Source organism: Hibiscus syriacus, unplaced genomic scaffold (genome assembly GCF_006381635.1).
Source record: "Hibiscus syriacus cultivar Baekdansim isolate YM2019G1 unplaced genomic scaffold, ASM638163v2 tig00005406_pilon, whole genome shotgun sequence".
NCBI lineage: Eukaryota > Viridiplantae > Streptophyta > Magnoliopsida > Malvales > Malvaceae > Hibiscus > Hibiscus syriacus.
The window spans coordinates 1,429,665-1,501,753 of NW_024062056.1; the positions used below are offsets into that span (position 1 = coordinate 1,429,665).

General features: G+C 34.3%; 1 protein-coding gene, 1 non-coding gene and 2 pseudogenes across 2 annotated transcripts; 2 read left to right on the forward strand and 2 right to left on the reverse strand.

The window, feature by feature from the left end:
* The first annotated feature begins 13,823 nt into the window (after window positions 1-13,823).
* Window positions 13,824-16,183, forward strand: LOC120199213 (annotated as a pseudogene).
* A 19,111-nt stretch (window positions 16,184-35,294) lies between these two features.
* LOC120199301 lies at window positions 35,295-40,144 on the forward strand (annotated as a pseudogene).
* Window positions 36,037-36,115, reverse strand: LOC120199338. The gene has a single exon (XR_005523453.1). It is a non-coding gene; the product is annotated as a small nucleolar RNA snoR35 (small nucleolar RNA).
* LOC120199302 lies at window positions 39,743-40,426 on the reverse strand. The gene is made up of 2 exons (XM_039200427.1): window positions 40,360-40,426; window positions 39,743-40,252 (listed from the first exon to the last, which is right to left on the reverse strand). The coding sequence occupies exons 1-2, from the start codon at window positions 40,393-40,395 to the stop codon at window positions 39,812-39,814; spliced, it is 477 nt and encodes a 158-aa protein (XP_039056358.1). The 5' UTR covers window positions 40,396-40,426; the 3' UTR covers window positions 39,743-39,811.
* Window positions 40,427-72,089: the final 31,663 nt, after the last annotated feature.

The following is a 72,089-nucleotide window of genomic DNA, read 5'->3' on the forward strand; positions in this document are numbered from 1 at the left end:
AAAGATTTTTTCGTAAAATTAAGCGTCTAACGTTTATATTTTGAACTGTCTACCGTTGAAAGAACTGTTAAGTAACATGTCACTACTATATTTTTTAAATTATAAAAAATAAAAATATCATTTTAAAAATAAAATTAAAGAAATCATGTCCTTCACCCTACTCCCAGCACCTCCCTCGTTCCCATTCCTGTCCCTCTGCTTTGTCCTTTCGTCCCTACCTCTCAGCAAAGACAAAGAGAGATAAAAAAATGATTAAATAGAAACATATTATGATTAGTTTCAAACTATTTTTTCATTAATAATTAATAATTTGAAGTATTATATTATAAAATGAAAATGATTGCTGATGGGCTTAATTCAGGAAGGAATCATGCTCAATCTTTGAATAGATGTAATCAAATCAAGTTATAATTAAGTTAAATTTAAATAAACAATTCAATATAACGCTTACTTGTATTAGTATTGGACAAATAGTTTATTCATTAAATTGAGAAGACGGTCACATGTTTGTTGTTATTTTATGTTCACAAAAACAATCGAATATCTCTACTTTAATTGCTAATATCTTACTTCTAAACCCTTCATTCTCCTGTCCATTCATCAACTTTTAGGTTGAATAAAATTATTGAATGTAAAATTAACTAAGGGTAAATTATAAATTTGGTAATTTAACTTTATTCTCTCTTATATTTTACTCACTATACTTTAAATCTTTCTAATTTTTTTGTCAAACTTAATACATTGGATTTTTTTAGTCATTCGGTTGTTAAATGGGTAATGACGTTGGAATAGGCTGTTATATAGGTGCAAAACGACATCGTTTTGGTGAAAATTTTATTTTTTTTAAAATGGTGATATTTTTTATATAGTTATCTATTTAACTGCAGAGTGACAAAAATAGGAGAGAGAACAAAATTCGATTAACAAAAAAACGAATGAAATAAATTCAATGAAAAAATTAAAAACTTTTAAAGTTCGGATGAAACTTATAATTTACCCATTAATTAAATATATGGTAGTTGTACGAGGAAGTGTAATCCCCACTTAAATGGTGTCAGTTTATTCGGAGAAGCTTGGTAGAAAGACTGGATTTAAATGAGAAATTAAATTTTAAAAATTGTGAGTAAAAGGAAAGTTCGTGGAGGCTTGGAGGTTTAACCAAACTCCAATGCGTGGTAATCAGCTGCATTTTATCCTACTTAAAACTGAAAAATTGGCCTCGATCTAATCAAGACGGTTGATTCCTTGAAATTTGTGACCCTTTTTTATTTTATTTTATTTTTGAAACGCGTGGATCACCGTTCAGTTGTAATTTAAAAACGTTTCCATTAAAATTTAGAGCGTTTATAAACGGACGATTTTACCAAAAAAAAAACTGACAATAAATAATTACATGTCAGGCGCCACATAATGACATATACGGACATCCATGCTTTTGTAGTATTTTACCCAAGTTCATACAATGTAAGAGAAGACACATATCATCATTCGTATTTTAATATTTTAAAAAAAATTTAAAAAATTATAAGAATTAATATTATAATTTAATACATATTAGTTCTATGAGTTGAAGAGTTAAATAATGTTAGTTTATATAAGCATATTAGAGTTTTTATATTATGTTTTTGACAATGTGGGATATTATGTTAGCTTAATGGCCCTGTTAGAGATCTTGTGATAACTCCAAATTTACTCTTATTGTTTCGAAATTAAATGAACCGCATAAAGTAATTTTGCTATAATTTTTCACTATTTTTTTTTTTTTTTGTGATTTGCTTGTAGCTAATTTTTTTATGGAAATAGAAGCGATTTGTTTTTTTGCTACCAGTTTCACCTTTCCTAAAAATAATATCTTCATTTTTCAGGAATGTGCTGGATCTCATTCTAACCATTCTTTCCTTTAATGTAACATCTGTAATCGTTGTTCACAATAGCCAATTGAGGGTAATTACTGAACTTAGGCATGGGGATATTTTCCACTCTGCCAACATTGTCTCAAGGTGAGTCAAAAGTTTATCATTCTATGTATATCTTCATAGTCATTAGTTGGGTCACCAATCAGTCGAAGTAGCATGAATACCTTTGTTATGTTTTCTGCCACCTCTTGGACCAATCTTGAATTGATTTGTTCAATAATTATGCTTAGACTTATTTGAAATTTAATGTCTTGTAACAAAGTAATGTTTATCTTGAACTTACATTCATAAAATATCCTCTCATGTGTGCTCCTATGGGGCATTTGGATGGGGGAATGGAATCTCACATTCTTCTGTTTGGTTAGTTCGGGAATCTCATTTCCGATAATGTAATATTATTAATAGTGGATTTTTTGGGGTATATTACCGGGAATGTCATTACCTCACTTTCCTTAGGTATTGTTGGATTACCGGCATTTTGGACTAAAATTCCTTTAATTTTTTTTTCTTTCAAAAATATCATTCTTCTGTCATTGAATAATAAAAATTCTACGAAGGTTAAATTACAAATTTATCCTTAAATTATTTTAGATTTACAAAAAAAAATCTATAATTAAAATTTTATATGAAATTCAGGGGTTAAAATAAAATTTTACCCTTTCATTAAACCTTTTTATATTTTCAATTTTATAAAAAAAATTATATAAAATTTATGAATTTAATTTTTTAAAGAAAATATATAAATATTTTTCAACTTGTTAAAAAATAAATATATAATAAGGACAATTTAGTCAAATATACATTCCAATAATCTTTTATTCCTTTAACCAAACACGGTAATGTTACATTCCTGCTAAGTCAACCAAACACAAAATACAACATTCTCAGTAATCATATTCTCTGGTAATCTTATATTTCTACTGGTAATCTTACATTCCATGAACCAAACGCATCCTTAGAGTTTCTAAACTAGAATGAATCTGCAATATAGAATTTGACCGTGATAATGAAATGTTTGCTGTTGCTGGAGTGTCGAGCCGCATCAAAGTTTGAGTTATCTTCGGTAAGCATTAGATGAATTATTTTAGGTTTGTTTAATGGAGTTCATGGTTTCTGACGTTTTTATAATTGTGGAAATATTTTTATAAAGGTGATTTGTAGCCATCTATCTTCGATTAAAGTGATCACTTTATAAAGGTATTGTATGATTTAAGTGACTATGTCAAAGATTATAAGAATGTGTCATAATTATATGTCTAGTTTATGTTTATAATAGTAAATTTTTATTATAATTTTGAATTTTTTTAAAATAAAACTAATCGTTTTTATTTGCATAAAAATAATTAGTTACAACGATAAGCAAATGATAAAAAAATAGTGAAAATTATGGTAAAATTGTTTTATGTGATTCATTTAATTTCGAACCAACAAGAGTAAATTTAGAGTTATCACAAGATCTCTAATAGGATCATTAATCTAACCCAATATCCCATAATATCAAAAAACAGAACTTAAACAATCCAATATTCTTATATAAACTAACCTCCATTAAACTCTTCAATTTATTGAATTAATATGTATTAAATTACAATGTTAGTTTATATAGTTTTACTTTTTTAATATTTTAAAACATATTTCTTTAAAATGTTAAGGTGTAAATGACGATTTGTACATTCTTTTACGTGGTGCTAACTCGGACAAAGCTTCGCAAAAGTATGGATGACCATTCGTGCCTCTCCTGACGTGACGTCAGGTCGGATAAAACTCCGTAAAAATACAGATGGCGATCCGTGTCTCTCCTGACATGACGTCAACTTGAATAAGACGTAGATGATCCGTACCTTTCATGACGTAGAGCCAACTTAAATGAAACCCTACAAAAACAAAAACGTGAATGACCATCCGCACCTTATAAAAAAGAGAAAATCGCCTCAGTGACCAAAAAAAAGTTATAATATACGATTTTAACCAACTTTTTTTGGATTTGCCAAAATGACCAACAAAATCGCAACGCGAAATAAAAATCGCAACGCGATCCCCAGAATCGCAAATCAGTTTCCAAAATCGCAACGCGAATATGAAAATCGCAACGCGAACACATAAATCGCAACGTGTATCCGTATATCGCAACGCGTATCCGTAAATCGCAATGCGTATCCGTATATCGCAACGCGTATCCGTAAATCGCAACGATAATCCGTAAATCGCAACGAGAATCTGTAAATCGCAACGATAATCCGTAAATCGCAACGAGAATCTGTAAATCGCAACGATAATCCGTAAATCGCAACGAGAATCTGTAAATCACAACACTGAAATTTTGGGTATATAACACTGAAATCATAAACTAAATCCCTAAATCGCAACTCATTCCATCTCCATCTATCACTCTCTCCGGCGACATCCGTTCCTATATCCAACGACATCCTTCCCAATCCGGCAACAGGTTTTAGTTTCGCAGCTCGTCTGTTTAGTAAATTAATTTACAACCATGAAATCATCTAATGTTGATCAAGTTTGGATAGATTTGTGTTTTGGAGGGTCATGGGATAATGTTCATGGTGTTTTACAATATATGCCTTTACCCATGAATCTTCAACTAAAATTGTCTTTACAAAAGTTAACTTATGAAACTCTAATGCTACGTGTTTCAAATAAATTGAATTTAGAGCCACTAAGTGGATTTAGGCTATCTTATCAGAGAAATGGTAAAGTTTATTTGTTAACCGACAATGAAGATGTTGAACGATTCATTGCTTACATTAGTGTTTCACAAGATGATGTTACATTGTATGTTGTTGAACCTAGAAGTAGTATTGTTGGGTCAGTAGCGGGTAGTAATCAACTAAGTTTTTCTCAAAACCCACAACCTTTCTCTAATCCAAATCCCAATCAACTTTCAGCACCAAATTCCGGTTTTCGTATTGACCAGTTAGACGATGATGAGCCAACAGAAAAAATTGTGAGTACTAGTCAGTATTCGAAATTTGGTCTTGGTCAATATCCGGACTTTGATATTGGTCAATACACGGATTTTGATGATGTTTCAGAAGAAGAAACAGACCATGTGTGTAATGATTTTAATATTGGTCAATACCCGAATTTTGATGATGAAACACCCGTTGCCGAGGAAGATGTTGTTGATGATAATGAGGAGGAAGTTACGACTGTGAATGAACATGTTGAACATCCATTCTGTAATTCATATAATCCTGAAGAAGAAAAAGAAGAAGAAAAAGTCCCCGAAGAAAGAAAATGCCACGGGAGTATAACTGGAATATGCCAGAATTACTTCAGTTACCGGAAGAAGAGTTGGCAAAGAAAGCAGTTGATTGTTACACAAAAGTTATTCGTGTCAAGAAAGATGATTGTTTTGATACAAAGGAAGACTTGAAGATAGCTTTGTATACGAAATGTGTGGAAGATGGCTATCAACTAAAAGTTAACAAATCAAGCAAAGATCGTTTCGAAACAAGGTGTATGATTGACAAAAACTGTACGTGGCGTATGATTGCAAAGAGAATAAAAGATTGCAAAATGTTTCAAGTTAGGACTTTTATTGATAAACATACATGTTCAAGAACCCAAGTGTTTCCTCACCATAGACAGGCAAACAAAAAGGTGTTGGGTGGTTTTCTGGCTGAGTTAATGTTTTTGAATGGCAGGGTATATCGGGGACATGAAATTATGACTGACATGAATGCTCGGTTCAAGATTAGTATATCATATTCTCAAGCTTGGAGAGCCAAATGTTATGCCTTGGAATTGTTGAGGGGGTCGCCAGAAGCATCGTTTGCCCAACTGCCGGCTTATTGTCACAATTTAAAGCTGAAAAATCCTGGGTCGGTAACTCATATCAAAACAGATAGAGATGGACGCTTTGAGTTGCTGTTTATCGCCATTGGTGCTACGGTTAGTAAATCAATATAATTTTGTTGACTCATTTTGTTAGTTACATGCATTTCACATTTAAATGATTATATTTCTTGTGTATATTATTTTGTAGATTCGTTCGTTTATTACTTGCATGCGCCCAGTTATTATAGTTGACGGAGCACATTTGAAAGGTCGATACCTTGGAGTAAACTTATTAGCAGTAGCCATGGATGCTAACAATGGGATATTGCCAATAGCTTACGGGGTTGGCAAATCTGAAACCTCTGATTCATGGACATGGTTTATGGGGCATCTTAGGGATTGCATAGGTCCTATTAGCAATCTGACAATCATATCCGATAGGGCAAACTCAATTGACAACGCTGTTAGAAGGTGTTTCCCAGATGCTTTTCATGGACTTTGTGGTGTTCATTTGTATAGAAATCTAAAATCAAGGTCTGCTGGTATAAAAAAGCACAAATGGACATACTAGAAGGCTGTAAAAGCTTATCGGGAAGTGGATTTCAATAAGCATATAAATTGTTTAAGACGTGTTTTGCCTCAGTGTGCTCAAACACTAGAAGATGTCGGGTTTGAAAGATGGTCAAGAGTACATCAACTTGGAGCAAGATATGGTTTCATGACGTCTAATAGTGCAGAATCAATCAACGCTCTAAGTCGTCATTCCCGGAAATTACCCATTACTATGTTAATGGAGTTTTTTCGAGCCTCTATTCAACAGTGGTACTACAAGAAAAGAAACCATGCATGTATTATTTCTTTGAATTCGTAACTTATCATATTTATATATTTACTAAGTATTGTTTATTTAAATTTACAGGAACATTGGAACATCGTGTTACACCATGGACTGAAAAAAAGATAACGAAACGTGTTGTGAAGTCAACGTCATGGAGAGTTGAACCATGTTCAAACACTTTGTTTCAAGTACTGGATAATAACTTAAATGGGCTAGTCGATCTAAATGCAAAGACGTGTAGTTGTATGAAATGGCAAACATCTGGTTATCCGTGTGGCCATGTTATAAAAGTTGCTCTTCATTTAAACCAAGATGATTCAAGCGCATACGCTATGGATTGCTACACTACAGAAGTTTATCGACAGACTTATGCCGAGATTGTCTACCCTATTCCACATCCTTCTGAGTGGGACATACCAGATGACTTACAAACAGTTTTGCCACCAGCCATGGACAGAAGGCTACCTGGCCGACCAAAAAGTCACGATCGTATACCGTCTAAGGGTGAAGAGAAGAAGAGATCGACATGTAGTCGGTGCAAGGAAAGTGGTCATACAAGGTTGACATGTGGATCACCAGTGCCATCAAAATCATCTTTTCCTCTACCAAAATATGGATCCTCATCAAAATCCAAAGCTCATATGGTGTCAAGCAAAAGGCAACCATCTTCAAAATCCCAATCACAATTGGCTTCACCTTTTGGGACTGTTAACTTAGGTGATTTTTAAATGCAAACGTTGTATTATGTGGATTTTATGTGTGAACTTTTAACATTTTCAGTTGAATTAATGACTCAGGCCAACCATTTTGACTTAACCAACTCTTGTTATTCAGTTGTTATCACTATTAGGCATGCATTTGACTATCGCAACACGGAAATTACAATCGCAACGAGAGAATCGCAATGCGAAATGAAAATCGCATTGCGATTCTCTCGTTGCGATTTTCATTTCCGCATTGCGATTTTTATTTCGCATTGCGATTCTCTCGTTGCGATTTTCATTTCGCATTGCGATTTTCATTTCGCATTGCGATAGTCAATTTTGCCTTCAACATAATGCAGATTGAAATCAACAAAATCAACCATTACATTTCAATCAATTAAACAAGAACAAATAAGAATTATATTCGCATCAATTACACAAATCAACTTTTACAAATCATCTTTTACAAATCAATTAAACAATCAAAAAATAAGCAATAATTCTTATTTCCGATCATCTACTATTGAATCAACTTTTACAAATCAATTAAACAATCAAAAAACAATCAATTAAACTATTGAATCAACTTTTGCAGCCATACATCATTTTCACGCAGTTCACTTCTGAGATTAACCTGCAGAAACCAAACATTTGCTCAAACAACACTTTCTACACATCTAAAACCTACAAACAGCAAATTATTGAATTCTAGGTACTTAACCAAACATTTTCAAACCAAAAGTATATAAACTTACCAATTGTTTATGGACATTTTTATAACGCGGATGCAGGTAGGCAGCGTCTCGTATATATCGATTTAGCCATATAATGCCGAAACCACAAGCCTACTGCAGCTCTATCTCTATCGGTGGGAGGTAGATACTTGATGCTTCCCGTCGTCAAACGCTCCAACGCCAAGCATACGAGAGGACCACAATCTCCTCTGGCTCCGCTCGTTTGTTGTGGCGCGGTCTCGTCTCTAATAACTGTAATATTGAGCTTCTTTGGCTTCTTGTTTCCAGAACGAGTCCAATAATTGATCGCATCCAAGAATTTAGCCAAATGAGAGCTCCATCCCTTAATAACATCTCTTAAATCAGCCAATGATATGTAATTTATCATGCTGTCATACACTATTGTCTTAAGGGATGGGAGCTGAAGCTCGACGAGAATCCAATGTTTACGTTCCAAAACAGGGATAAACACCTGCAATCATAAGTAATAATTCATTCATTTGCGCACTTATTTCATAAAACCTTTAAACTCAATCTAAAATAAATACTAACCTTATCGACCTCCCACCATGCAGGATAAAGTTTAGCTTGTCCATTGCCCAAATCAAATGATTCATTTCGTGCATTCTTCAAGTGAACGGCGTGAAAAGACGTCGGCATAATTGTATATCGTATATTTTTATTTTTCTTAAGTTTTCTTATTATTAGAAGACGTGTCACCCACGCATCGATATGCTGTTTTACAAAAAAAGACATATATTAGTGACTTACATAAATTTAAAAAAAAATTAATCAAATTGAAATATAAGAAAAATATAAGACTTACCCCCCCATCGAAATAGCCATTGTCTTCGACCCCTAATAATACGCCCCACCAAGACCGATCAAGCAACAAATAGATATCATCGGTGAGCTTGCATATGTCAGTGAAACACCCCTGGCTCCGCTCATGTAGATAAAAATCAACAGCGGTCTTAGCCCAAAGGGTGTTATCCAGAATTGTGTCCGGTAGTTGTTCCCTCTCCTCTTCAGATACCGGTATGGTACTGGCCGGTAACTCATACAAGAGCCAACTTGAATCCATCATGTCCGGCACGTCAGAGGGTTTCTCAAGAAGCCTACATATGACGCCATGTGAATCGGGCTCTTGAATGGTGGGAGGGACCTCTTCAATGATGACAGTGGCCTCTTGAACGGTGGGAGGGGACTCTCGAGGAATGATAGGGGGGGCCTCTTCAACGATAGGAGTGGACTCTTGAGGGATGACAGGCGAGTCAGGCTTCTTCTTGCGGTGTCTTCGCACTATTGGGGTGTACGGAGACTTAATAGCACGTGCACGCTGTCTGATGCGTGAACTCCATCGTGCAAGCATAACCCGACGTAAAGCATCCACTCTATCGGGCCGCTAAATAATTAAATACAAAAATCAGTAAATAAACAGACATGATATTTAAACAGTGAAAACAAAGACAAATATGTTTCAAACTTGCATTGTATTCACCCAAGTCATTATTCTATCATAGTTCACAAAATGCATCAGATAACAAAGAAAAATATGTTTCAAACTAATACCCTGAAGTTAGTATTTGTCTTTGTTTTGTCTTTTGGTTGAAAGTAAATTTATCCATTCAAGTTTCAATTTGCAGAAGAAGAAATAGTTTACTTTCGCAACACGAAACTTAAAATCGCAACGCGAAACCAAAATCGCAACGCGAAATGAAAATCGCAACGACAGAATCGCAATGCGAAATGAAAATCGCAACGAAAGAATCGCAACGCGAAATGAAAATCGCAATGCGATTTTGGTTTCGCGTTGCGATCTTGTCGTTGCGATTTTGGTTTCGCGTTGCGATTATGTCGTTGCGATTTTCATTTCGCGTTGCGATTTTGGTTTCGCGTTGCGATTTTAAGTTTCGTGTTGCGAAAGTAAACTATTTCTTCTTCTGCAAATTGAAACTTGAATGGATAAATTTACTTTCAACCAAAAGACAAAACAAAGACAAATACTATTTCACAGTGTTAAAGAATACACAGTTTAGCAGAATTGGCAGCAACCGAACAAATTTACTTTCAACCAAAAGACAAAACAAAGACAAATACTATTTCACAGTGTTATAGAATACACAGTTTAGCAGAATTGGCAGCAACCGAACAAATTTACTTTCAACCAAAAGACAAACAAAGACAAATACTATTTCAGTGTTAAAGAATACACAGTTTAGCAGAATTGGCAGCAACCGAACAAATTTACTTTCAACCAAAAGACAAAACAAAGACAAATACTATTTCACAGTGTTAAAGAATACACAGTTTAGCAGAATTGGCAGCAACCGAATAAATTTACTAAGCAATCTAAGTGAAATGGCTAATCTAAGTGAAATTACGAGTAAATTTATCATTAAGTTAAATATGGAAAATCTTAAACTTACCTCGTTGCGTAGAGTATGAACCTCATTCTGCAACGATACTATCATCTCACGTAGAGCGGCAACCTCACCACGTAAAGTTGACACCTCCACACGCCATGCACCATCGTTATCGCGTAGAGTACCGATCTCCTCACGCAAGGCATTGACCTCATCACGTAACTCCCTTGACTCATCCCGTTGAGGTGGAGGTGGAGAACGGGGAGATAGGAGTCGTGGCATCTTTGCCGGTCGCCTATCATGAGGTGATGGTGGAGAAGAGGCTCGATGATGTGACGGGATAGGTGATGGCTCTCGTTCTAGAGGTGTATAGTCGGGTCGATCGGGTGATGGCTCTAGGTGAGGTGATGGCTCTCGAATTGGAGGAAGTGGATGCTGCTCATCATCCGTGCCATCAAAAAATTCTGACTAGCTTGCCACCAATCAGTGGCAAGCTCTTCCTCCGTGGGTGTCAGTCTTTGTAATGGAATGTTAGCCTCCTAAAATATAAAAACTCAAACAAAGTTAAACGTCTACTATTAATAACTTGTTTATATATATGAAAGTATTTATGTTAACTTACATTATTTATTGTGGCATATGGTATTAAGTCTTCCCAATCCAACAGAGTTTTCCTCTTCCAGGAAATAGCCCTGGGAATATCATTTGACGTTTTTATTGCATATGTACGCATGCTGGGGAAAGCCTCGAATATCCAAATCTACAAACAATATAATAACAAAATTAGTAATTGTTAAATAATTAATTATAATTTTAGAAACATTATATAGAAATTCTTACCTTAAAGGCCCAAACAAAGCCTGACAAAGTGTATTTGGACCCATCGCCCCGCAAACTTTTGCGGTCATCAAAGGCAGACGACAACTTAGTCCAGGTAGCTTTCCATATATACGAACCCCACGGAAACAGATTCCATGCATTCAGGTCCTCTACCAATATTATTAGCTCCCGATGAATAGGTTGTCTGGCCTCTCTGCCTAAAAAGTCGGCATACACAAGTAGTAGAAGGCATACTCGGACAACATCGACGTCATCCATCCGAGTGAAACCAGCTTTCTTATTAAACAATTTCTTCAGGTCGTCGACATGTAGGTTCGGCTTCTCCATTGACTCATCCGGAAAAACCCGGGATAACCATGATGGGCGGGCGATATGACGAGTGTACCGGCCTACATCATCGTGTCCGAATCGTAGACCAGTGATTAAGCAGAACTCCTTCCGCCCAAAACAAGTATACGCTGGTGGAAAATGAAACCATATCTCTTCCTCACCACGTTGTATACTGTCGGGTAGATTTGATGTCATGGTCTGAAGCCACAAATGGGTCAAATTAGCATCTCCACCCGGATGCTGTACTCTCAGCCATGGCCCGAAGCAGGTTTCCTCAAACAATTGTCTTTGAGCAGGTGAAAGCTTCTTTGCAATTGTAGTGGCCAGGCTGACTTTATTTCTCAAGGTCAATTGAGCCGAAAAAAATTTCTACAAAAACAATAAACATACCAAGTTAGATATACCAAAACTACACTGTGAAGATATACCAAAAACAATAAACATAAAAAGTAGTAGTTTATTCTTGAAACTAAAATTTGCAACACTGTTTTGTCTTTTGGTTGAAATGAAAATCGCAACGAGAGAATCGCAACGCGAGATGACAATCGCAACGAGAGAATCGCAACGCGAAATGAAAATCGCAACGAGAGAATCGCAACGCGAAATGAAAATCGCAATGCGATTTTGGTTTCGCGTTGCGATTCTCTCGTTGCGATTTTCATTTCGCGTTGCGATTCTCTCGTTGCGCTTTTCATTTCTCTCGTTGCGACAGTCATTCTCTCGTTGCGATTTTCATTTATCTCGTTGCGACTCTTCTGCAAATTGAAACTTGAATGGATTGCATTACTTCAACCAAAAGACAGAACAAAGACAAAGACAAATACTAACTTGAAAATCGGAACGAGAGAATAGCAACGCAAAATGAAAATCGCAACGACAGAATCGTAACGCGAAATGAAATCTAAGTGAAATGGTTAATCTATTATTGAAATGACCAGTAAACTTATCATCAGTTTCAATATGAAAAACCTACAATAATGCAAACATTTCAAAATAAAAATAATTAAAAAAACTAACCCTCGGAGGTTGATTTTCCATTTCTGAATATTGTGAGGGATTTCTAACCGTGAATGGTTGTGAGGGATTTCGCCGGAGATGGGGACGGAAATCTTCGGAGATGGGGACGGATTTCTTCGCCGTAGAGAGTGAGAGATGGAGATGGGACTGAGTTGTGATTTTAGGTTTTAGGTTATGAGTTGCGATTACGGGATTTTGTCTTAATATTCTTTTTGTAATTTGAAAATAAAATACGCGTAGCGATTATAATGGCGCTTTAAATATCGCGTTGCGATTTACGGATACGCGTTGCGATTTTATGTATTATCGTTGCGATTTACGGATACGCGTTGCGATATACGGATACGCATTGCGATTTACCCATACGCGTTGCGATTTACGGATACACGTTGCGATTTACGGATACGCGTTGCGATTTATGTGTTCGCGTTGCGATTTTCATATTCGCGTTGCGATTTTGGAAAATCGCAATGCGATTTTCATATTCGCGTTGCGATTTTGGAAAATCGCAATGCGAATTTGTACTATCGCATTGCGATTTTCAAGAATCGCGTTGCGATTTTGGAAACTGATTTGCGATTCTGGGGATCGCGTTGTGATTTTTATTTCGCGTTGCGATTTTGTTGGTCATTTTGACAAATCCAAAAAAAATTGGTTAAAATCGTATATTATAACTTTTTTTTGGTCACTGAGGCGATTTTCTCTATAAAAAAAAATGTCTAGCAAATAAAACTGGTTAAAAAAAAGATGTCAAACAGATATAATTTGACGAAATAATGTCTGACAAAGTAATTTAGATTTTTTTTTTAAATTCGCCTTATAAACTAGTGTGTCAGTCGGTCCCACAATCCATGTGGCTCCACTGAAATGTTTGACCTGGACGTTGATTAAAAGGCTGTCTGTGATTAATACGTCACCCACTAATAAGAAAATAAAATAAAAGAAGCCGGAAGAACAAATACCATATAAAAGGACAAAAATGTGTTGCGATCTCCGGCCCTCTCTCGGATCACCGTAAGGCAATCAAACTGCGCCACGTTAGCAAATCTGCTAGAGTTTTAAAAAAGGAAACCGACAAAAACTAGTGCACGGTTCCTTGCGCGGGATTTTACCAAAAACACCCTATTATTCGTGACGTGGCGCACTATTCTGAGTTTTAGCAGTAACGAGTTTTCCTGCGTCGCTTTTCTCCTGAATACTACCTAATATTTATTAAGTCTATAAAACATTGATAATTTTATAAACACAGACAATTTCTTTTATATTTTCAATTTCTCTGCTCTGCTTGTCCTTAATTTTCTTAGGGTTGGAAAAATTCTCTGTACAGCTGAGAAAGTGAAGAAAAAGGGAAAGATTATCAGGAATTATTTTTTAAATTTAATTATTATGGGTTTTTCTTGTTGGCCTGGGAGCTCAAGCAAAAGATCAGAGGAGCCGACAAACAAGAACATCAGCAAGAAGAACAAAAAGAATGATATCAGTAGCAGCAAAAGTTAACCCCATGCTCAAACACAAGCCAGTTCGGGTATTGAAATTTTTTGTCAAATTCTATGATTTTCTTTCTTGCTTGAGTCCAAAAGAATTGAATTGTGTTTGATCATGGTTGATTCTATGTGAAATTTTATTTTCCGTTGCTTAGTTCTTGTGGATAAAAGGGTTTTAGAATAAAAACGGATTCCTTCTGTTGATTACTTTGGGATTTTAGTTTTGATCATTGCAAAATGGGTTTCAAGTACTTTGTCATCCATTTGATATGTTGATATTGGAGTAAATGCTTTAAAGAAATCGAATACAGTATATACTCAAACATGAAATGTATGTGTAATGATGATAGTTTTAATTTTGTTCCAGTGAGAGATCCATTCTATAATTCCAAAATCCGTACAGGGTGTTTCCATTTGTCCTTGTTTGCTCTGTTTTTTGCTTTTCAAAATGATGATTGTGGTGGCCAATCTTTATCTCTCTTCAGGTTTTCATTTTCATGGGACCTTATCTTATTTCTATTTTATTTGTTTGTGTGTTATTTTTGGTCCCTTTGTTAAAAGATGAGTCGAAAGTCGGTGCATACAAGTCTGTAAGAAAGGAAGAGGTAGCTAAGGATGACCAGTTATCCCTAGATGTAAAGAAACTTAATTTCGATGATGAGATTTCCAAGAGTGCTAAAGCTAGTAAACGGGAACAGACATTTACATTCGATGAACTCACAGCTGCAACATGCAACTTCCAGTCGGATTGTTTCTTGGGTTCAGGAGGATTTGGAAAAGTTTACAAGGGGTTCTTGGAGAAAACCAACAGAGTTAGTAAAGTTTTATATCATTTTTTTGTACATGTTGCTAAAAGATTACTGATATCGTCTTGTCCAAACTTTGTTAATTGTCTGCCATTTCGCATTATGTTCTTTGATGAACTTGGTGGTAACTTTCCTGGTTTTTCCATGTAGGCTGTTGCTATCAAACAACTAGATCGTAATGGTCTTCAGGGCATAAAGGAATTTGTTGTTGAAGTATCGATATTAAGCATGATGGAGCACCCGAATCTTGTTAAACTGATAGGATTTTGTACATAGGGTGATCAAAGACTACTGGTTTACGAGTACATGCCATTAGGGTCATTGGAAAATCATTTATATGGTAAGAAAACCTTCCTCCTGTTTACCTGCTGATTTTTGTTACTCTTCTGTCTTTGATTTATGATTTATCTTCCAATTATGGTACAGACCTTCCACCCAACCAAAAACCGCTTGATTGGAACACTAGGATGAAAATAGCAGCTGGTGCAGCAAAGGGCTTAGAGTATTTGCATGTAAAATTGGATCCGCCTATCATATACCGGGACCTTAAATGCTCTAATATTTTGCTTGGTGAGGGATATCATCCGAAGCTATCCGATTTTGGTTTGGCCAAAGTTGGTCCCAGTGGCGATAAGACTCATGTTTCTACTAGGGTTATGGGCACATGTGGCTATTGTGCACCGGATTATGCCATGACCAGGCAGCTGACATTTCAATCGGATATTTACAGCTTCGGGGTTTCCTTCTTGGAACTAATTACCGGCAGGAAAGCAATTGACAATACAAGAGAACGCGGTGAACAAAATCTCGTTGCTTGGGTAAGATAAAGCTTATTCCACATTACTTGAAGGTGTCTGCTATCATATCAAGATTGTTGATTTAATATGTATCTGCGATGAATGTGGTTTCATTTGGTTATCTTCATCTAATGCGTCTTTGTAGCTGATATTGCTATGTTATAGTTAAGGAACTGGTTTTAAAAGAAAAGTGGCAATTACGGAAGTGTTCGCTTCTATCAGTTTTACAATATCTGTTTATTTGCTTGCTTGCAGGCGCGTCCCATGTTCCGAGACAGAGAACTTTTCACGAATGGTTGACCCTCTACTGCAAGGTCAATATCCTGTCCGAGGTCTCTACCAAGCGCTTGCCATTGCTGCAATGTGTGTTCAGGGGCAACCTAATAAGCGACTTGCTGTATCCGATGTGGTTATGGCTCTAAGTTACCTTGCCTCCCAAAAATATGATTCGAGCAATCATGTCCAGAGGTCCTGAAAGAGCAGCAAGTCATCGGCAATGAATATGGATGATGATGAAAAAACAGTTTCAGAACAGGAACTTGATAGATGCTAAGCTTGGAGGACAAAAAACGCAAAAATTAGAAAATAAAGGTTACTGCGATGTATATGGTGCCTAGCTACCGATTTTTGGATCGAAGAAGATAACTGACATACTTACAACCCGTAAAATTATCACACAAAAGAGATATTTCCCCCCCCTCCTTTTTTTTTAATACCTCAAATATCGGATCAGTGATTATATTAAAAGGATTTAAAATTTTGGAGGATTAAACTGAATAAATGATAAATTATAAGAAATGGTTTAGAAATTGTGGTTAAGACTAATTAGTAAGAATGGAAGAAATGAAGAATAGAAGGATAATTTAGTCTTTTAGAATTAATGAATTTAATATTCTTTTAAAAGTTGGATATTTAATAAGTTGGTAAAGAGAAATGGGGAAAAGATGGCAAAGTTATCTTCTTCTCTATCGTACTCTCTCCATAGCCAAAGGTAAGATACTCTCTCCATAGCCAAAGGTAAGATACTCTCTCCATAGCCAAATGTAAGATCTCATTTAGTTAGTTTTCTTTTAATTTTTTGTTTGGTCTTGAAATCTTAAGTGATATGGAAGTTTAAGGAAAGGTTAAAGATGACTAAAACTAAGAAATGGATGTCTTATTTGAGATTGAAGAAAATAGATTTTTGAGTGATATGTTGAAATATGAGTTTTTATTGATGTTTACAAGTATATTTGACTTGTCAAATAAATAAATAAGAGATTAGAAGCATTGGATGTGATTAAAAACGTGTATGAAAATGTAGTATGATTCTTGGTTTGGTATGTTCTTTGGAGAATTTAGATGTTATAAGAAGATAAATGAAGAAAAGTTAGTAGGGATAAGTAAAGAAGAGTTTAATAATTTTGTTGGAGGTAAAAGTAAGGAAAGTTACGAAATTTAAGTAAAAATTGAGCTGAAAATGGAAAATTTAGGTAAGAGTATCGGTACTAGAAGAATAGTATTGATAATATAGGTTTAAATTTGAAGAAATAGATGAACATTATCGATATTGATGCAATTAATATCAATACTGCTGTGGGTATTAATACTAAGACAAAGGTATCGATACCATGAATTCCAGAATGCATAAATGGTATCGTTACTGAAAGGGAGTATCGTACCATAGTATAAAAGTATCGATATCATAGTAGGGATACTGTTATTATTGAGTATGGAAAACTTAAGATATAATGAATTTTGATAGAAATTGAAAATCATAGTAATTGTGTACTATTAAAGTATAAATGTTAAAGAGTATACTGACATTGGTATGATATATGTACTTAATGGATGCTTGTGTAGATCATAACCAAGCTCATGAGTCAAGCAAAAAAGGGCAAGGATTAAATTGTTGAGTAGTCGGACATCATTACAGCATACTAGTGAGGCATATCAGGTGAGTGCATTTATTATACTTATATAAAAGGAGGAAGACTCGCGATGAGCCAACCTCGAATGTTTTGTTAAATGTATGTTTTACAACATTTTGGTATATTTTCATAACGTATATAGAAATGATATTATGAATAAGTTTTAGAGTATGGACTGCTCTAAAATGAATTAATGAAAGTTAAATGCATAACAGTGTATTTCAGCATAAAAGGTGCCACTAATGAAAGTTAAATGCATAACGGTGCATTTCGGCATAAAAGGTGTCACTAATGAAAGTTAAATGCATAACGGTGCATTTCGACATAAAAGGTGTCGCTAATGAAAGTTAAATGCATAACGGAGCATTTTCGGCATAAAAAGGTGTCCCTAATGAAAGTTAAATGCATAACGGTGCATTTTGGCACAAAAGGTGCCACTAACGAAAGTTAAATGCATAACGATGCATTTCGGCATAAAAGGTGGCACTAATGAAAGTTAAATGCATAACGGTGCATTTCAACATAAAAGGTGGCACTAATGAAAGTTAAATGCATAACAATGCATTTTCGGCATAAAAGGTGCCACTCATGGTATTTATAAAAGATGAATGACTATTTCGGCACTTCGATGTAATACATGTACATTATTTTCTTATTTGACATATATATTGGGCAAAATAAAGGGTAATTGGGAAAATATACAGAAAGATAGGTATGTTGGGCATACTAAAAATAGTTTCTATGACTATATGAAAGAAATTTGATTTAACTGATCCTTATGAAGTATATGATTTAGTTTGTAATTAAATAGCCATGATATACTTATGTATAAATTGCAGTTTCTTTACAATATTATGCCTCACTAAGTAAATACTTAACGTGTGTTAATTTCACACGTAGGCAAAAGTAAAGACTAACGGAGTAAGGAGTGCAACAGAGATCATCAATCCAATGTTGACTCATCAGTAACTGTAGGACATTTATGTCTCTTTTGATAACTAGATGGCATGTATATGAATTTAAGAGAAATGCTCTATAATGTATTTAAGTTATAACTTTGTAATAAGTTACCACAAATGTTTTATCTTATATTAAAATGTTTTGTTTTTATTTTCGAAACAAAATTTTATGAGTTTACAAATAATAAAATGTTTCTAAAAGTCATGTGACTCTTGTGACTTGTGTACGGAAACATATACGGGAAATGAGTGTTACATTTATTGCTATCAGAGCTATATGTTTAGCCGATTCTCGGTCGAAACCAAGTTTATTTGAATTTAGAAAAAAAAATTACATGCTATTAAGATTGTCAAAGTTACTGATATGGTGTCATTAGAGTGTGATTGATGACACTACTTACTATCTTTAGTGTTATTATTATGTATGTCCTAGAAGATATCGGGATCTTCAAACTTGCTAAGAGCGGCCGAACGAGAAAATAGAGAAGGACTGGGTAGCGAAAGCTATGAGGAGAATAGTGAGCATCCGATATTCATCCCTTAGTGGAAGTGGGAACGAGTTACAATGAATTTTGTTTCGGTGCTACCTTTTTCACCAGGTAAAAAGGACTAGATATGGGTAATTGTGGACAGATTGACAAAGACAACCCACTTTATTCCAGTTCAAGTAGATTACTCGATGGATAAATATGTGGAATTGTATATAAAGAAGATAGTTCGGCTGCATGGAGTGCCTATATCGATAGTGTCTAATCGAGACCCAAGTAGGGGTGTTCATTCGGTTAAAACCGAACCGAACCGAATTAACCATAACCGAATTAACCGAACTTTTTTTTTCTTTAACCGTTAACCAAACCGAACTTTTTTCGAAAATATTAACCGAACCGAATAAATTTCGGTTAATTTTTGAATTAACCGATTTTTTTTAATTTTTTAATTTATATAAAAATTAAATGTTTTTTAATTCAAAAAAAGTTTTTTAATTCAAAAAAAGTTTATAATTAATTTAAATAATATATAATTATAAAATAAAAATTTTAGATAAATTTTTTAATTAATTAATATTAATTTAGGTTTAAAAGTTATTGGATCTTAAATTATTAATTGGGTTTAAATGGTTTGGACTTAGCCCATATGTTATATATAATATATTTAAATATTTTTGAATTAAAAAAATAGTTTACAATTAATTTAAATAACATATAATTATAAAATAAAAATTTATATAATTTTTTTAATTAATTAATATTGATTTAGGTTTAAAAGTTATTAGATCTTAAATTATTAATTGGGTTTTAAATGGTTTGGGCTGAGCCCATATGTTATATATAATATATTTAATATTTAAAGTTTAATTTCGGTTAATTCGGTTAATTAACCGAATTCGAACCAAATTAACCGTTAACCGAATTCTAAAAATTTTCTTAACCGTTAACCAACCGAACTAATTCGGTAACCGAATCGAATTAACCGAACTAATTTGGTTAATTCGGTTCGGTCGGTTAACCTAATTAGGTCGGTTATTTGAACACCCCTAGACCCAAGGTTTACTTCAAGATTTTGGAAGTCCTTGCATGAGGCATTGGGTACTCGATTGAATTTCAACACAACTTTTCATCCTCAAATAGATGAGCAGTCAGAACAAACTATTCAAATATTATAGGATATGCTAAGGGCATGTATGATCGAGTTTAAAGGATCATGGGAAAGATATTTGCCTTTAGCAGAATTTTCTTATAATAACAGTTACCAATAGAGTATTAAGATGGCCCCGTATGAAGCTTTGTATGGGAGGAAGTGTCGAACACCATTAAATTGGTTTGAACTAAATGATCGAGACCTAGTAGGCCTAGATTTAATGATAGAAATAGAAGAGAAAGTGAAAATTATCAAGGATAATCTAAAGATAGCCTCTGATCGACAAAAGTCTTATGCTGATTTGAAAAGAAATTGAATTTCAAGTAGGAGACAAAGTATTTCTGAAAGTGTTGCCTTGGAAGAAAGTATTAGGGTTTGGGCGCAAAGGAAAGTTAAGTCCGAGATTCATTGGACCTTATGAGATTTTGAAAATGGTCGAACCAGTAGTTTATCAATTAGCTTTGCCTTCTGATATGGACAAGATTCACAATGTTTTTCACGTGTCAATGCTCAGAAGGTACCGATCATACCTATTTGTTGAGTTAATCGATCGACGAAATAGCCAAGAGGGGGTGAATTGACAATAAAAATTTCGGTGGAAGCTTTGACAGAAAATTGAAAATATTTGCACAGTGATTTAAAGTGTTTCGACTTTCTCAACCAAAGTCTACGTCCACTACCTTAGCTATCCACACTAAGGATTTTCCACAAATTCACTAATTTGTCTTTCTTTTGACGACAAAGAGTAACCTTACAAATCCCTCAAGAATTATACCCCAAATTCTTGAGAACACTCTCTCCCAAAGAGAAAATTACAAATTCGCAAACTTTACAGGAAAACCTCACACGGTAGATTGTTTGCACAATTCTAAAACAAGAAAAGAACACTCAAATATGAATACAATTGAGCACAAAGCGTGTTCTTGAAAGCAAAATGAATATTGAATGAAAATAGGCTTGAATTGCACAAACTTGATGTTTGATGCTTTCTCTCTTGATTCTTTCTCAATTATTGTTGATCAATGGCTTCAGAACTTGTTTAAATACACCTTGGATCAATTCTGAACGTTGGGGGATCATTGGTGAAGTCAATAGAGCCGTTGTTGTATGTTTTCCATTTAAAAAATTTGTTGGAAGTGTAGGGGTATCGGTACATCTTCAAAGGGTATCGATACATCTTCAAAGGGTATCAGTACACCCATTGTAAAATTCAAATATTTCGACCGTTATTTGACCAAGTGTATCAGTACCTCCCAGGGGTATCGGTACACTAATTGCATTCGATGTTTCTCGAAGCCAATTATGACATAAGAGGTATCAGTACATTCAGTTATGTGTCGGTACCTTTATTATATTCAAAATTCAGGGGTATCAGTACATCTGAAGAGTGTATCGGTACACCCCTACTTAAAATTCATTTTTGGCTCGATTAATGTTCGAAATACTTTGTAAAAATTGTTTCAAAAATATTTTAAGATTGAAACACAATTTTATACTTAAGTAAGGAGTAAAATTGACATTTAAAAACTTGGAGTAATATTTTTGATATTCGATTATTTTAATCGAATATTATTTTTGAAATCGAATATAAAATCTTAAAATTCATTTACATTTTATTTTTTATATCGAAACATCAAAATATTTTCAACAATCTACCCCTTTTTGATATAACAAAACATTTTAGTAATTTTAATATTTTCTTTTTGAAAATCATTTTTGAAATCAATTTTGAAAAATTACTCCTCCCCTTACTTTATTCTCCCCCTTTTTGTTAAATAAAAAAGACTATAAAACGTTTAAAACAAGGTTTTAAAGAAAAATAGCCAATTGATTTAAATTGAAATAGATTTAGTTGCTAAAATCACAATCAAGAGAATTTGTTAGCCATTATTCCATAAACAATATTCATAAACAATGTGTAATGGTAATTGGTCATATGATAGCTAATATGTAAATGATGCAAAAACTATTGAAAATTCAATTTAAGTTCAAATAACTAATATTCATTCATAATCAACCAAAAATCAATCCAAACAACAAACAAACAAATCCAAACACATCCAAGTTTAAATATTCAAACATCCATCCAAATCATTCAAAATGTTTTAACAATATTTTTAAGTTCAAATTCAACCTATGAAAACAAGCAAGAAAAGTTTAATATCCATCGGTGGGTCGGAAGGAGGAAAATGTGCTCGTAGAGCAACCATATCGAGTGTAAGTGCATTGAGTCTGTCGTCCATAGCAATGAGTTGATGATTCATTTCTTCATTGTTAGCTCGCATCTCCCGTTGATTCTCCAATTATTGAGCCCCCATAGCGGTTAAATGGGATTCTATGGATGCAAACCTCATGTCAAATATCTCCATGAACGATCGAAAATTTGGAGGCATATGACTCGTTTGCCAGATTGGCTCATCGTCAGCTAGGTTAACAGGATCATTGACATCCCGAAGAAGATCTTCAAGCTCTGGATCATCAGCAGCCGGTGCCGGTGCAGCTCGTGAAGAACTAGCACCGGTGTTTTCTGGGTTGATCGAACCCATTGATCTTTATCCCCAGACCATCCCGATTTTCACAAAGTTTTGAGATTTATTTGGCTTTTAAGAGGGATGGCTACATCAAGCTGAACCTTAAGCTTGGCTTTGATAAACATATTACTAAGAAGTCAACCGTAAACTAAGGTTTCTACGTGTTTAGACGGGACGTTGTTTACAGTTTCAACTAGTTCAACAAAAATAATCTGTGGCAGGTTTATTTTCTTATTATTTTGGATACAATGTATCCACTAAAGGTTAAGTGCTCTAAGAGTTGAGTATCTACCTCCGGATGGTCTAAACCACCAAGAGATGATTAAATGAAGAAAATGTTCATGATGATCTAAGAACGTACTCGCACTAGCCTTGGCTCTATAAGGAGTAGCCACAATTTCTCCCTCGTTATCTAAGCCCTCATTATCTAAACCAAAGGTGTTGACAATTGAGTTAGAGTCAATATGAATGTATTGGGCTAAGAGATAAGACCGAATACTAACAATGGCAGTTTGAGACTCGTTTTGGACACAACCCACATTGGAATAGAAAATATGGACGAGTTAGTGATAAACGACAAGTTTAAGTTGAAAACGTTTATCAAGTTTCCAAGATTGGAGGGTAGGAAGATATCTAAATTTCATATCAATCATATCTTGAATAGAAGGGATACGTTCTTCCCCGATGTTATAAGACTCGAAGAGATTTACAAATCTAGTGTAGAGATTTTCTCGGCGACCATGTTCGTTAAAACACAAGTTTCTAATTGTCATATTGGGTTCATTTGGATTTGGATTTTGTGGAGGAATAGGAAGTGGGGTTGGAGGTCGGTTTGAACGACTAGACGATGACCTAGGGCTTTTATATATGATTTTACTAAATCAGAATAAGGATACCTACAATTTAAAAACACATGTATGCAATAATAAATCCCAAAACTCAATATGAGTCATCATTATTCAAGGTTCTCTAATTAATATCCTAATGGGAAAATTTTGAAAACAATGTTTGAAAAATCATAATTTGTATAGTTTTCATGAAAACAACATAATTAAATAAAAACAACCATTTAAAAAGAAAACACATTTTTTTATTTAGAAAATTAATTTTTTTGAGAAATCTTGTGTTTTTGATGAAATTAGTTGTAGATTCTTGTTTAAAATCATAATATAAGCAATGCCCGATCACTATTTCGAACTAGAACTAACTAAAACTAGTTCTATGTTCAAAAATCAATAAAATAGTGGTTTTAGAAAAATTACCTTGAAATTTCGGATTTGAGTGAAATGTGATGTTGTTTGCACAAATTTTATGATGCTACTAGGATTAGGAGTTGAAAACTAGTTGAATTCTGACTTGTATTGAAGGTTTTGAGCAAAATGGAGAGTAAGGGTTGAGAGAATAAGCAACCAGAGATGAGTGTTGTGTTTTGGGGGGTTTTGACAAAATGAAAGTTTAGGGATTTAAAGCCTAAACCCGACAGGGGGTATTGATACACGTTCAAGGAATGTATCGGTACACATTCAAGGTGTATCGATACATAGTAGGGGTATAGATACATGGGTATCGATACATTATGCACAAAAATGTAAAAATCTATTTTTAAACATTGAGAATGCTAAATCAATCAGCTCTAGTGGTATTGCCAACTCATATTTCAAAAATTAATTATGTTCAATCAATAAAATCTATCCTTAAGATTTTATTTGAACATATTAATAATTTTCACTAAATATCATAAACTCCCCCTAACTATTAGCATAGAATACATTCAAAAATGTTATTTTTATAAGCATTTTTCATTTGCTAATTAAAAGTGCTAAAATTATTTTAAACACTACGTCAAGGTAGGTTGGTTAAACCTAATCCTCTCCTAAGTGTCCAAAATCTTTCTTTATCTAAAGGTTTTGTAAAAATATCCGCTAATTGATGCAAAGTATCAACAAATTCTAGAACTATATCTCCTTTTGTGACATGATCTCTAATGAAATGATGTCTAATTTCAATGTGCTTAGTTATAGAGTGTTGGATGGGATTTTTAGTGAGACAAATAGAACTAGTATTGTCACACTTGATAGGAATGGTACCAACTTCAATTCCATAGTCTAAAAGTTGTTTCATCCATAAAACTTGTGCGCAACAACTACCCGCTGAAATGTATTCCGCTTTAGTGGTAGATAATGCAACACTATTTTGTTTATTTTAAAACTAAGAAATCAACATATTTCCTAGGAACTGACAAGTACCATAGGTGTTTTTCCTATCTATTTTGCATCCTCCATAATCCGCATCAAAGAAGGCATGCAAGCTAAAGCTAGAGTCTTTAGGATACCAAAGTCCTAAACTATGAGTGTCCTTAAGGTATCTAAAGATTCTCTTAATGGCTTGTAGATGAGATTCCTTAGGGCATGATTGAAATCTAGCACATAAGCAAACACTAAACATAATATTAGGTCTACTTGGGTTAGATAAAGCAAAGAGCCAATCATAGACCGATAAAGTTTAACATCTACACATTGACCTCTTTCATCTTTGTCAAGCTTTGTAGATGAGCTCATTGGAGTGACTTGGGGTTTGACATTTTCCAATCCAAAATTCTTGAGTATATCCTTGACATACTTTGCTTGATTGATGAAGATTCCATATTTTCTTTGCTTGATTTGAAGCCCCAACAAAAATAAAAGCTCCCGCATCATGCTCATCTCGAATTCACCTTACATTAGCTTAGAAAATTCTTGGCAAAGAGCATCATTAGTAGAACCAAATATTATATCATCAACATAAATTTGAACTACTAATAAATCTTTACCTTTTCTCTTTAAAAACAATGTAGTGTCAACCTTCCATTTTGAAAAACCTTTTTCAATTAAAAAGTTTGACAATCTTTCATACCAAGCTCTAGGAGCTTATTTTAAACCATATAAAGCTTTTGTCAACTTAAAAACATGATTTGGAAATTTTGAATCTTCAAAACTAAGAGGTTGTTCCACATACACTTCTTCTTTTATAAAACCATTTAAAATGCACTTTTAACATCCATTTGATTCATTTTAAATTCATTGAAACATGCAAATGCTAATATAATTCTAATAGCTTCCATCCTAGCTATAGGAGCATATGTTTCATCATAGTCTATTCCCTCTTCTTGAGTATAGCCTTAAGCAACAAGTCTAGCCTTGTTCCTCACTATATTACCACTTTCATCAAGCTTATTCCTAAATACCAATTTAGTACCTACAGTAGATTTATCACTAGACCTTTCAACTAATGTCCATACTTTACTTCTCTCGAATTGATTTAACTCTTCTTGCATAGCCATAATCTAATTTCATCATTTAATGCTTCTTGGATATTCTTAGGCTCTATGCATGAGATAAATGCAACATACTTACATACGTTCCTAAGAGAAGATCAAGTAGTTACCCCTTTGGATGGATCACCTAAAATATCACCATCCTTGACATAGTTGTATTATCTTGGGTAAGTAACTTCCCTTTCTTCAATGGCCAGATTCTTGAAAGCATCTTGAGTTTCCTCATTTTTCAATTGTTCCTTTGATGATGGTTCACCGATGTCATGTCCAACGTCATGCGCTTTTACAATACCTACATCATCATCAACAAAAGAATCCTTCCTCGGAAGGGGATTATCATCAAAAATAACATGGATAGATTCTTTTACCACTAAAGTTCTTTTATTAAATACCCGATAAGCTTTAGAATTTAAGGAATAACCAAGAAAAATTCCTTAATCACTTTTAGCATCGAATTTGCCAAGGTTATCTTTACCGTTGTTTAAAACAAAACATTTACATCCAAATGGATGAAAATAGCTAATGTTAGGCTTTTTATTTTTGAAAAGTTCATATAGAGTTTTCTTCAAAATAGGCCTAATCATTACTCGATTTATAATATAACAAGCGGTATTTGTGGCTTCCGCCCAAAAATATTTTGGTAAATTATTTTCACAAAGCATGGTTTTAGCCATTTCTTCTAATTTTTTCCTCTCAACAACTGCATTTTGTTGAGGGGTTATGGGTGCTGAAAAATTATGGTTAATCCCATTTGAATTACAAAAATCAGTAAATCTAAGATTTTCAAATTCAGTGTCGTGATCACTCCTAACACTAGAAATGGAGTAACAATTTTCGTTTTGGATTACTTTTGAAAAAGTGATAAAATGTTTTAATGCTTCACTTTGGTACTTAAGAATAGAACCCAAGTATATCTAGAATAGTCATCTACCAAGACAAATGCATATTGTTTTCCACCCAAGCTAATAGTCCTATTTAGCCCAAAAAGATCTATATGGAATAATTATAATACTCTACTAGTTGATACATCTTTAATGGATTTAAAGGAAGCTCTCTTATGTTTTCCTTTAGCACAAGCATCACAAATTTTATCTTTATCAAATTTTAGTTTTGGCAATCCTCTTACTAAATTTTCTTGAATTAGTCTTGGTAAAACACTCATGCTTGTATATCCTAGTCTCCTATGCCATAACCAACTATCATGTTCATCCTTAGCACTAGGCACAAATTAGTCATATTAATAGAATCTAAATGCACCATATAGATATTTCCTATTCTATGACCAATAAACATAATCTGATTAGATGCAATATCAATAACTTTACAATCATTTGTTTCAAACAAGACATTGTATCCTTTATTGCATAATTGACTAATACTCAATAGATTATGCTTTAACCCATTCACATATAATACTTTTTCTATTTGTATGGAAGAGGTATTACCTATAGTACCTATACCTTCAATATAACCTTTTGAGTTGTCACCAAAGGTTACCACTCCTCCATTTTTGTCGTTAAGCTCTATAAACCGGCTTTTGTCTCCGGTCATGTGTCTTAAGAATCAACTATCAAGGAACCATGAGTTTGAACTTGTACTCCGTTCCTTGTAGCAATGCTCATTTTCCTACAAACATAGATTAATTTCTAATTTTTGGTACCCAAATTCTTTTGGGGTCCATATTCATTAGTTCTTAAAAGTCTTGTTCCTTTAAGTATCCATTTGTTTAAGATATCCTTATCTTTAGTAGTATTGAGTCCTTTAGGAACCCATATACTCCTAACGATTTTAACGTTTGAGGTTCTTTGGGAACCTTTATGATTGTAAAATTTAAAATTCTTTCTAATATAGTTGGATTTCAAATTTTCTCCTTTTTCAAAATGTTTTGGTCCAACTCTATTGAAAGAAGCTTTAAGATCATCAATTTTCTTTTGATGATCATCATGGACTCTTGAAAGTAAATAATGCAAATCAGAATTTTTCTTTTCAAAATCTTCAATTTTGATTTGCAGTTCTTTACTTTTACTTTCAAGATCATTTTTGGTTTTGGATATGAGATCTTTTTTGATTTTCAGTTTTGAAATATATTTCTTGTATTTTGAAAACAATTTCTCATAATCCATAGCCAACCCATTGTATTCCTCTAATAACTTATCAAAAGAATAATCTTCTAAATCAAATGAGTTAGAAGTTACATGAGAATCGTCCCCGGTGGCCATCAAGCACAAGTTGATGACTTCTTGTTCCTCTTCATTGGATGATTCGTCATCACTCCAAGTAGCCATGTGTGCATTTTGTTTCTTCTTCGAAAGACCCTTCTTCTTCTTCAAATTTGTACAATCATATTTCATATGCCCAGGCTTTTTGCACTCATAGCAAATAATTGGGTCATTCTCCTTTGGTTCATTTTTGAAGCCTTCATTCCGTTTGAATTTTCTTCCTCTATTTGGCTTCATTAATTTTCTGAACCGTTTGTCAAACAATTATATTTCTTCATCATTGTCATCATCATTATAATCACTCTCATCTTTTGTGGATTTGAGAGAAACACCGACATTCTTCTTTTTCCCTGTCTCCTTATTTGTCTTGTTCTTCTTCTCGAGGTCTACCTCATCTTGAATCATCATTTCATGCTTGAGGAGAGAACCAATGAGTTCATCGAGAGTTAAAGACTTTAGGTCTTTAGCTTTGATAATCATCATCTTCTTTGATTGTCAAGCTTTTGGAAGAGAATAAATTATCTTCCTCACAATCTTCTCGTTTGGAATGATTTCTCCATATGCTTTGAGATCATTGACAATCACGAAAAATCTATCTGTTATAGCTTTGATATCTTCTCCTGGATTCATCCTGAAATTTTCATAGCTTTGATATCTGGTCCAAGTGCACAGAAAATAATATTGATAGCCTTTGAGTTGAGCTGGAACATTCTCGTCTCTTCTTCACTCCACATATTTAGATCTATGGATAGTTTAGAGTATCCGTTCATCACGATTTTCCATGCTCACATGTCACTAGTTTGAATGAAGAATCTCATCCTATTCTTCCAATAAGCATAGTTAGCTCCATTGAAGAAAGTAGGCTTGTTGACGGGTTGAGAATTAAGAATGATGTTGAAGTTTGATGTAGATGCCATTAATGACTTGAATATCGATCTAACTCTTCCTGAATCTACTCAAGAGGTAGTAAAACCTTCAAATGAGTGTAGCTCTGATAGTAATTATTGAGTTAATCGATCGACGAAATAGCCAAGAGGGGGTGAATTGGCAATAAAAATTTCAGTGGAAGCTTTGATAGAAAATTAAAAATATTTGTACAGCGATTTAGAGTGGTTCGACTTTCTAAACCAAAGTCTAAGTCCACTACCTTAGCTATCCACACTAAGGATTTTCCACAAATTAACTAATTTCTCTTTCTTTTGAGGACAAAGAGTAACCTTACAAATCTCTCAAGAATTATACCCCAAATTCTTGAGAACACTCTCCCAAAGAGAAAATTACAAATTCGCAAACTTTATAGAAAAACCTCACAAGGTAGATTGTTTGCACAATTTTAGAACAAGAAAAGAACACTCAAATATTGAGCACAAAGTGTGTTCTTGAAAGCAAAATGAATATTGAATGAAAATAGGCTTGAATTGCACAAACTTGATGTTTGATGCTTTCTCTCTTGATTCTTTCTCAATTATTGTTGATTAATGGCTTCGGAACTTGTTTAAATACACCTTGGATCAATTCTAAACGTTGGCGATCATTGTTGAAGTCAGTAGAGCAGTTGTTGTATGTTTTCCATTTAAAATATTTGTTGGGAGCGTAGGGGTATTGGTAAATCTTCAAAGGGTATCGGTACACCCAGTGTAAAATTCAAATATTTCGACCTTTATTTGACCAAGTGTATCGGTACCTCATAGGGGTATCAGTACACTAATTGGATTCGATGTTTCTCGGAGCCAATTATGATATAAAGGGTATCAGTACCCTTATTACATTCAAAATTCAGGGGTATCAGTATATCCGAAGAGTGTATCGGTACACTCCCTACTTAAAATTCATTTTTGACTCGATTAAGGTTCGAAATACTTTGTAAAAATTGTTTCAAAAATATTTTAAGATTGAAACACAATTTTATACCTAAGTAAAGAGTAAAATTGACATTTAAAAACTTGGAGTAATATTTTTGTTATTCGATTATTTAATCGAATATTATTTTGAAATCGAATATAAAATCTTAAAATTCATTTACACTTTATTTGTTATATAGAAACATCAAAATATTTTTAACACTATTCCATATTATCACACCAGAGGAAATAGAGATCCAACCAGATTTGACTTACGAGGAAGAATCAGTGCGGATCTTGGCTAGAGAAAACAAGGAATTGCGTAACAAGAAGATCGCTTTAGTTAAAGTGCTTTGGAAAAACCACAAAATAGAAAAGGCTACTTGAGAAAGAGAGGAGGACATGAGGAAGCAGTTTCCACACCTCTTCGTATCAGGTACTTCTTTAAATTCGAGGAAGAATTTTCTTAAGCGGGATAATTGTAATACCCCAAATATCGGGCCAGTGACTATATTGAAATGATTTAAAAATTTGGAGGATTAATTGAATAAATGATAAATTATAAAAAATGATTTAGAAATTGTGATTAAGACTAATTAGTAAGAATGAAAGAATGAAAGGAAAATTTAGTCTTTTAGAATGAATGAATTTAATATTCTTTTAAAAGGGGATATTTAATAAGTTGGTAAGGAGAAATGGGGAAAAGCTGGCAAAGTTCTCTTCTTCTCCTTCTTCTTCCCCGTGACCATGCTTTCCCCATAGCCAAAGGTAAGTCCTCATCTAACTAGTTTTCCTTTAGTTTTTGGTTTGGTCTTGAAACCTTAAGTGATGTGGAAGCTTAAGGAAGGGTTAAAGAGGATTAAAACTAAGAAATTGATGACTTATTTTAGATTGAAGAAAATGGGTTTTTGATTGATTTGTTAAAATATGAGTTTTTATTAACGTTTACAAGTATACTTGACTAGTCAAATAAATAAATAAGAGATTAGAAGCATTGGATGTGATTAAAAATGTGTACGAAAAGGTAATATGATTCTTGGTTTGGGATGTTCTTTGGAGAATTTAGATGTTATAAGAAGCTAAATGAAGGAAAGTTAGTATGAATAAGTAAAGAAGAGTTTAATAGTATTGTTGGAGGTAAAAGTAAGGGAATTTGACGAAATTTGGGTAAAAATTGAGTTGAAAAATGGAAAATCTAGGTAAGGGTATCGATACTTGAAGAACAATACCAATACTATAGGTTTAAATTTGAAGAAATATGATGAACAATATCGATACTGTTGTAATTAGTATCGATACTGTTGTGGGTATCGATACTAAGAGAAAGGTATCGATACCATGGATTCCAGAATGCAGAAATGGTATCGATACTAAAAGGGAGTATCGATACCACATTATAGAAGTATTGATACCATAGTAGGGGTACCGATACTATTAAGTCTGGAAAACTTAAGATAGAATGAATTTTGATAGAAATTGAAAATCATAGTACTTTTGAGTATTATTAAAGTATAAATGTTAGAGAGTATACTAACATTGGTATGATATGTGTACTTAATGGATGCTTGTGTAGATCATAACCAAGCTCATGAGTCAAGTAAGAAAAAGGGCAATGATAAAGTTGTCGAGTAGTCGGACATCATTATAGCATACTAGCGAGGCATATCAAGTGAGTGCATTTATTATACTTGTATAAAAGAAGGAAGACTCGCGATGAGTCAACCACAAATATTTTGTTAAATGTATGTTTTACAACATTTTAGTATATTTTCATAACGTGTATAGAAATGATATTATGAATAAGTTTTAAAGCATGAACTGCTCTAAAATGAACTAATGAAAGTTAAATGCATAACGGTGCATTTTGACATAAAAGGTGCCAATAATAAAAGTTAAATGCATAACGGTGTATTTCGGCATAAAATGTGTCACTAATAAAAGTTAAATGCATAACGATGTATTTCGGCATAAAATATGTCACTAATGAAAGTTAAATACATAACGGAGCATTTCAGCATAAAAGGTGCTACTAATGAAAGTTATATGCATAACCGTGTATTTCAACATAAAAGGTGTCACTAATGAATGTTAAATGCATAACGGTGCATTTTAGCATAAAATGTGTCACTAACGAAAGTTAAATGCATAACAGTGCATTTTCGGCATAAAATGTGCCACTCATGGTAATTATAAAAGATGAATGACTATTTCAGCACTTCGGTGCAATACATGTACATTACTTTCTCATTTGACATATATATTGGACAAAATAAAGAATAATTGGGAAAAATATACAGAAAGATAAATATGTTGGGCATACTAAGAATAGTTTTTGACTGTATGAAAGAAATTTGGTTTAACTGAGACGGATTTAATTGATCCTTTTGAAGTATATGATTTAGTTCATAATTAAATAGCCATGATATACTTATTTATAAATTGCAGTTTCTTTACAATATTATGCCTCACAAAGTAAATACTTAGCGTGTGTTAATTTCACGCGTATGTAAAAGCAAAGACTAACGGAGTAAGGAGTGCAATAGAGATCATCAATCCAAGGTTGACTCATGAGTAATTGTAGGACATTTATGTCTATTTTGATAACTAGATGACATGTATATGAATTTAAGAAAAATATTCTGTAATGTATTTAAATTATAACTTTATAATATGTTACAACGAATGTTTTATCTTATATTAAAATGTTTTGTTTTTACTTTCGAAACAAAATTTTATGGGTTTACAAATAAGATAATGTTTTTAAAAGTCATGTGACATTTGTGACTTGTGTACGGAAACATATACGAAAAATGAGTGTTACAATATGCCCCTTTGCTGCTGGTGTACATGTGAGTTGGGGGTTATAGTATGTAAGATGGTTCGTTGTAGCCACCATTTTCACATGATAATAGATTTAGCCATCCTAATATCCTATACCATTAAGCAAAAATGTGATCATTGGCTAGCCGAAACCATCCAGGAATCGACAATTGCCAAAAGTATGGCGTGCTTGTTTCCGCACCAAAACCCACAAAAAGAAACAGAATATAAATACACGTCACCGATCCGTGTCTATACTTCCCACAACCCTCCATTATAACTTATTGACGGGGGAAATTTGTACTTACAAGATTTCACACGGATTACTGTCCCAACTCAAACCTCCTCACTTCCCTATAAATAATTCGCATAATTTAGTTCCCCATTCTAATTTTCTAAATCACCACATTCTCATATTTGTGATTGTATTTTGGAGGACATCAGGTATCGGAAAGGGAGGTCAAGGGCAGGGCAAAGAGCCACCATAAGGTGCTCCGAGATACATCCAGGAAATCACAAAGCCTGCGATTCGGCGTCTAGCTCGTCGTGGAGGAGTCAAGCGCATCAGCGGCCTAATCTATGAGGAAATTCGTGGAGTCTTGAAGATTTTCTTGGAGAACGTGATTTGCGATGCTGTGACATACACCGAGCACGCCAGGAGAAAGACCGTGTCCGCCATGGATGTTGTTTATGCTCTGAAGAGGCAGGGCAGGACTTTGTACGGATTATGTGGTTAGCTGATTTCAGGGTTTAGGTTTTTAGTTGACGGTGGGGGGTTTGAAGTCTTGCGGTCAAACTCAAGAATGGTTGAGCTTATTTTTAGTGTAGTTCTTGTAAGTAGTGTTATTCATGGAATTATCAGGAATTAATATTGAATCTTGATGTTTTCATTTATGATATGCTATCTGTGTCAACGTTTGCAGATTTTAACGAATCTTAAGTTAAATTTATTTGAGTTCAATCTGTCTCTCCCAAAGACTTTGTCATTCTTCTTTTGATAAGATTCAGGTCTAGTATAATTTGGGGAAGAAGACGGCAGCAAATTGGGCGACACTGGCGGTTTGGACCATTTGTCCCGGTTCTTTTAAGAGTTCAAATCTCATGTAGTTGAAGAGCAAAATTTGAATCTCATCAAAGCACAATAGTTTGACTTTCCACAGGCTTTTCAGTATTTTACCATCTCTAACTGAATAGACTCGTATTTACTAGACCTCAGAAAAGGAACTTCAAATGGCCTTATTCGACCTTCACCCATGGAGTGCCTCTCCTCCCAAATGCAGAATGAGGAGCATCATATGTTGGCCATACTGAATCGCCTTAACCTGTCATATTTCGTAGGCTCATAAAGATGTTAAGTTTATATATATCCTCCAACGTTGTTGGCTCTCAAACATCCAATTTTTTTTTTTAAATAATCGCTTCTTCTTTTTATTTATAAATTATTGAATAGAAGATGAACAATTAATCATTATACCACTATAGAATATTATTGTAACATTAAATGTTCATACTTTTAACATTTTGGATATGAGATGATTATTCTTTTATATCGACATCGTCCGGTTCGTGGAATCAATTAAGTTTAAGAAAAAGAAAGAAAGGCTCATTTCTCATTCCCCTCCCTCTTTTCTGTACTTACATTTTATTCGATTTAGGGCAAGACCCAAACAAAAAGACAATATCTCGCTGTTTGACTCAGCTCACGGAATTTCTTTTTGTAAAAGGAAAATTTTATGATCTCTCACGCTTGTTGATCTCCTTGCTGGTAATTCTCTCACTCCTTGTGAATCGATCTTGACTCGTCTGAGGTTCGATATCAAAGCGCACTGAGTTCATTTTTTAATAAATTTCATTTGGTTCGTTTTCTTAGGAAAGGTCTAGATTAGTTTTTGTGAATTTCAATTTTTATGTTTGTTTTTTCCGAATAGTTTTTGTAAGGATTTAATCGGGGAATGGATACTGCTTGTAAGCTTCACGTTGACTACGGAAAAGTAACCGTAAAAAATGTGGAAACCGCCCTTTCGATTAACTCCACTGAACTGACATGTATGGTAGTTTTCGTTCTTTGGAATGTGGATATTGATGTTATTTGGACGTGATGAATTCTAGCTCGAGAAATAAGTTTTCTAAGTTACTTGTTTTTCTAGTGTCTTTAAATCCAAAGAATAAACTATCTTGATTTCAACTTCCAGTACAGAGAACTATAGAGGAAGTTTTGATGGCCATCAGAGTTTCAAATATATGCCATAGGGCCTTTGTTTTCCTTTTTTACACTTTGGTATCACTTCATTTGGGGAAAGAATGGTGAAAGTCCTTTTGCAGTGTTGCAAATGTTATCTGGACATCCTTTCTCTGTGTAATAACATTTCCTACTTAGCAGGAAATAAATTAGGTTATGTTTCTACTAGCGTCAACTATTTTGAGTGGATTTTGCTGATAACATTAGGTTTGTTTCACTCATTTCCACCTTTTGATCACTTTGGGCTTAATTTCCTACGATTTTGTTGCTCTTTTCAGGCTATAATCACTCTAGGAGCTTCTCAAATCAGGATTGTGCCTACTTATACTCAAGACATTGAAGGCTGCCTCCCAACAAGGAATGATTTTTTGCATGACCTATTGACACTTGTGCAATGTCGGGGTTACTTAATGTATTGTTAATTCAACTGAATAATTATTTGGAGTTCTCTTTTTTAACATCATTCTAGATTTTGGATTTATTTTTGTCTAAATGAAAGTATGTGGCTTCTGTAGGTGAAGTAGTGAACTTAGTTCTTTGTGTAGAGGAGACCTAATATCGGTTATTTTCATTTGTAGATTTTGCATATTGGATCTGTTGCTTTTATATGTTTGTAATTTTTTGTATGTGTTTTGTTTTCAACATGTTCTGCCATGCTGATATATATATGTGTGTGTGTGTGTGTGTTTAACTTGTTGATTTCTGATCATTGCTGCACCATTAAAATTCAATTGATTGAAATGCTAGTTTTTCTTTATAGATCATTAGTGGTGAAATGTTTAGAAATCTTCTTCCATTTATCGTCTATCTCTGATTCTCTGTAGCCTTTTCTTGGTTGATTGTTCATCATATTTTGTAATCACATAACTATCTATTACCTGGAAATTATAACTTGCATCTAATTGCAGTCTTTTGTCAATGGATCAGCATCAAATCTTCCAGAGCAGTGGACGTTCTTTTGCGACATCTTTCTCTGGTCAGTCTGGCGCAGGTTCCCCTGGATTCCATCACACCAGTGGGTAGATTTTACTGGATATCTGCTTATCTATGTGCTGAATTCATGCTACTCTATTGTTTGTTTTTGCAGGAACTATTTAGGGACTGCATAGTATTCATGGTAACTTTAATGTTGCCAGCATGCTTTACTCTCACTTCACGAAACTCAACGTTAGGTAATGTTCCAACTGGTGGGATTCAACAACCTACTGGGAACCTTTCTGGTGGAAGATTTGCATCAAATAATCTCCCTGTTGCTCTTTCTCAGGTACTTCTAATATTCCCATTGTATTATGATGTGATTTCTTTGGTTGCAGTAGTAGAATCTGTACATGTTTTCTCTCCCTTCATTCTCATCTTTAGGACAAACACACATGGAAAGAAAATTTGAAGGTAATGAAATCTAACATTCTTGTAATGCATACTTCATTTTTTCTGGACACCCTTTTGCAGTTATCTCATTGCAGTTCGCATGGACATTCTGGTGTAACCAATAGAGGAGGCATTAGTGTTGTAGGAAACCCTGGATTTAGTAGTAACACAAATGGAGTTGGTGGTGCTATACCTGGAATTCTCCCAACTTCTGCTGTAATTTGTAACTGCAATGCTATTCCAGGGTTGGAAGTTTCCCCAATTTTGGGAAATACAAGTCCTATGATAACAAGTTCTATGGGGAACATGGTTGGTGGGGGCAACATTGAAGGAGCATAAGCTCTGTTGAAGGATTATCTATAACTGCTCTTGCTTCTCATCTGAATTTAAGTGCCAATGGTGGATCTGGAAGTTTAAGTCTGCAGGGTCAGAATAGGTTGATGAGTGGGGTGCTTCCTCAAGGTACGTTATTGTGAACAATTACCCCTGCATGTCTCTTGAAAAGAAGATCACTGTTTATGTGTGCTGCACGCAGCAGAAAGCATAATAGGTTAATGAGTGCTGTGCTTCCTTGATCTTTTTATTTTTTGATGAGTTTTTGGATTCATTTCTTGCATTGCTCTTCATGGCTTCCACCAGTCACTTCTAACTTGTAATTGTTAGAAGTTAACTTGATTCTTTTTCTTAGCTGATACTGGATACATGTTTAGTTGTAATTGTTCCTGTGAATAACCCTTTCTGGTTCAGGATCTCCTCAGGTAATGTCAATGTTAGGCAATTCTTATCCGACTGCCGGGGTCCCACTTTCCCAGAGCCATCTTCAAGCTGTGAACAATCTTAGCTCTATGGGAATGTTGAATGATGTGAACTCAAATGACAATTCCCCTTTTGACATAAACAATGACTTCCCTCAGTTGAGAAGTCGGTCTAATTCTGCAGGAGGGCCTCAAGGACAATTGGGTAACTGAACAAAGATGCTTTCTAAATCTTCCATTTTGTCTTTTTCCTGCTGCTGAGGTTTTAACATTTCAAGTTAAACATTTTAAGGTTCATTACGAAAACAAGGTCCAAGTCCCATTGTTCAACAAAACCAAGAGTTCAGCATTCAAAATGAAGATTTCCCTGCTTTACCAGGATTTAAAGGTGCACGAAGTTCTCTGACCGGATTTTGTTTTAGTGTATTTTTTCTTTCTGGTTGACATAACTCAATGATTTATTCCCTTCTTACTTCTTATGTACTTCTGAATCCAGTTTTAAGTCTGTACTTAATTTTCAGACATTCTTGTGTTTTAGCTGTCTACTGAATTTTTGGCAGCCTTATCCATGCATTTAATAGCATACCTCCTAGTTCTGATGGTGTTATTTGTTTTTAAAGTCATTAGGTGTTTGACCTTATTATTCAATATTGTACAGTTGGTAATCCTGATTATGGAATGGATTTGCACCAAAAAGACCAACTTCATGACAATACCTTGTTAATGATGCAATCTCAGCACTTCTCTCATCTCTGAGTCTCTAAGTCTATGTTTTCAGAACTGAAATTTATTTTCTTCATATTTATGTTTGAATAATTGCATCTTTATGAGTATTTCTTTCTGAAGAAGTAGATTATCATCTTCATTATATATTGCCTCTAATTGTGTGCAATTTTGCACAGATGGGGATGCCTGCAGGATTTAACTTGGGTGGATCATATTCTTCTCATCGCTCGCAGCAGCAACATGCTCCATCAGCCAGTGGCAGTGGAGTATCCTTTTCACCCGTAAACAACCAAGATCTTCATTTTCATGGCTCTGATATTTTCCCATCTTCACATTCCAGCTACCACTCACAGGTGTGGTAATCTAGTGCTGTAAATGGTTTCTAGCAAATGTAAACTAGTGGGCTAATAGAGGGTAGAAGGAAAATATATATCATCTTTCTCTAATAGTGCATGGGACACAGATTCATATCTGATTTGAAAATTATCGAATTCGGAATGTGTTTCAGTAGCTTGATTGAATTGAGATTCATTGTTGGTCAAACTGGAAGAATACCTCCTCTTGTAACAGCATGAGAAATGAGGGATCCTTTGATAATTGAAGAAATTGGTTTGACTTCCTATGTTGGACAATCATATACGCATTTGATTTCTCTATCTATGTATTCTCTTATTTGGTAGATGTTACATCGAATTACTCCTAACATTCTGTTTAATCTTTGGTTCAGACCAGTGGTCCACCTGGGATTGGGCTAAGACCTCTAAATTCCTCAAATTCGGTTCTGGTATGGGTTATGACCAGCTCATCCAGCAATATCAGCAGCATCAAAACCAGTCCCAGTTCCGACTTAAACAGATGTCAGCTGTTAGTCAGTCATTTAGGGAACCTGGGTTGAAATCAATGCAGGCTGCACAGTCTAATCCTGACCCATTTGGATTACTTGGTTTGCAAAGTGTGCTGAGGATGAGTGATCCTGATCTGACTTCTCTTGCTCTTGGAATTGATCTAACAACACTTGGGTTAAATTTGAATTCGTCGGAAAATCTTTACTAGACATTTGGCTCTCCATGGTCTGATGAACCAGCTAAGGGTGATCCAGAGTCACTGTCCCACAATGTTATTACGCAAAGCAACCTCCCGCTTTACATGTGAGATATGTTTCTCTTTTTTTACTTTGCTAATCTACAAGATGCAAATGTCTGAATCAGTATACTTTCTTCTATACTTCTGATTTACTTTTGGTGCATGCAGAAGGTTGTTTTTCAAAGTTTACGGTGGATACATATATTTTACAGGTGCGTTTTAATATAATTAGTTGCTTCTCAGTTGTACTTTTAAGATCTTATTCTTAGCCATCTTTATGTTTGTTTCTAATACAGCATGCCAAAAGAAGCTCAATTATATGCTGCAAATGAACTGTATGCTCTCTTCTGAATGATTTGTTATGGGCTCCTTAAGCATCATTTTCTTTCTTCCTTCATTCCTCTAAAACCCATTATTGCAGTTCCATTTGTATTAAAATATTATATTATTTGCAATGAATTGTTTATGAATGGATAGCATCATTTTCTTTCTTCCTTCATTCCCCTAAAACCCATTATTGCAGTTCCATTTGCATTAAAATATTATATTATTTGCAATGAATTGTTTATGAATGGATGCTGAACTACTGTTCACCCGTTTCTGAGCCACGGTAGTATTTGGATTGGCACACAATTTGCGGCAATCAGTTTTGACATCACAAGCGCCTTTGAGGGAAACAGGGGGGATTTTGAAAGCTTGTAATGGAGGATGGTTCCTGCAGCAATGAGTGTTTGAAGAAGAGGGCCAGCTTCCAATATAGCCTGCAAAAGCTTCCCCTTTTAGGGCAAAGTTCTCCCCTTTGCTATATCATCAATTGCAGCTGCTTCAGAATCGATGCTCATGCATGAATCAGAAGCGATTTTCGTGGTTGAAAGATCCGGTGAAGTGACAGTGTCAAAGAAGGAATCCCCCGGGCAAGAACAGACGTGTGGATGGTGGTGATTATATGCATCTGATAAGCTGCTGGTATCGGTGATGCCCGAGTTGGCTTTTGTTGCAACTACAATGGGAATTTCAGAGTGGGGGTGGGGGACTAACTCGCTCATCAACAACTGCAACTCTTCTCTTGCTTCATCTCTTTCTTTGTAAGCGAGCTTTAGCAGCCTCAACAAATGCTTTATTTCTTCACTGTGTTTTCTCTTCTCTTCATTTACTTTAATTTTGAGAGACTCTAGCTCAATTGTGGTGAATTGAAGACTGAATTTCAGTTGATCAAAGTCCTATTAATTCATAAAGGAAAGGGAAATGAATGATCAAAATGCACCTCAGAATGGGACGGGAAAAGAATTACTCGGCAGATGAAAAAAACAGAAATAAAAAGACCAACCTCTTGATAATTGCACATTGAACCCAGTTCTTCCATTTTCTTGGACCTTTTTTTCAAGGGAAAGAGCTGAGAGGGTCAGTTAAATAAAGTTGATGAGTCAGTCGTTTTTATGGAACAAATCGGAGGCAAATAAGGACAAGAAAAATGAGACTTTTCTTTCTCTCACACAATGAAATACTAGAAATAAGAAAAGCTCTACACTTTTGAATTGCCAAAAATAAATTAGACTTTGAAGAGATTCCCATTATTACGATTTCAGCATTAAACTCTTCCCACTCTTTTAGGACTCTTGTCACTTTCTTACATCAAAAATTCCCTCAATATGCATTGTTTAGTTATGTCAATGAGTAAAACCCCAGTAAGCTTTTGCATTTTATATATGAGATCGAATAAATGAGTTCCTGATGGAATATAGTTTAAAACTGTATTTTACTTAAACAAATGGAGTTTGGATTAGTCTTTATATTATCTATGTAGACACTCGTTTTTATCCGGGTTTTTTTATTTTATTTTATTATTATAGTATATAAATTAAACATTAAATAATTAATAATATTTATTTTTTTATTTTTTTATTACTTTACAGGTCCAAAAATGCAAGCCCAACACAATCGGGGCAACAACCCAACAATCGGCCTAACTTGCCAACCCAAACACAACTAGGGTTTCCATATTATCACCCAGTTGCCAGATGCTACCAGTCGTTGGATCCACCCTTGATCCAACCGTCGTTACCGTCACTGCTCCTCTTGCTGCACCTCCGACTGTCGCCGTCTGCTCCTGCCACCGCCGTCGTTTCAACCTACCATCAACACATCAGTCAGACCACTTGGAGGCCAAGAAAAATAATAAAAAAATTCTAAATAATTTTTTACTCGCATAAAGACAAAATGAAATCAAATCCGAGTCTATCAACTCAAAATAGGGCACTCATACCCTATTCCTTTTCGGTAGCAAGTAAACCAAGGAAAATCACACATACAAACATAAAAAAGGGAGGAGAAGACCATTTTGGGGGTTGGTTCGAAGAGAGGGAGAACCGGATACAAAAAAAAAGAGAAAAAAGGATTCGAAGGAAAATAAAAAAATGAGAAAGAAGAAAAGAGGGAAGTTTCTTACCTTGTCGAAGCACTCTGGGAAGCCTAAGAGTCACCGGATTTCCAAGATTTTGAAAGGTATTATCCTAGATCTTGTGGTGAAGTGACGATAACATTGGAAGGTGTTGTGTATCAACTTGGAGTTCCGATTAATGGTATGTCATTGGTGCTTTGCAACAATTATGCGCGAGATACAATTATTTCTGATTTATTGTGAAAATAGGTTCCAAATGATGTCATTGATGGGATGCGAATACGAATGACGTGGTTGGAAAGAGAATTTAGAGTAGATGGACAATCAACGGAGCAAGAGTGATACATGCATGACCAGGCTCCCACTTAATTTCTTAAAACATCCACACATTGAATCACAGGGAGTTTTCCTATCATTCTTTTACTTTATTATATTACATAGTTACTTTGATATCTATATCATATATATATACATGTTGTTCTTAAATATAAACATACTTTGATAATTCATATTCATTCATATGAAATATCTATGAATTAATTATTATTGTTGATGCATATTATTGTTTACACATCTTTAATTAACATATTATTGATTTCATTTGTTTTGCAAACATTTAGATTGATTTCATTTCATTCATATATTGGCAGCATGTTAATCCTTCATTTTCTAGCTAATTTCAATTTATTTCAGCTCACAAGTCATATACATTAGCTCACATATAGTATATCATATAGTTCTTAGCTCATAAGTCCACAAACATGCACGACAACAAGATATTTCATTCATTCCAGCTCATTTCCTTTGATTTACCTTGTTTTCTTTGCACATATAGGTACATGAAAGCATGACACACATTAGGGTAGCTTGAGGGAGTATTTGGCAGTCTATGGCAGCTCACAATCTCCATGGCAGCTCGTGGAAGACAATGAAATGCTCAATTCAGCTGGAGGAGCTAAAGGCTAGCTAAATTCAGCTAGGTAGACTAAATGAAGCTAGGTTACTGAAAGTGACCAAATGGACAACTAAAGGTAGCTAGGAGAGTTGCTAAGGAGACAAGGAGGTCTCGTTTAGGAAGTTCATTCACAACTAACCTCTTTCTTGCTAACTAGCTATACACTTAAGCAAGCTTAGAGGAGAATCCATGCACGCTCAAGATGATGCACATGACCATCCTTCATCCTTTGTGTCGACAGTAGTTTTCGTCCGAATACGATTTCAATATAATTATATTATTATATATTATCATTACGTTTTTTTATTATAATTAATTCTTACAATTTTACAGGCCCGAATGCATTAAGCCCGGAGACTCGATTACAACTCGAGGCCCAATTACAAGTATAACCCTAAACCCATGTTATAACCAGATTCAATCCAAGTAGCTCCAGCAGGCTCGGTACAGAACCAGACTTGACCCAAACAGCCCAGTAGGCCCACGAGAAGACCCATCAGCAGCTAGGGTTTCCCCATCATCTCCAACGCCGCATGAATCACAACTGCTTGATCTATAGACAAATCAACGACCATAAGCGAACTAGCCAAACCCTAGGGTACTCATTGTAACCCTAGGACTATTCCGGCGCCGCCATAGAGATGATGATATCATCGTCGCCGAAAGATCCAACCAGCAGTAGCCATGTCCTCGTCGGATCTACAAGATATGGGTGCATTTAATGCACCCAATCTCTCCACCGTACAGCTCACCACCCCTATAAATAGAGATACATCTGCAAAGAACAAGAGCAACAAACAAGCAAGAAAGCAAGCACCCAAACCAGTAAAATATTGAGAGAATACACTGAAGGAAGTCTTACCACCATCGGAGCATTCACGCGCCTCCACGTGCGGCCTGAAAAGTCAAACTTCGAAGATATATTTCCTTAGATTTATTGCTATTTAGGGTGTTTTGGGGAAAAAGGATACTTTATTCGTGTTTAGGAGAAAAGAGAGAGTAATTTGGTGTATTTTGTTGATATCCAACCACCGTGGATGGTGGCCAGCGGTGGCAGATGATGGCGGCGATCGACTATCGGCTAGGGTCGAATTCCCTCCGGTGAGGGAATTCTAGTGAGAAGCGAGAGCTTCTCTCTCTAAAGAGAGAGAAGCAGAATGAGGGAAATGAGGTTTGAAACCTCTTCAGGCCTAATAAGGCCTATTTATACCCCTCCCCAAACAGTATCGTTTTGGGGAGAGACCTGCGTGTAATTCGGGTGTGGGAAAATTGAGTCCGTGGTCCCTGTAATTTTGTAACCTTACAATTTAGTCATTTAAATCATGTTTCATATATTTTAATTGTCTTTTATTTTTTTATTTATGTTTTGACTGCATATATATATACTTTAGGATAAATATCAGGTATAATCATTAATATTTTAATAATTTACATTTCAACCTTTCTAATAATTTAGGGTAAATTACATTAGTAGTACATAACTTTAATAATAGTTTAGACCATGTTAATTAATTTTAAAATTTTCCATTTTAAATATTACCTATTATTATATTATTAGTTATAATATTAGTATGTTTTATAACTTTCTAATATAATTTTAATATTGAATATTATAATAAGACTATTAATATTTATGTTAAATATTATTTAGTAATTATCTAAATTAAATTATTTGTAAATTAAATTAAATATAAGTTTATCATTTACTGCAAAGACATTTAATTAATAAATACCAATACCAATTTTGGGCGTTCTGGGGGTGCTAATCCTTCCCCATATGTAACTGACTCCCAAACTCATTTTTTCTAGTAAGCAGACTCAAGTTGTATTATTTTAATATTATTCTTAGGAATTTTTATTAAAATAATATGACATTTTGGTGCCTAATCTTACCGAATTAAAAGATTGGTGGCGACTCTAAAATTTGGTGTTTTATCTGATTCATGGAGGATAAGCACTTACTTTTTCAAGACTAGTTACATTGTTCGGGGTGTACTATTTGCACTCTCCGTCGTCAGGGCAGAGAAACGTCTCGAAAGCTTGGCGACTTTGTTGGGGATCTTTGTTTTTTTAAAAAAATGAGAGTCCAACCACCAATTTATTAATTATTTATCTTTGCAGTAAATAATAAATTTGTTTTTAATTTTTAATTATTTTTATCATTTTACTAACTTTTGTTTTTCTATGTGTACATATTTAATTTTGGGTTATCAGAATAGGATAATAGGCTGTGTATTATTTTTATGATTTTCCTCACATACTATGCACTACATTCATGATATGAGATAAAACCCCTCTCTTATCCTATTTAAGTGAATGAGAAACTACTCCATCGTGTGGTTTTCACCTCCGTATGGACATAAGAAAGTGTGTTCCTTCGAATTGAACTTAATCCAAAAGTATGTAATGGACTAGGATTGAGGGCTTGGCAGTCCAAGGGGACACCAACAAAGGATAATTCGTTGACCCTCTTACTTTAGAGCCAAAACCCAACATATAGTAAATCTTAGAACTTAAGTTCAGGCGGAACCTAACCCGATTAACCCGATTGAGTCTTTTTATTTTATTTATTTTTTGAATAAACGCATGCGAACTAGAAATCATGTGGTTAGGTTTGTTGTTTTAAATAAAAGCATGGAACTAGATTGCATGAAATTTGGGTTTAATTATTTTGGATTAATTTTATGCTTCATTTTCATTTATGAATTTTGCATTTTCATATCATGGTGTTGATTCATGACTGATTTCATATAAAGAGCTGGAAATATGGAACAAAGAGTTCAATATGAAGTAGAAGACAATGCAGTTATTTTAAGATGGTCTGAACAGTCTCAACTTATCAAGGGAAATAGTCTATCACCTTGATATATGTCAGATTTGGTTAAATATACACATATTAACGTTCGCCAAAATAACCTGGGGTAAGTTGAGAGAAATATAGGAAAGGTGGGAAGCATCAGATAAGCAGCTATTTCATCAGTTATATGGCAACATTGCTTATCTTTTGGACATTCCTATTGACCGACATCTGTTCAGAGCTCTATAATAGTTTTAGAACCCCGCCTATAATTGCTTCACCTTTGGCAAAGTAGATTTGACACTCACTATAGAAGAATATCGAGCTCTTATTCGCTGTCCCAGAATCGATGAAGACAGAGTATATATCAAGTCACCTAATACTACTCATTTTAAGAAGAAGGTACTTTTGTTGACTGGGATGAGTGAAGAATATGATACAAGAAATATCAAGAATAGGGGTGATAGTGAATGCATTACTTGGACTTCCTTGAAAGAAGTAATCTACCGCTATCTAGACAAAATGAAGCAGATTGATATGTTGGATTTAGGAATTTAAGGATTAATCATTTTCCCGAAGATTCTGGGGCATGTGAATGTATTAATTGTAGATCTGTTTGAAAGATTGAACAAAAATGCAGATCCTGTTCCTGCCATATTAGCTGAAACATTCCATTCCTTGAATTCCTGCAGACGCGAGGGAGAGGGATGTTTTATAGGATGTGCACCTCTATTATTGGTATGGATTTTGAATCATTTTAAACATGAATAAAGAGATCCTGGATGAGTATTTCTAGAAGGTTTCTTACCTTTACAAGATTTCCTTTCTCACATATGGCCTGGAGGTTATGATGAAGAAAAGTGGATGAACATCTTTCGAAATCTCGAAGATAAAAACGTGTTATGGTGAGCCTCATGGAATACTTCTTCAAACATAACGTATAAGTGTGGAGAGCATGATTAGGTTACCTTACCTGGCATATAGGGTTCCATAGGATATGCGCCTTTGATGGTCTCCATATAATATGGATCAAGGTAGTCTATTCCCGCGACATCTGATTTATCCAAATCAGAATTTGCATTCAGAAGCGATCAGAACAAGGAAAAAATCATAAAGGTTGCTAATGCCTGGAAATGCATTCATCGAGTAAATTTATTTACTTTCAGTCAAAATCTCTCACCCAAATATGAGCAATGGAGAATCAACTGCGTCAACGACAATATTCCAGTGGTTAATTTCGAGAATGTTCAACCCATCAAAGAACATTTGAGAAATATACCATCTCCATTGGAGCTGGCGAAACAAGACTTTGAGATCGAAATAAAATAGTGGAGAAAGACTTTACAAAAGCTGGAATAAAAAGTCTATCACAAAGAAATTGAGATAGATATCCACAAAGGGAGAGAAGATCAAGTTAGTAGAGTTAAAAAATAGCTCAGAATAGATTTCAATGATCTCCAGTCAACCAATCAATGAGTGGTAAAGACTCAGATTGCCGAAGGATCAAGCAAAAAAGAGTCAACAGGTCTTAAAAGAAAAGCCAAATAAGGTAAAGAAGAGCTCAAAAAAAGTAAACACCAGACTAAGATGCTTGCAAAAGAAAAGGAGGTATTAGAGAAAAGACTATTGGAAAATCAAGCTCAAAACCAGAGACTAAAAAGCAAGATTGAAAGATTGGAAACTGCACTGCAATGTTAAAAAAGTAACTCGAAAGCTAAGAATCTAAGGAAGCAAGTGAATGAGCTGGAAACCAAAGTCCAAGATCTTCAGAGAAAGGCGAATCAACTCCCTATTGTCCCGTATGAAGGAATTTTGCAATGGCGCTACCGTTGGGAACGTGCTTAATGGAAAGTCAAACAAAGAGACGACCTCATTTTAAAGTATCTAGAGCAAACTTAGGGAGTGGTACAATATTTAGTGGGCTTGGAATGTGAAGCTACCAATTTGAGTGAAGAATTAGAACCAGGAACCGAAGAAGCTCATAAGGTCTTTGAGTTACTTGAACATATACAGTAGTTAGGAGAAGCTGCTCAGATGTATTGTAATTTGTACTATGATTTAAAGCTTTGTAATAAAACTTTGTTTTAATATAAAATTTGTTTTAAAGAAATCATCTTGATATCAACACCTTGCATGTACATATTGAGCATGAACATTTTGAAATTGTATTTTTCATCTATATTCATTAAAAAGGTTTTTTCTTCTTTTTCGAAGAATACTGGACCCTCCTAAGCCCCATATAATACCAGAAAAAGGGCAATGGATGATAAGATCGCTTAAATTGAAAGGAATTAGCTTGAGATGCTAGAGAATTTCAAGAAAATTCAGGAAGAAATGCATGAATAGTTGATGAAATCCCAGAATGAGATGATGGAAAAATTTGCAAGTATGTTACAAAGAAAAAGTACGGATCAAATAAATGCCCCAGCTGTTGGTACTTTCACTGAAGAGCCTTTATATCCTCCAGGCTTTACACCAAGAGCAGATCGTCTAAAAGCTAAAGTAATTGAGTAGCCTTTGGATCATACAACCTCTAATGTCAAAGCCCAGTCCATAGCATTTACTCAAACAGGGAGGGTAAACATAAATTTACCTAGTGCTTCCATAAACTGACAACAAGTTGAGAATGTTCCAGATTTTGATCAGGAAGAAAAGAAAGAGTCAAAAAAACAATTGGAACAACTAATGAAAGAAGTTAGGGTAATAAAGGAAGGCTCTAATGTATATGGAATCAAAGCTAAGGAATTGAGTTTGGTACCTGATTTAGTATTACTACCAAAGTTTAAAATCCCAGACTTTGAAAAGTTTGATGGTATGAAATGCCTTTCTACCCATATCACGATGTTTTGCAGGAAAATGACGGGTTATATAGGGAATGATCAACTACCGATCCATTGTTTCCAAGAAAGTTTAACTGGTTCGGCCAACCAATGGTATAACCAATTAAGTAGAGCTCATATTAAATCTTGGAAAGATTTGGTTAAATCCTTTTTGGAACAATATAAGCATGTGAAGGACATAAGGCCCAATCGAATGGTACTGCAGAACATGGAAAAGAAATTCAATGAAAGTTTCAGGCAATATGCCCAGAGATGGAGGGACATAGCTATACAAATACATCTACCTATGGAAGAAGAAGAAATAAACGTGCTCTTTGTGAACACTTTGAAAGCTCCTTTCTTTACTCACCTCATAGGGAATTCTTTCAAAATCTTTGCTGACATAGTTACAACAGGTGAGATGATTGAAATGGTGGTTAAAAGCGGGAAACTTGAAAGTGGTGAATCTAGTAAGAAGCCATTTATGAAAAAGAAAGAAATTGAGGCAAATGATGCAAGGAAATATGAGTCCAATAATATCACAGTATCTCGACCTCATGATATTGGATCTTCTACACAAAACTTCGCCAAACAAGAAACAAGGGAACCAAGGGGGGAAAGAGAAAAATTACAGTTTGACCCAATTTCGATGACCTACAAAGAGTTATACCAGATATTATATGACAAACATATAATATCTCCTTATCATGTATCACCCATACAACCCTCATATCCTAAGTGGTACAATGATGACTTGCAATACGAATATCATACGGGAGCTCATAGACATTCTATCGAAAACTGCATTGCATTCAAAAGAATTGTTAAAAGCCTGAGAACAAAGAATATCATAAATTTTGGTGATAAAAAACAACCAAATGTGGCTCAAAATCCATCGCCAAATCATACAGGACCAGGAATCAATGCGGTTATAGAGGAAAAAGGAAAGCAGGTGATAAGGCAAGTCAGTGAAGTAAAATCACATATGTTATGGGTATGGGCTCAAATGATCAAAGTTGGTTTTTTAAAATCTGATATGTCAATAGAACAATTAAGCTGTGGAAATATACGTCATTATCATGGTTATGAAGGACATGTTATACGATAATGCTCAGATTTTTGGGCTTTGGTACAAAAAATGATGAATGAAAATGAGATGGAAATTTTCAAGTAAATATCAGAAGAAGAAGAAATGGATATTTGTGCATCTGAGAAATCATCTAAAGAGTTTTATAACTCTAATCATCCTCTAGTTATCACACCAATAGCTCAGATACCAGATAAGAAAGCTCCTAAGGTGGTTATCACTTCACCATCTGAGATAATAGGAGGAAATGAAGAATTGGATGAAGTTGGATATTTTACCAGAAGTGGGAGGTGTTATTATAAGGAATCTGAGAAACAAGGTCTGATTGATAAAGGAAAAAAGGTTGAGTTATAGTTAAAAGAGGATGAAACTGTCATCAATAAACCTGTAACTGAAAGCAAAGTTATAGAATTTTTGAAGTTTCTCAAGCACAGTGAATACAACATTGTTGAACAGTTACACAAATTGCCAGCTTGTATATTAGTTTTAGCACTTTTATTAAGATCTGAAGCACATCGTAATGCTTTGTTAAAAGTGTTAAATCAAACTTTTGTACTAAAGGAATTGCCTGTAAACAAATTGGATAGGCTGATTGCAAATATACAGGCAAATAATTTCCTTTCTTTTTCTGAAGATGAAATTCCTTCTGAAATGAATGGTAGCCCTAAAGCTCTTCATATTATAGTTAAGCGCAAAGACATATTTAATCTCTAGTGTTAGTAGATAATGGCTCAACTTTGAATGTAATGCCATTAGTGACTCTGAAGAAATTACCAATTGATAGCACACTCACGAGAAGTAGTCAGAGTATTGTCCGAGCTTTTGATGGAACCAATAAGGAGGTATTAGGAAAAATCGATATTCCCTTAACTATTGGTCCAACTATATTTTAGATAGAATTCCTTGTAATGGATATTATACCCACTTACAATTACTTGCTGGGAAGACCCTTTATACCAACTTACAATTACTTGCTGGGAAGACCCTGGATTCATCAAGCAGGGATAGTTCCATCTACATTACACCAAAAGATAAAATTTGTAATAGATGGTAGGCTGATATGTCTTAATGCTGAAGAAGACATCATCACATCAGTCTCTACCACTGCTGTATATGTTGAATTGGAAGAACAAACTATTGAATTCTCTTTCAGATCTTTGTAATTTGTCAATGTAACATCTGTGGCTGAGGGGAAAACGATGCCTAAACCCAAAATTTCTAATTGCATAAAAATGAGACTCAGTTTGACCCTAGGAAAAGGGCAAAAATTGGAAAAGGATTAGGAAGCTATTTGCAAGGACCAGTGAATCCAATTTTTCCTATTTCCAAGAAAGATCGATTTGGCTTCGGATATCAGCCAACAATAAAAGAGAGACAGAAGTGCATTAGAAGGAATCAAAAATTGAGAAAAGCAAAGTTAGCTGGAAAAGATCTCACATGGGAACCCTTGACCTTTCCACCATTAAATGATACTTTTGTATCTCGAGGGCATACTTTTCAAAGGAATCAGAAGAACGAAATAATGATTATTGAAAATAATTTGAAAGAAATGAGTATTAATGTCATATCATATGATGAACCTGCAGAAAAAGAAGCTATGGGCATTTACCCTGCATCATCATATTTTGAGTTAAATAATTGGACTGAGGAAGAATTACCTATAGTTTTCAAGTCTTTTTCAGAGTATTACACCAAAACTTTCATTGTCGCCTATACGCTGGGGCAATAGTTTGATTTCGTGTAAAAGATTAAACTATGTGTTTTTCTTTTCAATAAAAGATGCATTAATTATAAATGAAATCATTTTTAAATGCATTTTCATGATTATATGTATATACTCTTGTTTATTTTAGGAACTCAAATATCAATGACATAGATGCTAATGGCGCTGACCCGGAAATTGATTTTGAGCAGCCTATGTGTCTTGAGGAAGTCGAGGATTATGGTGAATGGTATGATTTACCCTCTGAGCTATTAAAATTCTACCTCATAAGGAACCTATTGAGATCTTAAATTTAGGGTTTAATATAGATAAGAAGGAAGTAAAAATTGGTACCACTTTATTTAATAAAGGGTGACAGGACTTGATTGAATTATTGCAAGAATACAAGGATATATTTGCTAGGTCATACGAGGACATGCTAGGATTAGATATAGAAATGGTAGTAAATAAGTTGCCAATAAGATCAGAATATAAACCTGTGAAATAAAAGCTAAGAATAATGAAACCCGAAATTCTACTCAAGATCAAGGAAGAAGTAAAAAAGTAATTTGATGCTGGATTTATTAAAGTAGCCAAGTACCCTGAATGGGTAGCAAATATTCTCCCTGTAGCAAAAAAGGATGGTAAAGTCCATATGTGTGTTGATTACCGAGATCTTAATAAAGCCAGTCCAAAGGATAATTTTCCTTTGTTACACATAGATACATTAGTGGACAATACTGCTAAGAATTCTTTATTCTCATTTATGGATGGTTTCTATGGCTATAATCAAATCAGAATGTACCCTGATGATATGGAGAAGACAATGTTTGTCACCTTATGGGGAACGTTTTGTTACAAAGTGATGCCATTTGGACTTAAGAATGTAGGGGCAACTTATCAAAGGGCTATGATAACATTATTTCACGACATGATGCATAAAGAAATAGAAGTTTATGTAGATGATATGATTGTCAAAGCCAAATCCAAAGAAGAGCATGTTGGGAATTTAAGGAAGTTTTTCCAGAGATTAAGGAAATGTCAGTTAAAGCTCAACCCAAATAAGTGCACATTTGGGGTGACCTCTGGTAAAATTTTGGGATTTGTTGTAAGCCAAAAATGAATTGAAATAGCTCCAGATAAAGTCAAAGCTATTCAATATTTTCCACCCCCACAAACACAAAAGGAGGTTCGAGGATTTTTAGGAAGACTTAACTATATAACTCAATTTATTTCGTAGCTAACTGAGAAATGTGATCCTATTTTTTGTCTCCTTAGAAAGAATGATTTTGGAACATGGAATGAAGAATGTCAAGAAGCCTTTGAGATAGTTAAGAAATATCTATCGAGTACACCAATATTTGTACCACATATTCCAGACAAACCTTTAATTCTTTATTTGTCGGTTTGGGATAATTCAATGGGATGTGATTAGGACATCATGATCAAACTGAGAAAAAGGAAAGAGCTATTTATTATCTCAGTAAGAAGTTCACTAAATGTGAAACCAGATATTCTTCAATTGAGAAATTGTGTTGTGCTTTGGTATAGACCACTCCAAGGCTCAGGCAGTATATGTTGTATCACACTACATGGCTCATATCCAAATTTCATCCTTTGAAATATCTAATGAATAATCCTACATTATCTGGAAGATTATCTCGGTGGAAAATTTTGTTGTCAGAGTTCAACATCAAATATGTCAGTCGTAAAACAATAAAAGAGACTGCAATAGCTGAATTTATTACAAGTAGAGCTTCTCAAGAATATGAACCGATAGATTTTGATTTTCCTGATGAGGATTTGATGGCAATATCAGTAAGAGAATCAGTTACATCCATCAATGAATATTGGAAGTTGACTTTTGATGGTGCTTCAATGCTTTGGGACACGAAATTGGGTAATATTAGTTTCGCCAAATGAAGATCATTATCCATTTACTAGCCGACTTAATTTTGATTGTACAAATAATACGGTGAGTATGAGGCATGTATTTTGGGTCTTAGAGCTTTCATTGAACATAAAGTAAAAATGCTTAGGGTTTATGGGGATTCAACTCTAGTAATTTACCAAATCAAAGGAGAATGGGAGACAAAAGATTTCAAGCTTGTAAAATATCAGAAACTGGTTCTGAAACTCATCAAAAAGTTTGAAGAAGCAACATTTGATTACATCCTCAGAGAAGAAAATCAAATGACAGATGCCTTGGCAACTTTGGCAGTCACATTTAAGGTAAATGGACATGTAAGCATGATGCCTATTGAAATACAAGCTTATGAATATCCAGATCATTGTCTTAACATTAAAGAAGAAGAAGAAGAAGAGAAACCTTGGTATTATGATATTTTGCAATACATCATATATCAGAGTTATCCTGAACAAGCAACTAAAAATGATAAGAGAACTATCCGAAGAATGTCATTAGGGTATGTACTCGATGGGGAAGTCTTGTACAAAAAGTGTCTAGATCAAGTATTGCTGCAATGTGTGGATACCAAAGAAGCTAAATCAATTCTTGAAGAAGTACATGAAGGAGTATGTGGTACTCATGCTAATATGCATACAATAGTTAGACAAATTATGAGATTTGGATACTACTGGTCAACTATTGAAACAGACTGTGTTAATTATGTCCGAAAGTGTCACAAGTGTCAAATCTATGGAGATAGGAAGCATACTCATCCTCATCCATTGCATGTAATGACAACTCCTTAGCCATTCTCTATGTGGGGAATAGATGTTATTGGACAAATTTTCCAAAAGCTTCAAATGGTTATCGCTTTATTTTGGTAGCGATATATTATTTTACCAAATGGGTAGAAGCATCTTCTTATACAAACATTACTTAGTCTACAGTCTGTAAATTCTTGAAAAAAGAGATCATTTGTCAATATGGTTTGCCAGAGAGAATTATTACTGACAATGCTTTGAATCTAAACAAAAAAATGATGAAATCAGTCTGTGAACAATTCCAGATAAAGTATCATAATTCCACCACCTATCGCTCAAAGATGAATGGAGTGGTTGAGGCAACTAATAAGAATATCAAGAGGTTTATAGAGAAGATGACTGAAACTTATAAGGATTAGCACAAAAAACTACCATTTTTTCTGTTAGCCTATCGAACTTCAGTACGAACATCGACTGGGGCAACTCTATTTTCATTAATTTATGGGATGGAGGCAGTCTTACCAATTGAGGTAGAAATTCCTTCATTACGGGTTCTATAAGAAGTAAATCTAGACGAGGTAGACTGTGTACAAACCATATATGACCAGTTAAATTTGATTGAAGAAAAAAGAATGAAAATAATTTGTCATGGTCAAATGTACCAAAAGAGGATGATACGAGCATATGATAAGAAAGTTCACCTCTGAAAACTCTATGAAGGGGATCTTGTGCTCAGAAGGATTTTACCTTTTCAAAAGGATCACCGAGGGAAATGGATGCCAAATTAGGAAGGACATTATGTTGTAAAAAAGGTTTTTTCTGGAGGAGCTTTAGTCCTTACTGAAATGGATGGATCTGAATTACCTTACCCAGAAAATTCAGACGCCGTTAAAAGTTATTTTGCATAGAAGGAAGGGATGATTTGAAGAATTCCATACCTTCATCATAATTTCGAGATTCTTGTGACAGAAGCTACACTCAAATCATTTTGCAGTGTGCCAGTTCAAGAGCATTTATGCTATTGGTGTTTGAAGATGCCTACTTTGTCTTTATAAATAAAAGTTTACCATGTAAATTTTTGTATGAATAAAAATATTTTCTTTTTGTAAAGCATTTTGAGTTGAAATTTTAAAACATTTAGTTTAATTTGAAGTACCTAAAATCATGGTGTATTATTGTACAAAAAGTCTTTAAAAAATGCAGACATTTTGAGGCTAGCAATATTTTAACATATGATGACATGGTATATGAAACATTGAAGCATATGAGGTTTTAAATACTTGAAAATGGTCTGAAATATTTGTTATCAATTGAACGGTTGTTATTTGTACTAATAGAAGTCAAGAAGAACAAAGACAAGTTTGGTTTCAACCAAAAAAGGATCAAGATTGCTACACCTATGATAAGATTAAGTCAAGAATGGACAACAAAATGGGGTTCTTGTTCGAAGAAAAAGAATACCTTGAAGCTTTGTCATTGCACACATTTTAGGCATAAATAGGATCATGACATTCATAAATGCATGATAACAAACACAATGTCACATCTATAGGTTTTTCGAAGGGAAAACCAAAAGTTTAAATCTCGGAGTAGGAATGGTTAATTGGAAATTCCTAAAAAGAGAGATATCCAAAGATTGCACAAGTATAATACCCACGAAAAAGTAGTGGGAAAAATTTCTTTCCAAGTCAATCCGATCTCCACAGAAGAGTAGTGAAATCAAATCAACTTTGAATCTGATCTTCAGGGAAGAGTAGTGAAACAAATTCTTATCAAGTCAATCAAGCCTTCACAAAAGAGTAGTAAAGTGATGCAAATTCAGCCTTCACAAAAAGAGTAGTGAAGCAAGAACATATCAAAAATTCGATCTTCACGGAAGAGTGGTGGAACAAATTTTTATCAGAATATGAAGTTAATTAGACGAAAACTTGTCTTTTTATCTTTGCTTTATTCTTGTTTACACAAAAATAAGCAAAGAGGGGTAGTTTTCGATAATAGTTTTCGTTTGAATTCGATTTCAATATATTTATATTATTATATTATAATTGCGTTATTTTTATTATAATTAATTCTTATAATTTTAAAGGCCTGAATGCATTAAGCCCGGAGACCCGATTATAATCTGAGGCCCAATTACAGACATAACCCTAAACCCATGTTACAACCAAATTTGATCCAAGTAGCTCCAGCAGGCTCGGTGCAGAACCAGACTTGACCCAAACAAACCAGTAGGCCCACGAGAAGACCCACCACTAGCTAGGGTTTCCCCATCATCTCCAGCGCCTCATGAATCACAACCGCTCGATCCAGAGACAAATCAACGAGCAGAATTGAACCATTCAATCCCTAGGGTACTCAATGTAACCCTAAGGCTATTCCCGGCACCGCCATAGAGATGATGATATCCTCGCCGCCGAATTCTCCAACCAGCAGTAGCCACGTCCTCGCCGGATTTGCAAGATCTGGGTGCATTTAATGCACCCAGTCTCTCCACCATACAACTTACCACCCCTAGGGTGAGTCACCACCTTAGCTTCAATGACTCACCGGGGTACACTCCATTAACCGGTCCAAAGGGAGCGTCGAAACCCCTTATAAATAGGGATACATCTATAAAGAACAAGAGCAACAAGAAAGCATGAAGGCAGCTACCCAAACCAGTAAAATATTGAGAGAAGAGAGTGAAAGAAGTCTTACCACCATCGGAGCATTCACGTGCCTCCACGTGCGGCCTGAGAAGTTGAACTTCGAAGGTATATTTCCTTAGATCTACTGCGATTTAGGGTGTTTTGGGGAAAAAGATACTTGATTCGTGCTTAGGAGAAAAGAGGGAGTAATTTGGTGTATTTTGTTGATATCCGACCACCGTGGGTAGTGGGCCGGTGGTGGCGGTTGACAGCGGTGATCGGCTGCCAGCCGAGGATGAATTTCCTCCGGTGAGAGAATTATAGTGAGAAACGAGAACTTCTCTCTAAAGAGAGAGAAGAAGAATGAGGGAAATGAGGTTTCAAACCTCTTCAGGCCTAATAAGGCCTATTTATACCCCTCCCAAACGGTGTTGTTTTGGGGAGGGACATGCGTGTAATTCGGGTGTGGGAAAATTGAGTCTGTGGTCCCTGTAATTTTGTAACCTTGCAATTTAGTCATTAAAAGTATGTTTCATATATTTTAATTTTGTCTTTTAATTTTTTTTATTTATGTTTCGATCAGTACTGCATATATATATATATATATATACTTTAGGATAAATATCAGGTATAATCCTTAATATTTTAATAATTTACATTTCAACCTTTCTAATAATTTAGGGTAAATTATATTAGTAGTACATAACTTTAATAATAGTTTAGATCATGTTAATTAATTTTAATATTTTTCATTTTACATTTTAAATATTACCTATTATTATATTATTAGTTATAACATTAGTATGTTTTATAACTTTATAATATAATTTTAATATTGAATATTATAATAAGACTAGTAATATTTATGTTAAATATTATTTAGTAATTATCTAAATTAAATTATTTGTAAATTAAATTAAATATAAGTTTATCATTTATTGCAAATACATTTAATTAATAAATACTGATACCAATTTTGGGTGTTCTGGGGGTACTAATCATTCCCCATACGTAATCGACTCCCAAACTCATTTTTCTGGTAAGTATACCCGAGTTGTATTATTTTAATATTATTCTTAGGAATTTTTATTAAAATAATATGAAATTTTGGTGCCCAATCTCTCCAAATTAAAAGATTTGTGGTGACTCTACAATTTGGCGTTTTATCTGATTCATAGAGGATAAGCACTTACTTTTTATAGACTAGTTACATCGTTCGGGGGTTACTATTTGCACTCTTCGTCACCAGGGCAGAGAAACGTCTCGACACTATGAACAAGGTTGCACCACAAGGCTCCCTAGAACCCCCATGTGCATGCCATATGACTAGTAACCATGTGTCTTGCATGTGGTCTCTTTTAGTTGCCAAGATGAAAGGCTACATAACCATTCGGCCAAGCACTCATTCCTCTTCAATTTGGTGTCAAGATGAATAGCAAAATGAACCCATTCAGCCAAGGATTATTTCCCTTCAATTAGGATGAATCATCATCTCTTTTAGCATTTAATTATGTCATTTTAAAGGGACACAAGGGCTGGACGAAACACCATGTAACCATTCGGCCATGCCCCTTCAAAACCTATAAATAGGCTGCCATATTTCATTTTTAAACACACCTTTCAGATAACTTATTCAAGTGATATTTATTTCTTTTCTCAAGTCCTTGGTGACTTTTATCGACTTATCAAGTATTTCTATACTTGTGGCATCAACCCCTTCCATTTGATACTTGTGGTTCCTAGATTATTATCTAGTAGGTCCAAGTCCTTTCTGACACCCCTTAAATAAACTTATAAGGTTGGGTCTTTGCACTCCTATAACACTGGTTCTTCCTTAATTTATTTAAGATATTATCATACCCTTTCTTTTGTTTTATAATCCCAAACCATTTCCATATCATCCAAACTTCTGCTACCAATCTCATATCATATATAACATTCCATTTTCACATACATCAACTACCAAGCCATTCTATTTGAGCCATTCACTTATTTTCAGGTTGTTTTGCTTCCTTCCTATATCCACAATCAATTGAAGATACGATTACCTTACATCAAGCGATATTCAGAGCTTTGGTGAAAGAAGAAACGTACAACAACAACAACAACAACATATTCAAAATACAAAAAGAAGTGCAAGTGAAGAAAGTTAAAAAATCAGCAAAGAAATTGCAAGCACTCAATAAGAAAACAAAAGGGAAAAAAAAGAAAATTGCAGAGAAAAAAAAGAAGTTGAAAGCATAAACAACAAGTTCTCATCACCAAGCAAGTCAAGTAAGCATTTCTAATTGATTGTGGTGATAGAAAGGTTGTAAAGCAACTTTTCTATAAGTAACCCCTATTCTTCTTTTCTTTATTAATTCTAAGCCACCTTATTACATTATAGTTACTTTTCCATGCCTACTAACCATTTACAGCCGACACACAACAAGTAAGATTACTTGATATAGTTTTGAGTAAAGTCTACTTAGAACTTGAGACAAAGAGACCGAGAGGAAAAAGGCTTGAGCGTGGTAGATTAGAAGAGGACAAGTAAAAGCCTTGAAGTCTTAGAGTGCAAACACGAGCGGATTAAGTGCCATTCAAATTTCTTTGGAGTGTACTCGTGAGGCTTTGTGAGAGAAATATTTGGTAAGGTCCTTTAGCACATTTCCTTTTATTATTTTGCTAACATGTCTATTTCATCTAGCATTCTTGTAGTTAAAAGGGCTTTGAACATTCAAAGTCAAGAAGATGAACAAAGAGAGAACATCTTCCATACCAAATGTTATGTGGAAGAAAAAGTCTGCATAATGATCATTGACGGAGGAAGTTCCACGAATGTAGCAAGCACCCACATGGTGGAGAAATTGGGCCTAAAGACTTCCAAGCATCCTCACCCCTACAAATTGCAGTATTTAAATGATGTGGTAGAAGCCAATGTTACCAAGCAAGTAGTTGTTCTTTTCTCCATTGGAAGATATAAGGATGAAGTTCTTTGTGATGTGGTGCCAATAAGTGCAAGCCACATTATTCTCGGATGTCCTTGGCAATTTGATAAGAAGGCTACCCATGATGGATTCTCCAATGAGTATTCTTTCCAACATCAAGGGAGGAAGATCACGTTGGCACCTATGCTTCCAAATCAAGTCCACGAATACCAAGTGACCCTTAAAGCACATATAAAAGAATGTGAGAAAACAAAGGCCATGAAAAGAAGCTTTGAAGATATGAGGAGAAATGAGCAAATCAAAGAGAATACCATTGAAGAAGAATGTTTTGAAGAGAAAAGAACAATTGGAAATGAAACTGTTGGTGTTTGAAAAGGAGGTTTTGCAAGTAGTTGAGCAAATTGAAAATGACAAATCTGAAAAGGATGAGTGTAGAAAAGAGAAGCAGAGTGAAGGACAAATTTTACCTAACAAATCTTCTTCTACTATTTCTTTTACCTTGTAGGATATTCCAAGAGACATATCTTTTCAAGATGAAGATTCAAGAAACATGTCTTTTGAAGAGCCAATAGGCATGACCCTTAATGATCCACAAGATACGTCCCTTGACGTTCTAAAGGATATGTCACTCGAAGTTCAAAGAGATGTCCCATTTCAAGATCCAAAAATTGAGATTTTTGACATTCCAAGTGCAATGCCAATCTTGAAAAAGATTCAACAACCAATGGAGAATTCTATCATCAAGCAACCGATGCCCATTAAACATCTACCCTAGTTTTATATTTCCATTCATTTTGTTATTAGTTTCTCATTTTCTAACTTTGATTTATTTTACAACAATTCGACTCATGTATATGGTGTTATCCTATCCATTTATGATGACAAGATCATTAGTCATTTTGAGTTTTATTGGTGTATCAAATTCAACCACTACAAGGGGCATGAAGCAAGCATTGTTTATCTTTTTAAATGACATTACCCGGAAGGACACAAAGCTTAAAGGAGATTCGAAGTTAAATCTTCTTACCAACCGATGCAACTTTTCACATGAAGAGGTGCATTGTTTCGAAGGATTACAACCTTTAAATCATAAAACACAACATTTGGAGGAATCCACACAAACGTTGGAACAAAGGACACACCTCCTTCCAAAAGGAAAAAATGATTCAACACAACATGAGAAGGATTCTCAAAAGGTATGTTACTCTTCCTTAGAAATTTTGATGCATGAAATCATTGGTTAAGAGTTGTCTTTAAAAGAAAAAATTCTTGAAGAAGGTTATTCTAAAAAGATACCTGTTGGAAATAGTTATTCCAAAGAAAGACCTTTATTAGAATACTTTTCTGAAAGGATGTTTTTAAAAGATAATTCTTCACAAAAGAGGACAACACAATTGGATTCATACCTTTTCAAAGAAGCACAACTTGTCAAAAAGAAAAATGTAATGACTCAAATTGATGGACAAATCAAGGAGGGTGAATCTGTTCGTTATACAATTTACACCCCAACACAAGCCTTCAATTTGAGGACAAATTGTCTTCAAGAAGAGGGGATGATACATGCATGTCCAGGCTCCCACTTAATTTCTTAAAACGTCCACACATTGAATCACAGTGAGTTTTCCTATCATTATTTTACTTTATTTTATTACATAGTTACTTTGATATCTATATCATATATATACATGTTGTGCTTAAATATAAACAGACTTTGATAATTCATATTCATTCATATGAAATATCTATAAATTAATTTTTTTGTTGCTGCATATTATTGTTTGCACATATTTAATTAACATATTATTGTTTTGGCTTTGTTTTGCAAACATTTAGATTGATTTCATTTTATTCATATATTGGCAGCAAGTTAATCCATCATTTTCTAGCTCATTTCAATTTATTTCAGCTCACAAGTCATATATATTAGCTCACATATAGTATATCATATAGTTCTTAGCTCATGACATGCATTCTTAGCTCATAAGTCCACAAACATGCATGACAACAAGATATTTCATTCATTCCAGCTCATTTCCTTTGATTTACCTTGTTTTCTTTGCACATATAGGTACATGGAAGCACGACACACATTACGGCAGCTTGAAAGAGTATTTGGCACTCTATGGCAGCTCACAATCTCCATGGTAGCTCATGGAAGATAATAGAAAGCTCAATTCAGCTGGAGGAGCTAAAGGCTAGCTAAACTCATCTTGGTAAACTAAATGAAGCTGGGTTACTGAAAGTGACCAAATGGTCAGCTAAAGGTAGTTACGAAAGTTGCTAAGGAGCCAAGGAGGTTTCGGCTAGGAAGCTCATTCACAACCATCCCCTATCTTGCTAACTAGCTATAAACTCAAGCAAGCTTAGAGGAGAACCCATGCATGCCCAAGATGATGCACATGACCAGCCTTCACCCTATGCACAAGGCTACACCAAAAGACTCCCTAGAACCCCCATATGCGTGCCATATGACCAGCAACCATGTGCATTGAATGTGGTCTCTTTTAGGTGCCACGATGAAGGGCTACATAACCATTCAACCAAGCACTCTTTCCTCTTTAATTTGGCGCCAAGATGAATAGCAAAAGGAACCCATTCAGCCAAGGATTATTTCCCTTCAATTAGGTCGAATCATCATCTCTTTTAGCATTTAAATTATGTCATTTTAAAGGGACATAAGAATTGGCTGAAACATCATGTAACCATTCGACCATGCCCCTTTAAAGCCTATAAATAGGCTGCCATATTTCATTTGTAAACACACATTTCAGATAATTTATTCAAGTGAGATTTATCTCTTTTCTCAAGTCCTTGGTGACTTTTATCGACTTATCAAGTATTTCTATACTTGTGTTGTCAACCCCTTCCATTTGATACTTGTGGTTCCTAGATTATTATCTAGTGGGTCCAAGTCCTTTCTACCACCCCTTAAATAGACTTATAAGGCTGGGTCTTTGCTCTCTTATAGCACTGGTTCTTCCTTAGTTTATTAAGATACTATCCTACCTTTTTTTTGTTTCATAAGCCCAAACCATGGCCATATCATCCAAACTTCCGCTACCAATCTCATATACAAAATAGCCTTCCATTTTCACCTACATCAACTACCAAGCCATTCTATTTGAGCCATTCACTTATTTACAGGTTGTTTTGCTTTCTTCCTAGATCCATAATCAATTGAAGGTACGGGTACCTTATATCAAAGAGGTGATATATGCAGCTCGAGCATATCTTATGATGTTGATTGGAGGGATCTTACTACTGAATAAATCAGGAAATTTGGTGTACACCCAATATCTTTTGGTATTGGAGGATTTCGCTGTATGTCACCAATATAGATGGGGTTATACAATTTTGGCTTTTTTGTATTGTGAACTTTCCAAGGCTACCATAGTGGTTAGAGGAAAACAAATAGATGTAGCGGGTTGTTTAGTTTTGCTCCAATCATGGGCATGATATCATCTCCCGTTTTTACGCCTATTACATCCGCTCCTATGGAGTTTCGTCTTACCGCAAGGTAAATTCCTATATTTAAAGTTTTGATATTTTATAATATTTATTTAAATATTTTGAAAATGAAAACAAATAATGTAATTTTTTAAGATGGCGACACTGAATAACCGATACAAAGTTATCGGGTGCAACCAAAGTAGATATCCAAATGAGAAATGATATCATCGGTAGACATACAATAAATATTAATAATTTGTGCTTTAACTTTGAAAATTGTAATATTAATTGTTTAGTTATACTAACATAATACTTTTGATAGTTTAATTGGATGCCTTATTGTGAGTCGGAGATCTAACGGTGTCTACCGCCATTTTTCTTTCAAGGAACGAAGACATGGTGTGCCGTAACACCATTGCTCCACTTTGCAATTGTTGAGATCCATGCCACCGATAGAGTTTTGTGACAATTTGGGTTTCACCAACCCATGGAATTTTCCATATATAACATGGACGATTTTCATAAAATAGATGCGCGTGGGAAGCATAGGGAAGATTGGTCGAGGAAATATGCTATATTCATACATAAATGGCAAAATAGACATTTACATTTGCCTAATCATTCTGAGGTACAACCTGAAGATTTTGATTTCATAGTTTCTCCTTACCTGAAAAATTATGAAGCAAATGGGAAACCATACTTAACAACGACAGAGGATCGGTCTGAGTGGGAGGAAATGAAGGCAAAATATGAAAAAAAAATCATCTTCATCAACATCTTCATCTTATGTTTCCGCCAATTATTATCCATCTCAAGAAAGTTATGGAGGATATGCTCCATATCAACCATTGATGGAGAGTCGAGCGGTGTGGGTAGGAAGTTCGTGGGATCAAGTATCACCTTCACAACAATTTTCCTCAGAATCGGAACAAAGATGTCCATGGGATCATCTTGTTTAATACGGTCAATCTCATGGCAATTTCGGTGTGTAATATGAGTCGATGGCATCAATGATAGCATCAAATACGTGGAATACTCCATCGTTTTCACCTCGAGATGCAAATCAAAGTGGTGGAGTAATGTTGAGTACAATAGAACCTGAAGAAGATGAAAATGACAAAACTGGATGACCATGACGAAATCGACGAGCACATGTCATTACTATTCTACCACTCATCGATATCGGTAAGAACTGCGTAAATATAAGTAATAAATTTGTTTATTTAAGTTTTTGTACTCAACATTTAATAGTATAAAAGCTCATACCAATATTATATATGCGTTCACCCTTAAAAATGTTTAAAATTTGTCATTGATTAGTATGGTTTTAGTTTATGTATGAAGTTGCCTTTATTGATTAAGTAATTATTGGATGAAGTAAACTTATTTAGTAATAGTTTGAAATTAAATAAGATTTGAAGTGAAAATTTGAAATAATGATGTTCAACTAAAAAAACTCATAAACATAGTGGAAATAACAAGTTAAAAAAACATAGTTACAGTACAAACTAAAAACCTAGTGAAAAACATAGTTAAAAGAGTAAAAGTAAAAAGATAACATAATATTTTTAACGCCTATTTTAGCGTCCAACTCGATATTTTGGAAGATGAGGACAATGTTTTCTGTTATGAACTTCACCTATGAAATGACTACAAAGTTTGGGTAGACTTAACTCTCTTTGAGGATCATCTATATCGGTATGAATTCAACTAGATTCAGGTCAACCCCGTAACTTCCTACGCAATTGAGGATTTGGCAACCATTCCTTAGAAATTATGCATGTAGGCCAATATGCTTCATTTGGGAGGTACTTGAAGTCACAACTGTAACTGTAAATGTTACGCATAGTGTACAAGCTATAACAGTAATCATCATATAAGTATGGGTCAACATTGATGTGTATACATGCAACAACAATGTGAGCGCATTGGAACCTAAAAGGTTGAAATCGACCACAATCACACCATATTCTATTCAGATTACCAGTGTATGTTGTAGAATTACCTCCCTCATGTGGTCGAACTAGTGCTTGGACAACGAAATCAAAATCAAGTCTAGAAAAATTATGGACAAACATTGATGTCAATGTGTTTGATTCTTTTGCATAGCCTTCTCTAAATCTGGAGCCCAATTTCTCCCATCGCTGATCATGGTATCAATTTGTGCACTTTTGTCTGCCCATACTTTACCCAACCTAAAGTCTCCCTAACAATACTTGTTATCGGGAGATGTCAAGTCCCTTTCAGCACTGAGTTGATACATTCAGCAAGGTTGGTAGTCATATGGCCGTAACATCGACCCTCAACATCATATACTTGTGACCATATCTCCCTAGGGATTTTAGCTGTGAATTCATACACATCATCTCCGTATCTTCTCAAATTTCCAAGTCGTGCACGAAAGTTTGGTTGGAGTAAAGCATACCCTAAAAGGCAGTAAATTAAATGTTATTGAAAAAAATAAATGAAACAAAAATAATTAATGAGAAATGATACAATACTTACCATTGTTGATAATCTCTTTTTTGATCTTTTTCTGCTTAAACCTCTTCATAGCATTCGACGCAATATGACGTATAAAATATGTAGGATATGCGTGGGGAGGCGTCCATCTACTTTCGGGTCTAGTTGCATCCAAGAGTACCCATGTAATCAGTCGGAATATAACCAAATATATTCTGAATGGATGCCACTAACACAAAAACGAGTACTCTTGGATTTTTTTCCACCAATAGCTTGACATAGGAGCATATTACATCCGAATCTAAATTTCTGTGGTCTTGTGTCAAGGAGATCATTGTACATGTGTGATGTGCATTGAACCTTGTGACTTCCCACAACATCTTCCGTTGTAGGTATGATACTCGTATCCTCCATTTACAACTAACATCATGGTGTATACACCTTTCAAAATAAGTCTTTTGATCCGACTTCACGACATATAACTGAAGATAAGCTTTGATGAAATACTCATTGATTGCTAATTATGCCTCTTTTTTGTTTCAAACTGAGACCCAATGGTCAACTTAGATGAGCGTTCGTCTGAAGAACCCTAGTGGACAACACATAACTCTGGCATATCATATATTTCGGGATTCCTAATAGCATCGTAATTAATGTCATGCATTGCAACTGGATAATGATACCAAGGCAAATCATGGTGACACATTTCAGGTTGAGGGTGTGTTTTTACCCAAATATTTGGAGCATTCTGCAATCATTGACATAGTGAAAGAGTTGCCTCCCATACATCAGCCTCATTATCCAAACCATGTCTCTCTGAAGCAGCCTAAAAACATTGGAATCATCAACTAATGGTGTGTCGTTATCGTCTAGCAACAAAACAATATCTTTATCATCCTCGCTAAATTCAACAAGACTTTCACCGAACTATCCAACAAGGTTATCATCAGTATCACTTGCATGTGGTTCAAAGGCTCCTGTTTCTTCTGTTGTTCGAGCTGGTACTGATGTGGTCGAAATATCAGTTTCAATCGTGGTTTTGGTGTAAATCTCCTCCATATTATTATTTGATGATTGATAAAGTCCAACCATAACAGCGACATCATCATCATCATCAAGTTGAACTTTTCCATATGTAATTGGATTTGAAGAAATCAGGTGCCGATAACTTAAACATGAAACAAAAGCTCCAAGTTTTCTCTCAATTTTTTGCTTTATTTGGCCATGAGATACATCTACAGGGAACATCATATTGATGGATTTAAACACAACACCAACATCAGTTTGTAGAATTTCGCTATTATAATGGACAACTGTGAAGAATTTGTTGCTCATTCTTTGAAATGTATTTGGTTAGATGAAAGGAGTGTGTTGTGTAAGAGATGAAAGGAGTGTGTTATGTAAGAGATTGAAGATGATGTACACTATTTTAAGAGATGAAATTTTTTACTCGTTGGAGCTCGTCATACCGGCGTGACGAGTTCCATTGAATTAATTTTTTTTTCCCGTTCAACAACAGTCACCCAACGATCCAAAACTTCAAATTTATACCCGTTGGAACTCGTCACACCGACGTGATGAGTTCTCTATCCATTAAAATATTTTATTTTTAACAATTTTTTTTAAAAATTTCCAAAAAAATATTTTTTTTATTATGACTCGTCACGCAGAGATGACGAGTCCCTTAATATATATTAAATATTTTCAGGCTGTGGGACCCACATCCCACATCCCATTAAAAAAATATATCCCATGGAACTTGTCACGCTGGCATGACGATGTCCACTGTAACATTTACCGTAGATCCCCAAATAAAAACTAATATGCCCTATTGGGCTAAATAAACGACCCGCTTAGTTTATATGCCCAATTCTACCTTTAATTTATATATTTATTGAATTGTATTTTGACCATGCTTTTAATTTCTCTATTCATTTGTCAAACCAAATCCCTTTATTTTAGCATGTTGAATGGAACACGTTGCTTTTTTTTTTTCCATTCATATATTTCTTTTATTTATCACCCACTATTTATTAATTTCCACATTTAATTTATATTTTATACCTGCATTAATGAGGCCCCGTATTATTATGACTTACTGTTATGGTATAGATGTTTGTATATTATATCTACATTACTAGTGATTTGTTTATATGTATATATATATATATATATACGTGTGTTAATTTAGATTTATATTGTATTATATTTGTCTTGTAAATATTAAATATATTCGAGCAGTGAGTATCGTATTAATTAATTTAAAATTAAGTTACGATCTTTTGTTTGATTAACTTAAAAAGCCTCCAAATATATGGAGTATCTTTTTGATGATTACTCGAATGATAAAAAGATTATTTTTAGTTTTTAAATATTAAATTATATATACTTTTATAATATCTCGAATGAAGAGCGATCCGTCGAAAATCTTCAAATATTGGAGTGTTTTTCATTAAGACATGAGTGAAAGGATATCCTATAAAATTTCAAATTTTAATAAAAATAAACAGAGTGTGTCATTTTACTGCTACGTTATATTTAATATTTCATCCATCTTGTACATGTCATTTTACTGCTACGTTATATTTGATATTTCATCTATCTTGTACATGTCGTTTATTAATGTTACATTCATAAATTATGTATTTATTTTCTCATTTTCTAAAATATTTAAAGTCAATGTTGTCTCGCATCATATGTTAATGAAATTACGTTTAACATGACTGCATTCAATTTTGGTTAATTCACGTATTAAGGGGACACCCTTTTTAAATAAAAGCGAGCGAATTAAAATTACTTTTATCGAATCAAATATTTTAAAACAAATAAACAAATATACTCATTTTCAAATTCATCGAAATAAAAAGATCCTAATTTAAATTTTTAATCAGAATTTGCAAATTTCTACTACTGAGACAATGTATAATCGAGAAGTATCAATTTTGGGCGCCGTAGGGGTGCTAGCCCTTCTCTATACGTAATCAACTCTCGAACCTTTTAAAAATTGATCTTTGCTAAAGGCAGACCAATTTTTGTCTTAAAAACAATTTCTCTTAAAATTGTTTTAAAAATATGATTTTAGATATTCGACCTACTTAACCCAAATGTAGATGGCGACTCTAAATTTCAAATTAAACTGAAATTTAAAATTTTAAAAAATAAGTTATAATCATTTTTAAGTTTAATTTATTTATAAAAAAATGGTTATGAGAATCTCATATGAAGCTTTGGCAGCAATCTAGCAATGACTGATTTCCACATGATATTCCTGCTTTTGTCTGAATTCAATATGAAGTTTATGACTGCATTTTGTGTTTTACAAAATAATTTTCTGAATAATTTAACGTATTTAATTTTACAGACTTAAATATTATTAGTATTTTTTTGTTTAAACCACAATCAGATATTTGAATAAACTTGCTATTTTCTAGCCAAAATTATGGAGATAATTAATAATATCTTTGACTCCTTAATACTACCTTAATTTTACAACCAAATAATATTCTTTCACAAGAAGTAGCAAGTAAATCATTCTCATCTTATTATCATCCCCATTTTTTTTAAGAGTGTTTAAAGCCTTTAAACTTTTGGAAAGATCAATTGCATCTAATTGAATTTTTAAACTAATTAAAATTTTAAATAAAAAATTGACTCCATTTTATTATATTTGTTTCAGAATTGTTTTTTAATAGATAACACTGATTTAATTCAATTAAAAAAAAGATAATTAAAAAGTAATTTAAATTACAATCCAATCATAAGACTTATATGTAAACTAAAATTAAACTAGATTCCGTTATTATAAATTTAATCTCAATTTGTGATTCATCTTGAAACGGCATAAATCCTTCTGTCACACTAAAAGTTGTACTAAAATTTGTGTACATTCACCAATTTGTTTTTATATTTGTAAAGTACAATGAACAAAATCCAATAAAACCGCTTTCTGACAGGCACAAATGACTTTGGTATTATTTATGTTATAAGTAAAACGTTTTCGGTAGGGATGGTAATGGGTTGGGTCGGGTCAGGTTTTTGGGCCACTCGATCTGATAAGAGAAAAAAGGGTCTTCCACCAGTGACCCGATCTGACCCGATCCGATGAAATTAAGGTTTTATCCGACTCGACCCGACCTGATCCGACCCAAATAATGACTTAGAAATCCGACCCGACCCGACCCGAAATAATAAAAAAATATATTTTTATTTAATAAAAATAGTGACTTAATTGAAAAAATTATATATAGAGGAGTATTATTGTAATTATCCCTAAATATATAGGGTAAAATTATATATATTTTTCAGGTTTGGTCAAATTTTTTCCACCCTAAACCCGACCCGACCCGAACAGTGCATAAAAAAATCCGACCCGAACCTGATTTTTTTTAAAAAAAATCCGACCCGATCGGGTCGGGTCGGAACCCGTCGGGTTCGGGTTGAGTTACCATCCCTAGTTTTCGGCACTCTTTCAAATGTCGTATAATATTTATACATTTTAAGGGTAAATTATATGCTTACTCACTAAATTTTACTATCTTTCTTTTTTCAATCACCATACTTTTAATGTTTTCAATTTGCTCACTGAGCTTTAGACATTGAACTTTTTTGTCACTTCGTCGTTAAATATCTAATGCCGTTTTGATGTGGATAAATTAAATTATTATAACCATTAAATTCCAGATAAGAAAAAATAGTCAAATTAAATTATTTTTTTAAGTTTTTTCTTTTACCTCTAAACCCATTTCCTTCTCTTTCTCTCTAATTCAACTACCCAACTTATTCTTTGCTCACAGCTAGAAGAGATCAACAAGCCAATAACCAAAGAGAAGTATTTTTACAATTATTCGCCACGGGTAAGGTTCACAGGTTTGTAGGTGAAGAAGGCAAGAAGCTTTAATGAAATTTAAGTCTTTATTTTCTTTTGATATTAATTTTATGGTGCCTATTTTTAGTTGTTGGTTTTAAGAATTCGATTGGGCTTTCATTTTGTTTGCTAGAGATTCTTTGAATTTGTTATCAATTATCTAAATTTTTGGTTTATTATAGATTAAAAAAAAACTACCTAGATTCCATCAATATTTTTGACCCATCATTTCTTTTCTGGCCACGCTGCAACCATCGTCGTTATGCCTCTTTACCCCTAATTCTACCCTATCGTCCCATCAACATCTAAAAAACTCTAATTTTTACCTCATTATTAAATCTAACCGCAACCTTAATCCCACCCCTAATTTATAATAACAACAAAAACTACAACATCACGATTATAATCAAGGTTAAGTTGGTTGGTTTGTTGAGGTTGGAGAAGGGGAGGGGGGATAAGTGTGGTTGAGATGAGTTTTAGGAAGGTTTATTTGAAGGTGAGAAAAGGGAGATAGGAGGATAAAAGAGATGGGAACAAATTAAAAAAATTAAAAGTACGATGAGTGAAATAGGAGAGAGACTGAAGTTCAATGAGTAAGCTTGTAATTTACTTGTTTTAATTAAAAAATAAAACAATATAAATGAAAGAAGTATAAGTATTTAATATTAAATAATTGATAATTATCTTTAAATAGGTATTATCTTTTATTTATCCCAAATTAATCATAAAAAAACATCATTTTGTGGTACAAAACCACCGTACCCTCAAAACCATTGGTCATTATATCCCTCAATAATGATGTCATATTCCTTATTAATCTTGTTATTAATCCTTAATCCAAGTGTTAATCTCAAAGTTGCATGCACCAACTGTGCACAATTGGGTATTTAATGATTTAATTCTTAATTGTTAATCTCATGTTATTTATGTTTTTTCACTTTTAAATTTCTAACCATATAAATAAATATTTTATTATCCCACATTTGATGAAAAACTATATGGTTGGCTTATCTCATTATTAGGATACATTATTTGTTAAGTTAACCATATGTTTCTTAGGTTAACTGTTAGTTTGTTTTTCTGTTAGCTTTGGTAGTTAGTTAGCTTATAGTGCTTGTATATAAACAACTTGGTATATCACTTTTCTGATATATGAAAGACGAGAATTCTATTCTTTCATTGCTTTCTTGAATCTTATATGGTATAAGAAGTTTTTTCTCTTTTTCACGCTTCATCATGGCTACTTCATTGAGTGATAGCTTCGACAATGGGGTTAATCCCTATTATCTACATCAGTCTGATAATCTCGATGTTGTTTTGGTAACTTAAATGCTATCCAACGACAACTTCCATAGATGGAAACATTCAAAGATGCTTGCTCTCTCTGCCAAGAACAAACTCGAATTTGTTGATGGTTCCATTGCAGCTCCTATTCCATCTTGCTTTATCACACTACAATGACAGATATGTGGAAAGAATTGATTGATCGTTTCAACAATCGAATGTACCACACTTATTTAAGTTAAAGAAATGGTTGTGTGGGCTTGTGCAAGATCAAATGTCAGTGAGTACCTATTATACTCAATTAAAAATCATTTGGGTTGAATTTGTTAATGGTTCCATTGAAGTTGTCTTCATTGCACTTGTGGAGAACTAAAACGCATGATTAATGAGCAACAACAAGAGTATGTCATTCAATTTTTAATGGGTTTAAATGAGTTTTTTTTCTCATGTACGAGGGTATATTCTTTTGATGGATCCTCTACAACCTGTTTCCAAGGTATTTTCTTTAATTGTTTAAGAAGAAAATCAAAGAAGTGTGCAGACTGCACATCCCATTTTTGAACCTACTTTTGCTATCAAGACTCAATATGGTAATCGCAAGAACAGGCTTTTGTGCAGTTATTGTAACATTCTTGGTCGCACAAAGGATATATGCTATAAATTGCATGGTTATCCACCGGGTTATAATACTAAAAATTCATCTTCGAATTCTTCAACTGCTTGTAGTAAAGGTTCTCAGGTGGCTCACACAAATTCGGTGGTTTCTCAACAAGATTCTTCTTTGATTAGTGATGCTTTCACTCCTCAGCAATGCCAGCCGTTAATCGCTGTTCTTACATCTCAGCTTCAAAATGCTTCATCTTTAGACATTCCTTCCACGTCCATAAATACTGGCATACAAGGTAAGCTTTTATCACATATTGAGAGTTTATCTCTTGAAAAGTCAGATTATTGGATTATGGATTATGGAGCTTCATGGATTGTCTGTTATTCCAAATCTCTTTCGAATCT

What these genes read in the sequence shown, in the direction of transcription:
- LOC120199302 (XM_039200427.1), bottom strand. Translation starts at nt 40,395, where the DNA reads ATGGAAGAACTGGGTTCAATGTGCAATTATCAAGAG. An exon ending in CAATGTGCAATTATCAAGAG is followed by an intron (nt 40,253 to 40,359) that starts GTTGGTCTTTTT and finishes ATGAATTAATAG; the next exon opens with GACTTTGATCAACTGAAATT.